Raw genomic sequence first — 72089 nt, forward strand, 5'->3', positions numbered from 1 at the left:
AAAGGTCACTGATCACAGTTCACCATAACAAATTTAATAATGATGAAAAAGTCTGAAATACTGTGAGGATTACCAAAATGTGACACAGAGACATGAAATGAGCAAATACTGTTGGATAAATGGTGCTGATAGCTTTGCTCAACACAGGATTACCAAAAACCTTTAATTTGTAAAAAACACAATTTATGTCTGAAGTGCAGTAAAGTGAGGCACAATAAAACAAGATGTGCCTGTAGTTGTGTTGAAACAAAATAATTTAGGAAAAATCAAGTAGATTGAATAAGTAGCTATTCCTAGTCAAGGTAACACTATAATTGGAGAATCAAATACAGGTGAAGATAATAAAATTTACAGACATCTGTATAGCGAGGGATCGTGTTTTATACTGTAGTCACTGGAATCCTTCTTTCCTCTGACTCACTCTCTATGGGTTCGTTGTACTGCTTGTATTTACGTTTTCATGTTGAGTAACTAGAAATATTTTTGGAAAATACAGCTCTAAGACTTATGTATATCCCCCTAATTAACTTTAATTATAAAGAAAGTGGCATTAGAAAATCTTATAAAGGAATGAAAACAGGGGCACCTGGGTGGCTCAGTGGTTAACTGTCTGACTCTTGGTTTTGGCTCGGGTCATGATCTCATAGTTTGTAGGATTGAGCCCTGCACTGGGCTCTCTGATGACAGTGTAGAGCCTGCTTGGGATTCTTTCTTTTCCTCTGTCTCTGCCCCTCCCTCGCTCAGGCTCTCTCTCTCTCTCTCTCTCTCAAAATAAATAAATATTTAAACCAAAATAAACAATAAAAACACCTTATGAATTACCAAAACACACAACAATCTTCCATCCTTGTCAACTTTGTTGATTAGTCTGGAACCCTGAATAAATAATATAAAATATGGACTAGAGATGCACCATTTGCCATTTGATTCGTTTTATCTTTCAATTCCTTTGTCCTCAAAGAAGCTCTGTGTCTTTCTTTAGTTATGGGAGCTTCTCTACTATCACTTATTCAGTTAGATCTCCTGTCTGTGCTTACTATTTTCATGCTCTGGCAGCTGAGCATAATGGTTAATAGCTGCTATCCGGAGCCTGGTTGCAAAGGTTCATTTCCCAGCTTCTCTGTTTATTAGCTATGTGACCTTAGGTGAGTCACTAACTTCTCTTCTTCAAAGGCCAGTTGTGAGGATTAAATACATTTGTATAATGTCAATTGCTTAGATCACTGCTTGGCATATTTTAAATAGTATGTAAGCACTTGCTTTTATTACAACTAAGATTACTTTTATAGAGATGTGCAAATGTTCCATCCATTCTCTATGTCTCTTTCATGCTTTCCATCTATGTAACCTCTGGTGTTACTTATAAACATTCCTGGGCTTGGTGCTTCAGGGCACTTAGGTATTTATCAGATGTGTCCATCTTCCTTTCTTGTCTCTATAGTCACAGTATTTTTTTTTGTTTGTTTGTTTGTTTTTGTTGTTTTTTGTACTTTTTTCTTAAATTAAAGCAACGTATTTTTTACATTTCAAAAATTTGTAATCATTTCTTACTTCACAATTACCTATTCTTGTTGTGGATGTGATATCTTCCCATATCTCTCTGTAGATATTAATAATAAATATATATTAAGTGTATTTTTAAAACTCTATTTTGATTGCTGTTGACTCTGGTCATATGTAAGCTTTCCATTGATTAGCTCATCTGTCTTTCTTTTAGGAGTCTATTCAATGTTTGTAGCTTATTTGTACACTTAACTTTGTAACTGAGATATCCTGTATGACTGTCTCCTCTTTGTTCAGAGAGATACATGCAAGCTAACCTCTGCCTGTCCTCTTTTTCTGTGACTCAGAGAGCAGTATCCCTTTGCAGTTAATTTTTTAAGTTGGGTACTCACAACCAAATATTAGTCATTCAGGAGACATGTGTGCTTCTCTTTTCCTAAAGTGTTTCACTTACCATTTCTGACAGGAGAACTTTCAATTGCTCTCACTAAACATGACCTACCTGGTGGCTCCTGCTCTGATATCATAACTAATAATACTGCGTGTCCTGGGGCACCCAGCTGGCTCAGTCTGTTGGGCTCAACAGACTCTCTGTCTCAGAAATAAACATTATGTCCCCCTCTCTCTCTGCCCTTCCAATTTTTATTTATTTTGAGAGAGGGAGAGAGGCAGAGCATGAGTGGGGGAGGGTCAGAGAGAGAGAGGGAGACACGGAGTCTGAAGCAGGCTCCAGGCTCTGAGCTGTCAGCACAGAGCCTGACGCGGGGCTGGAACTCAGACTGTGAGATCATGACCTGAGCCGAACTCGGACGCTTAACCGACTGAGCCACCCAGGCGCCCCTAAAAACTTTTTTTAAATAAAAGTAAAATAATATTGTGTGTCCCTCCTTGGTCCCCTCCTTTTCACAGACTCCATGCCTTCCCAGAATAGACCATGAGAAGGTTGCTTTTACATTTTGCCACTGTGGTTTGCTCTCTGGCTCTTTTTCTTCTTGCTTTTATTTTTTCAGGGATTTGCCAGGGTTTCCAGTTAATCCAGACTGACCCCTTTTTGTTTTTGAGTGAGATTATATATATATTTTTTATATATGATAAAATCATGTCTATGAGTTTGAAGCAGGAGAAAACTATAAAATGTATTCAAGTCTTCCTTCTTTTTTTCCTAATTTTTTGAATGTTTATTTATTTTTGAGAGAGGGAGAGAGACAGAGCGTGAGTGGGGGAGGATCAGAGAGAGAGAGGAAGACACAGAATCCAAAGCAGTCTCCAGGTTCTGAGCTGCGCACACAGAGCTCCACATGGGGCTCGAACTCATAAACCGTGAGATCATGACCTGAGCTGAAGTTGGACGATTAACCGACTGAGCCCCCCAGGCGCCCCTCAAGTCTTCCTTCTTATAACAGAACTCACTGGGTATTATAGTGGTTGAATTGGTGACCCCAAAAAGATACGTCCCCCCCCCCATACCTCCCTCTCCTGTGAATGAGACCTATTTAAAACAAACAAACAAAAAGTTCTGTGTGGCTGTTATAAAGTTAAGGATCTTGAGATCAGAGCATCCTAGATGATATAAAGGGGCCCTAAATCCAGTAAATGTCCTTATAAGAGGCTCTCAGGGAGACGGAAGAAAAGGCCATGGAAAGATAAAGATAAAGATTGAAATTCTGCAGCCACAGCCAAGGAACACCAGAGCTGGAAGAGGCAGGGAAGGAATCTTCCTAAACTGTTAGAAAGACAGCATCCCCTGCTTATACCTTTTAGCGAAAAAGGTCTCAGACTTCAGGCTACCAGACTGTAAGAGAATAAAATTCTGTTGTTTATAGGGACTAAGTGTGTGGTGCCTTGTTGTGGAAGCCCCAGAAAACTAATGCAGATCCCTCCTCCGTGAATACTCACAATATCAGTAGCAGCAGAAAACACTGCCTCCTACTTAACAGAGGAAATCAAGACTGGAACACACAAGCTTCTTCAATTTCATCACTTGTGAATGTATTTTTATCTATATCCATACCTACCTCCTTTGTCCCTCTTTTTAAAAAAAAATTTTTTTAATGTTTATTTATTTTTGAGAGAGACAGAGTGCGAGCAGGGGAGGAGCAGAGAGAGAGGGAGACACAGAATGCGAAGCAGGCTCTGGGCTCCAGGCTCCAGGCTCCAAGCTGTCAGCACAGACCCCGAGGTGAGGCTAGAACTCACAAACCGTGAGATAATGACCTGAGCTGAAGTCGGTTGCTCAACTGACTAAGCCACCCAGGCGCCCCTCTCCTTTGTCCCTCTTAATGTTGAAAGCTAGTTTTGTATAACCCTCTTTCACTTCCTCCTTTGTTTTACTAACTGACCCAACTTTATAATCTAGTAGAGATTTTCCTTTTGCATATAAACATTGCCAAGCCTCCTCCAAAATAATAATAATCTTAATAATAATAATCATAATGAAAAAAGAAAAACAAAACAAAATGAAACAACAACCAGAAAAACTTCCTTCAGGTTTGACACATCATCTTCCAACATCTGTCCTACATTCTGTTTCTCTTTCAGGACCAATTTTTGAGAGAGAGTAGCCTGCACTCACTGTCCTTTCTGTATCATATCTCAACCTAATGCAGTCTGTCTCTGGAGCCCAACGCACCTCTGAAAGCTAATGGTGCGAGTGCCCTTCACGTTCCCAAAGCCTAAATATGCTTTCACTTTTGATTCTTATTTCAATTGACCTGGCTTTAGACTCTGACCACTGCCCTTCAGTGTAGAAATTCAATCTCTACTCAGTCTCCCCTTGTGTTTCTGCTGTTGGCTAACTGTCCCCTCTTGAGCACATAGAAGTTTCTTTCCCCCAGATCCTCCTTAAATATCAGGAGTTTTATTTAAGGTTCCATCTTTCTTTCTCTTGTCTTCCCACATTACATGATCTCCGGGTGACCTCATCCATACCCATGATTTTTCTTAAGTTTTTACACGGGGGACTCTGAAATATGTCCTCTTAAGTTAGAATTTGTTTTGGAGCTTCAGTCCTGAACATCTAAGTGACCCCACATATCTAATTAGGGTGATCCAAGGACGTTCCAAGCTTTGACATTTATCTTTGATATCCACCTACCTGTACTCTAAACCTGTTAACTCTCTTACTTGTTTTAGTGAACACACTATTCAAACAATCAAAAAACAGAATATTGTCAGCATCAAGAGGCTCCTTGTGTGCCCTCCCATATCATATCTTTGTACCTAATTAAGCAGTTATTTTATTCTTGTGTGTGGGATATAAAATTGTATCTAGAATGATAAAATAGTTTTCATCTCAGTCACCATTTCCTAGTGATTTGTAGGCGCTGCCTAAAGAACAGGGTTGGGAAGCGTAGGGAGGTGACCTCCAGAGTCAGAAGAAAGACTGCTGTGATTGATGATGGACAAAATGGCAAGGCTGCGGAGAAGGGCATCTGTCCCTGAGTCTGTTTTCCAGGAGCATGGAATAAAAGTCAGAGGACAAAGTGTGTTTATATGTTTGTGATTTGGGATAAATTATTATAGTAAATAATAAATGAGCACAAAAAGGACGTTTTAGGCAATGGAAACAAAATCAGAAAGGAGTGTCGTGGAATTGAGGTGATAATAAGGAGAAACTCAAAGCTTAATGTGCATAGAGCTGAAGCTTATGTTCAAGTGCGGTTAATGGGAGAAACTTAGGTTGATCCCTAATTGGTGAAGGCTATACATGCCAACTTAAACAGTTTGTATTTAAACTAATACAAAAAGATCAAATCCTGTCTTTTCTTGTATTGCTGGAATTTATTTTTTATTCCATTTAAGTTTACCTAAAACAAAAACTCGTGTAATTATAAGAATAAAATGATACAATGTTAATAATGATTCTGCTAAGAAAACCAAAACATTGTGTGAAAATACAAATTATTTTTCCACTTTAATTAAGAAATAGGAACAACAGGAGTAATACATCTCTGTCTGCAGTGTCACCCACCATCTGCTTGGGCCTTGACCCCTGGCAGTAGTTGCCGGCAGAGATGGAAACCGGCCTTGCAGTGGGTGCAGCTACATTAATTTTCACTAGGGCCTCAGCGTAAGTTCCCGAACTGCAATCCTTTTAGGGAGAGACCTCTGGTCACTCCATTCTATCGCAGACATCTCGACTAATGGAAGAAGTGATGGTATTATGGATTCTCTACAGCCATGAGCACAAGTAATTGATGCAAGTATAATACCATTGTCTACGCTTAGATTTTTTTCCTCCCCCTATTTGTCAGAGGATTTGAGGTTTCCAAATAGATTCTTGAAGATGTCAGTCAGGGCTTTCACTGACCTCTGGAATAGGGCCACTTCTATTCCTCCGCTGAGCAACTTGCCTATTTGTCTTTAACAAGCCACCAGAATAGCTGTCCTAACACCCCTGTCACTGCCGTTTCTGATATTGCCAGTCTGGCCCCAAGGTTGACTTATTTTCTCTCTTTTCCCATCCTCACACAGCTCATGATAAAGGTTATATTTACATTTCAGAATTTTGACTCTCTGCCCTGCCAGATGTTAATGTGTATTATAAATAATATGAACTCCCAAATTTGTAAGTAGCATTGACTATAAGTAAATATCCCTCAGTAAGAACTATAGGAGGGCTATGTATCTATGATCCTTTACAGGGACAAAGATGCAGATATAACAATTATAATATGCTTTTCTTTAACATAGAGTTCTGCATATGAAACCAAAGTGGCAAGTATACTCCAAGTAACTCTGAAGATCCTCTTGTACGAGTCACTACCCCACAGATGTTATCTTAATATGGACCTGTTAGTTAACTTCAAGGTGAACTCTATTTTTACTTTGAGGAATTAGACTTTGTACTTCATTTGTCACTTTACCCATACATCCTTTCTCATTATGTTTATTTGGCCCCAAAATTATTGGTTTTTGGAAAAGCAGCATTTTCATCAGATGTATTATTTTAAAAAATATAGTGAAACCGGTGAGACATTAGCTCAAAAATTTGATAATACTGTGTGTGTGTGTGTGTGTGTGTGTGTGTGTGTGTGTAGTGGGAACAGTGAAAAGTATTTTACCAGACTAAAGCTGCATATACTAAGTTGCACTGATATCTTAAAAATCAATTGTGGGGGGCACCTACGTGGCTTAGTTGGTTGAGTCCGACTTCAGCTCAGGTCATGATCTCACAGCTCATGAGTTCAAGCCCTGAGTCGGGCTCTCTGCTGACAGCTCAGAACCTGGAGCCTGTTTTGAATTCTGTGTCTCCCTCTCTTTCTGCCCCTCCCCTGCTCACACTGTATGTGTGTGTGTCTCTCTCTCTCTCAAAAATAAATAAACATTTAAATAAATTAAAAATCAATTGGAATGGAAATATACTCCTAAATTTGGGGTGTTACTTATTTGAAAGAGAATTTTGAAAGGGTTTCAAGACTACTTCTTTCTTAGAGTTATCTCCTTCCTTAGTCTTTATAAATTATATCTATCCTGCATATCTTTGTAACTTGCACCTGTTTTTGAATTATTTTCCTTTGCTCTTCTGCTATCTCTTTATTAAATAAATGTTCTCTAGATTTCTATTATTTTAGCCCAATATGCAATTTTTGTGCTTGATTATTTTTTTTTTGTATATGTGAATATATCTAAATGACAATAAGAACAAATTCTGTATCTTTTGCTCAGAACAGCACCCTGAAGTACAAACCTGCATTTCCAAATACCTATCAGCAGGAACACATAAAAAAAAAAATTAGACTTTTTATAATTACTTTTAAATCTCTTCCTCTTCCCGTGTTTCTGTCTCATCCCGTGACTTTACCAAATTCTCAGAGCACCTACAAAGATCAGAGCCAGTTTGGTTTTTCTCTTTCTCATCTGCATGTGCAATGCTAGCAAACCCACCTCCGTCTTAGATGTCTCGAGATTCTTTTCCCTACATTCCATCGGCGTTGAAACAATTTTGTCATCACACTCCCTTAAAGTATGCCAGCAACCTCCTGATGTGTCCATACTCTCCTATCTCCCCCATTCCACACAGCAGGCATAATTCTACCTGATTTATTTTTCTACCAGACCAATCTTCTAGGAAAATGAAGATCCTTAAAAGCCTTTAATGTGTACCTTTTACTTATAGGATAAGGTTTAAATTCCTTAGTATTAAATTCTTCAATTAGCGGTCTTCTCTCATAGTATTTCTCCAGCTGCACATTCCATATTTCAGCCACCTTGAGGTATCTGCCATACTTCCAATATGTCTTGCTCCTTAGCATCTCCCTGCCTTTTCTCATATTGTTTCCTCTACCAGGAACATCCTTCCCCACTGAATTCCTACTCAGTCTTCTAGGTCATAAGACTTAGAAAGTACCTGGCACAGAGTATATGCATATATATGAATTAGTAATGTTTTTTAAAGTTTATGTATTTATTTTGGGGGGGGGGGAGGAGGGAGAGGGAGAGAGGTGGGGGGAGGGGCAGAGAGAGAGGAAGATAGAGAATCCCAATGCAGAACTTGACACAGAGCTTGAACCTGCGAACCGTGAGATCATGACGTGAGTCGGAGTCAAAAGTTGTCCACTTAACTGACCGAGCCACCCAGGTGCCCTGAGTAACTTCATATTCAATTCATTTTCATTCATTTTCAATTTCATGCGATTCAATTTCATATTTTCTAAAATGGGATAAGAACTTATGCCTTGAGTACCTCACAGGCAAAATGAAGAAGGTTGTTTTTGAAAATCAATTACAATTTATTGCCTAAAATGTACAGTAGTTCCCCCTTATTCATGGTTTTGCTTTCCATAGTTTTAGTCACCCATGGTCCACCTCAGTTTGGACACAGATGATCCTTCTCACATGTCATCAGTAGGTCAGTCGTAGCCCAACACTACATCATAATGCCTACATCATTCACTTCACTTCACCTCATTACCTCACCATTTTGTCATCTCAGATGATCATGAGATAAAGGGGGAAATATAGTACAACAAGATATTTTGAGAGAGAGAGAGACCACATTCACAAGTTTTTATTACAGTGTATTATTATTAATCACCTATTTAATTATTAGTTACTGTTGTCAATCTTTTCTATACCTAATTTATAAATTAAACTTTATCACAGGTATGTATGTGTAGGAAAAAAACATAGTATATATATAGGGGTCAGTACCATCCAGTTTTAGATGGATCCCCTGGGGTCTTGGAATGTATCCTCCGCGGATAAGGGGGGACTACTGTATGTCTTAACGATGAGGTAATGTGATACATAATGTAGTGAATCTGTACCATAAACACAAATAGAACAGGAGCCAAAAAAACAAATGTACATATTTATGGTTTAGTTATGGAGATGGTGTTTTTAGTAATTCTAAATAAAGGTAATTGAGGTTGAAGGCAGGCTTCAAAACAACAGATACCTTCTCAGTGTATGATTTTTAGCATAGTCCACCAAATAACTATTGAGTTTTGTGGCTCTGTATTACTCTATGTCCTGCTATGTTCCTGTCACTCTTAAAATGATCCTTTGAACTTTATTTGTAACACAGCAAGTCTTTGAGAGTTGTGGAAGGAAGAAATTCTTTCATCTTCATTTTTCTCCCTCTCTTAGATTTTAGGTGGAAGGTTTTTGTGGTTGTTTATTTCATTTTTTGTAAAGAAACAATATATATCCCCTCCACCATAGGATCAAGAAAACGAAGAAGCATTTAATTAACTATCTGAGAACATTGGAAAGGCCAACTCCAATTCCATTTATCCATTCTCCAATTTTGGGACAAATGTTGCACTTATGCTGCCTTCCTACTTCCTGACACTGTGAAGCAGAGAAAAACAAATACTGTTAAATTGATTTTCAAATGCTTGTGTCGCTTTAGGTTTAAAAAATAAAACAGTTCTTTCTTATGATTCTAAAAAATGTTTCAGCTGTTTAAAAGGCAGCTTCTCAGATGTAGATAATTATTTAAAAAGTAATTAATCAGTTTTTATAACAACCCTAAGCACTGTGTCCCCAAAGTAAGCAAACCTCTGCAAGCAATTTTGAGGATATTTTACTAAAACCAGAGTTTAAAAGAAAAATTCAACTTCAAAGGACAGACGAAAACAGTGACCTCATGCTACTAACTACAAAGAGGCAACATGAGACAATACAGCCATCAAAATGGAAATCATGCCAAGTCTAATGAAAGAAAGGCACTACATTTCTTTTCTTTCTTTCAAAGAATGCTTTCATCAGGATTTCTACTGACATCTCTTGGATTACAGATAAAAGGCAAGTGCAAAAGCCTAGGTGGGGTTATTGATTAAATAAATGCTTCATTTTATTACAATTAATTTCCAACTTGAAATTATTTAAAGTGGTCAGGTTTTAATTCAATATTAGAATTTTATCTACATTTAGCCAATTTATAAATATTTGCCGCCAGAAGCTCTCGATTTGCTCAGTTTGATACTTCTCATTTGCAAAGTATAACGTGATTAGGAAATTGACAACTGAAAAAGATAAATGGGACTTAATCTACTATTTCTGGAGTATTTTTCCTATTCACGAAGCTCCCTTTGCCGATCTCACATTGATACCTAGCACATAATAAAGGTTCAAATAGTTAATGTTTCATTGATTTGCAGTTGCATGATGGGTGTTTTGGCTGCTGGATTTACATTTTCCCCAGAGCTCCTATTTAATTCTCATTTCTTAGGTCATCAGTACTTCCAACAAATAAAACATGGAAAAAGAAACAAAACAAAATATTGGCATCTCTCTGAAAAACGGTAAAACGTCTTTACATATTTGAGGCAGTTCTTTTTTGTATCACTAAGGGTACATATTCATCTTGAGGAAAGATTTTTTTTTCTTCTTAAGTTCTTCACCACATTCTGCACCTCATATTCCAAATAGGGGTCTTCCAAATCTGTGCCTGGGTCAAAAAGAGCAGTCATACTAGAAGTCCATATTTTATGTGCTCTCCCACTCCGATAGATGACTATTCTACATCATGTCTCTGCTAAAACCTCCAGTGCTACCTCGCCAATCTTCATTCTCAACTGATGACATTTTTTCTATTTAAGAAAATAGGTGCACGTAGAGGAGAAATTCCCCCAACTCCTAACACCACACAACCCACCTGCCTGCTTCTGATCACCTCTTCAGCATTGACTCCAGTTATTATGAAAAAGTCTGTACATCCAAAAGTTTTCTGATAGCTCCTCTCTTTGCCTTTCTTTCCTACTCACCTACTTACTCAAACTTTCCATCCAGGACACTACTGTACCCTGATTTCTCTCCATGCTCACTGACAGCTTGTTTTCTTCTCACTTGAGGATTCTTGCTTATCTCTAAATGTTGGAATGTCCCAGGGCTCAAGCCACAAACTCTTCTCCCTCTTCTATCTTATGTAGTCCCTGGTGATTTTTCCTGGTCTTCTTGAGGTAGGGAATAGAAAATTTCCAAATTTATGGCTTCTCAATGAGCCACTTTCTTGATTCTAGACTGTTATGTTAATTAATAGACTAGTATGGGCATTTGGATTTCCAAAAGGCACCTCAAAATTAAAATGGCCTTAAAAGAGTTGAAAATCTTACTTTTGATCTTTATTCTCAGAAACCCACTTTTCCTTGAGTCATTCCCTTCTCAGAAAGTAAAGTCCCACTTCCAGCTTGCCGGGCCAAAAAATTTTGACTTCTCTCTTTCTCTCATTGGTCATGAAATCAGGAAAGTGTGTCCCTGTAAAACTATAGCAACTACTTACCACCTTGTTGGCTACCACCCTGGTCTTGTCTAAGTAACTGCAATAGCCCTATGACCAGTCTATCTACGTCTGTTCTTGCTTGCCCATCTTCCACTTAGTCTATTTTCAAAAGAATAATCAAATCATTCTTATTATTTGGATCACAACCCTCCAACTCCTTTGTGTCTGTCTTAAATTAGAAGCCAAGCTGACAAGGTTTCGCCCCCTCCTACTGGTTTCTTTTAACTCATTGCTCTCTTGACACATCCCTCCTAGCTACTCTGTCCTCAGGGCTCTTGCACTTGTAGTTCTCCCTGCCTGGAATGTTCTTGCCCTAATATCTAGGCAGCTGATTCCCCTATTTATTTCAGATCTTCAGTCAAATTCCATCTTTCTCAATAGGACCTTTCTTTTTCTTTTAATGTTTTTTTTTTTTTAATTTGTTTTTGAGAAAGTGCAAGAGGGGAGGAGCAGAGAGAGGGGGGCAGAGGATCTGAAACAGGCTCTAGGCTCTAGGCTGACAGCAGCAAGCCCACTGTAGGGCTCAGTCTCCTGAACTGTGAGACCATGACCTGAGATGAAGTTGGATGCTCAACAGGCTGAGCCACCGGGCAGCCCTCAATGGGACTTCTCTCGACTGCCTATTAAATTTGCAACTTATCCCTTTGTTATTTCATATCTCTTGTTTCCTACTTTATTGTTTTTTTATATAATTTTTATCATGTTATGCTATATGTTTTAATGATTTGTTTATTTATTTGTATCTTCTTCTCACAGAAAGTAACCTCCATGAGGATCGAGATTACTCTTTGTTCCTGTTACTAACACATCTCCACTATCTAAGAAAGCTTACCTGTACCTACTAGGCATTCTAAAAGTGATCTATTGACTTTGTGTAAATTACCCAAATGTGTCCTTATATACTAGCCTGTTTACATAAAAGACTTTGAATATCCTCACATCTAGTATATAGAAGTTGATGATTACATTGCCTTAGGACACAAATTCGCAGAAGGTCTATTGTATTTTTATGGGGGAGATTCACTAAAACATAAACACTAACTAATCTCAAACTTACCACAAAATATTTATTTTTGCAAGTACAATACAATTGAACACTCTGAGGTTAATTAAAGTTATATTATACAACCTATTTTATGTATGTTTCAAGAGAAAAAAAGTAAATATATTTTGACAGTCAAAATAAAATCCTAATAATTTAACCCAGTAGTTATAATAGAATTTGAGGCTCTTTGAAAAGACATTTGATTATAACATAGTACCCCTTTAATTGGACATTGGACCATATTTAAATTAATTTTGAAATTAACTGGTATTAAAATATTTGGAAACTTACCCTTTTTTAACTTTATTTATTTATTTTTGAGAGAGAGACAGAGAGAGTGAGCTGGGAGGGGCAGAGAGAGAGGGAGAGAGAATCCCAAGGAGGTTCTGCACTGTCAGCATGGAGCCTGATGTGGGGCTCAAACTCACAAACTGTGGGATCATGACCTGAGCTGAAACCAAGAGTCAGATGCCTAACTGACTGAGCCACCCAGGCGCCCCAAGAACTTATCATTTTGAAACTTTATTGTGTATTTGTACTTCGTATGGATCCACAGATGTTGCAACACCCCTCAGAGTCTTTTTATCGCTTCAATCTGTTAAACAGTATAGATAGAATTCTCTAAATCACAAAAACAGTGTTTATAAGTTGTTTTTTCATCCTCCTAAAAAATATTATATCTGTGTTTTAGTGTATATGTGTGTGTGTTTGGACTATATGTATCCTAAATTTACTTGCATAGGCACATAGAAATGTGTAGTCAAATAATGTAAGATAATTTTGATTGGTTGTCAAATTTAATTAACTTTTTTTGCTTAGTACTAATGTGTGCAAGTATGTGTGTATGTATGTGTGTATGTGTTATCAGTCATATGTGATGGTAAGATCCAACATCAGAAATGTATACAGGAGAATTTTTGCAAGATGCTTCTGTTTCAGTATCTGTGATATAGTATCTAATCGTTGTCCAACCATTAATGCCTTGTAGTAAACTTTAAAAATATCTTGACTCTCTGCATCTTCGACTTCATGACTGATGTTAAAAATTTAATGGCAGAATTGTGTCCTGTGTAAGCTAATCATATATCTTGGTGCTCATGGATTTGTATTGTAGAATATATTTCTTTAAGGGATACTTTGTTAAGGTCTGCATAGTATTATGATAGCTATAATTGATAGGTTGGCATGGTTATAAATTTCTTATCCAAGTTGAGTTTCAAATGTTAATTACTAATCTTTTATTTGGCTATTAGGGGAGAAAATATAATAGCTGTGTATTATTTTTTTTTAATGTAAGAATCTCAGAAACTTCTGGAGAACTGAATTTCACCAGTATTTTCTTAAATGATATGACAATGTTTTATTTTTCTAATTTAAAAAAAAATTAATGTTTATTTGTTTTTGCAGAGAGAGAGAGAGAGCATGAGTAGGGGAGAGGCAGAGAGAGACACACAAAGAACTTGAAGCAGGCTCCAGGCTCTGCACTGTCAGTACAGAGCCTGATGCGGGGCTCAAACTCATGAACTGTGAGATCATAACCTGAGCCAAAGTCGGCCGCTCAACTGACTGAGCCACCCAGGCACCCCAAACTCTGATAATGTTTTAAATGCACATAACTAATGCTAAGTTACAGTAGAACGCCTAAGGATATATATCTGACCTTCATGTGAATGTAAACCAGGATAATTTGTGAAAATTCATACTCATTTTTCCACAGTTTAATATAATTAAAGACCACAAGTCAATAAGATCAACTAGAATCCCTTGTATAGATGGCATAGTAGGTCTAGGTTATGACACAACACTCTGCTTCAAATATATGGCAATGCCAAGCACAGTGTGCACATAGACAACACCAATAACAAGTGATATAGCAAGGTTCTAAATGAAATTAATATCTCTGTAGACTAGAATTAGACCAGAAACACAAAGGTGACATAATCCTGCTAGGTCATGGGTGGTGCTAACGCAAGCAGAAATATTTCCACAATTGTAAAGAGTAATGCAATCCACTCAGATGGAGTCTGAAACTTCCTGCTTGAAATACAGCCCTGAGGTAGGCTTCCTCACGCAAGTAAAGTGTCAAAGGGATTGCAAAACTGTAACACAAACAGTGACAAAACACAAACTATGGCTATTGCTTTTAACAAGCTGTTAGCCAGGGGTGCTCCCAAACCAATCACTAGGAACGGTGCATGTCCATGTGCCTGTCACAATGCAAAGACCACAATGGAACAGAAAAGCCAGTCGCTACCTCAAGACCTGATTAGCCTGGAGAACCCAGGGACAGGTCACTTAAGAAATGAAGAAAAGAAAGAGTTGACAAAAACAAAGAAAACAACAACAAACACAAAGGCTTTTCTCTCCCAGCAAGCCTCAAAATAAAATGCCCAAAGCATCAAGAAATGAAATGATAAGTTTAGTAGACTGAATAGTTGTCCCCCAAAATATCAGGTGTTCATCCCTGCAACCAGTAATGGCAACCTTATTTGTATTAAAAAAATCTTTGCAGATATGATCAAGTAAGTATCTTGAAATGCATTATTGCTGACATTATCCTGCATTACCAGGATTGGCTTTCATGCAAGTATATGCATCCTTCTAAGGGAAGTCAGTGAGATGGGGTGACACAAGAAAAGAGCTTCCTTTCTTGTGTCATCAGAGAGCCAGAGATCGAAGTGATGTAGCCACAAGCCAAGGAAGGCTGGCAGGCCACCAAAAGCTAGAAGAGGCAAGGAGCATATTCTCCCCTAGACCCTCTGAGGTGATTTGGACCCTCTCAACACCTTGATTTCAGCTCCATGGAATTGATGGCCGACTTCCAGCTGTCAGAATTCTAAGAGAATATATTGCTGTTGTTTTAAGCCACCATGTTTGTAGTGGTTTTTAACAGTAGCCACAGGAAACTAATCCAATAAAGACACAGCTAAAAACATAAATCAGAACAGGAAATTAAAGGAAATTAATTTTACTGAGATTTTCTGGTCTTTTCTATTGTTGGTGGACACAATGACCTTGCCAAATTTCTTCTGCAAGGTTGTAACCTAAGCAGATGCCAGAAATCTATTCTAGATTTTAATTCAAAAAGTTTTTGGAAATAGTTGCATTTTGCCCTCACAAGTGAATGCTAATTTAACCAAGTATAAAATTTGAGTTTTAAAATCATCTTCCCTCAGACCATTTGAAATGCCGCTCCACTGTAGCCTAGAAACCGATTTTGATCATGAGAAATGTGTTTTCTCAGGTTCTTCTGTGTGAAGAGTTTCATGGTACTAATTTTCCCCAACTATTTGACTATTCTTGGCAGTATATAATTTTTGCATTTGAGAATTCCTGCTGACTGGTCTGTGGTTGGTAGTTCAATGTGTCTTAGTCCGCCTCTGGTAATTATGTAGATACAGTGTGTTATTATCTGAGGATTCTGATCATTCTTAGTTTGAAAGTGAGAGCTTCTTGCTTCTCCCGAGAGTCGGTAGCTCTCTGGGCTCATTTTTACACCTCTGCTGTCATTGGCTGCACCCTGTCCTTGATGTAGGAACACATATCACTTCCACCCACTGTTCAGTACAAGATGTTGGGCAACACAGTTGCTGAAAATGCAGTTTGGCAGTGACTCACTTTCAAAACTCTCTTGTTGACTCCGACTTTGCATATGACCTGCAGATTTTCTCACCTTGAAGGTTATTTTTTTTTTCTGCACGTGTTTTGTGCTCCTATTACCCACTGAATGATTTCTCTCCATTTCTCATCTTCCTGAAGTGGTCAAAATAGTCCCTTAATAGGGCTTTTTACTTGTTTATTTGGCTTCCACTCTTATCAATAATTTAGCATTTTATAAAATTACATTTCTTTCATTTCACTGGATTTGGGGCAGAATGAAAAACAGATTATGTTAACAGTATGCAAATTTGAATCAGTCTCAAGGTTTTTAAACCATATAATTTGTTTATAATAAATATTGGCTTTTTCAGAACACTAAGCTTTCTTGTTTATTAAATCAATTAATATTTTTAAATTGGACTATTCAGGATAAAACAAACAAGACTCTGGGCGTATTGATATCATCTCACTTTATCTAGATTTCCATTCGTTTTTCCCTGAACTTTTTCATCTAATTTTCAGTGTTAAAAGCTATATGCTTCGTAATAGTCAGGGGCTAAAAGCAAAATATATTTTAGGATATACTAACTGAGGGTATATCTCTAATTAGGGAATCTTTGGATGTCCAGAACTCTCTGTAACTTTTTTGAGCCACAGAATTTCTCCTCAATAAGCTGTTGGCCCAAGATTCCTGTCTCATACATTAAATGAGGAGAGCGTGGGTTTCTGTTTTAACTATTTTACTATTGATTTGTTCTGTACATACTTTGTTAAGAAATCGTTTAAGAGTCAAATATGACTAGTTGTAGCTTTTATTGCTTTGCATTAACTAACAGCTATGTGTGCAAACAATACACACTTAACATAGCTCTTAAGTTTTTCATATTTCCATATAATCTAAATCTTTTAATACCATTGTATTAGTACAGTAGCAGCCAGTTTCTTTGGCTGGCCAAGTTACAGTTTCAATTATATTATTCAATTAGTGTTATAAAAAATACTAGCACTATGTTTTAATTCCCCTTTTCTATAACTCATTTTGAATGGTCTTTTACTAAGTTCAACTAATTGGACACATGCTTTCCTGAAGTAATAAAATTAGACATACGTGCGTTTCTTTGTGTTGTGTTGTTGACGTGTTTTCTCTTTAGGAGCTACAAATTATTTCCAGAGGCAACTGGTCTTCATATTTAAGTGGTTAATGATCATTTACTATTAATTATACTGAGGTACAGTCATCAACCTTGAAATATATTCTCCCAAATTAATTGTTCACTTGAATCATACATTAGTTTGGGAAACCCAACTGTAAGATTAAGCACAGTCCTCAGAATATTGTCTGAGATTCTGCTATGTCTGTGATAAGTAAATTGTAAAATAGTTCCTAAAAGGGTTAGGCTCACATTAATTCTGCCATATTTTATATATGCTATAGAACTCTGAATTTCAATTGCATATTTATTATTTATTTTCTTGATGTGTGGGGTGATTTTGTTTTAACATAATTCAAATTTAGAAGAATAGCACAAAGACATCCCATAGGTCTCAGATTCACCATTTCTTTCTACTTTCTCTATAGTATTTATTAACTTTTTTTCTCCATAGAAATACAGATGTGGCTTTTTTAAAATTATTTTTTAATGTTTATTTATTTTTGAGAGGGGGGGAAGGGCAGAGAGAGAGGGAGACACAGCATCTGAAGCAGGCTCCAGACTCTAAGCTGTCAGCGCAGAGCCCTATGTGGAGCTCGAACCCATGAACCATGAGATCATGACCTGAGCTGAAGTCAGACACTCAACTGACTGAGCCACTCAGGTGCCCCAGATGTGATTTTTTAAATCATTTGAGAATAATTTGGAGATCCCATGCCCCTTTGACTCTAAATACTTCAGTGTGCATTTTCTAAGAGTAAAGATACTATCTCACATAAACATTGAAGAGTTACAAAGTCAGGAAATTTAAGACTGATATCAACGCTAATTTCCAATCCCCTATGTCTCTTTAGTCTCCTCTGATTTGAAATACTGCTAATCTGTGCCCTATTTGTTCAGTTATTTCTTAGGTAATATTTTCACATGCATATTTAATGAGTTTTACAAATGTCTGTGTCTCTGTAACCAGCACTATTATAAAGATCTAAAACATTTCCATCATCTCAGCTCTCTTTATAAGTGGAAACATATAGTATGTGTTGTTTTTTGTTTGGCTTCCTGAGCTCAGTGCAATGACTTTGTAATATATCTATGTTTTCTTAGGTACCAGTTGTTTATAATCTATATTACTGAAGAGTATTTCATTATATATATATATATATATATATATATATATATATATATGTATATATATATATATACACACACACACACACATATACACATATATGTATACGTGTGTGTATATATATATATATATATATATATATATATATATATATGAAATAGTCTTCAGTTATATGTACAATTTGTCCATTCTCCTGTTGAGTGCAATTTAAATTGGAAACCGTCTTCTCTCTACTTTGGACTTTTATGATACAGCTACCTTGAAATTTTTGGTACAAGTTTTATCATACTTTATATATATATGTATTTTTATTTCTTTTGAGTAAATATTTAAGAATGAAATTGCTGTATTGTATAGTAAATGTGTGCTTAATTTTACAAAAAAAAGGCAAAACTGTTTTCAAAGTGGTAGGTTCATTTTACATTCCTACCGGTTATGTATGAGAGTGGCCAGTTCTAGAACAGGTTAAAAACATAAATCTAAGAAGTGATTTGTTTTGGAATTGGGGTAATTCCAGAGCAACTACTTAAGAAAATAATGGATTAGACTTGGGCACCCTTCTGGCCCATTTTCACAGAAAATACTCCTATACCTTGATAAAAAGTACTAATCAGATTTCTCAAATTTCATAATAAATATTCAGCCCTTCTTTCCACCTCTCTGTTTTTCAAAGCTTATGAGCTACCAATTACATAAATTACTAGCACTGTACATTCTTGTCTAAGATCTTAAGAGTTAATTGTCTGGTTTCCAGTTTTTATGTCAAGCTTAAATGATGCAATTAATATTCAAGAAAGATGGTCTTTTGACCAACTATTCATATGTTACTCTGGGAGTTACCTGTTATCTCATATTATCGGGCTAGACAACCCCAACACCAGGTATCTGGAACATATTATTTTACCACCATAGAATTGATTTGGTTTTTCATTAACAATTTAAAATAAAGCCTTAATTTTTTTTTCTTGCTGTTTTGAGATTGAAACTTTGTTGCTTTTTTATTTTGCATTATTGAAAGATAACTGAAATATAGCACTGTATAAGTTCAAGGTGTACAATGTAAATCTGACACACACATATATATGGTTTAATGTTTACCCCAATAAGGTTAGTTAACAGTCTTCACATAATTACCGGTATGTTGTTGTTAAAGTGAGAGCATTAAGGCTGTACTTAATAGCAACTTTGAAGTATACAATATAGCATTATTAACTTTAATCATCATGCTGTACATTAGCTCTTCCAGAATATCTTACATCTGAAAGTTTGTACACTTTGAGTAATGCCACCGTAGTTTCTCCACCCCTCAGCCTCCAGAAACCACCACTGTATCATTTTTATGAGTTTAACAGTTTTTGATTCTGTATGTGGTAGGATCATACACTATTTGTCTTTCTCTGACTTATCTCACTTAGCATAATGCCCTCAAGGTGTATCCATGTTGTGACGAATGGCAGGGTTTCCTTTTGTAAGGGCTGAATAATCCATTTTAGATACACACAACATTTTCTTTGTCCATTCATCAGTCAGCAGACACTTAGGTTGGTTCCATGTCTTGGCTATTATGAATAATGCTGCCATGAACATGTGAGTATAGATATCTCTTCAAGATAATGATTTCTGTTCTTCAGATGTATACAAAGTAGTGATATTGCTGGATTATACGGAACTTTTATTTTTAAGTTTCTGAGGAATCTCCATACTCTTTTCCATAGCAGCTGCGCCAATTTACTTTCCCACTGATAGTGCACAAGGGCTCCCTTTTCTCCACGCCCTTGCCAAAACTTATTATTTCTTGTATTTTTGATAATAGCCATTCTAACAGGTGTGAAGTGTTATCTCATTGCAGTTTTGATAATTGTAATTAGTAATGGTGATACTTAGTATCTGATAATTAGTAATGGTGAACATCTTTTCACACTTGTTGGCCTTTTGAGTGTCTTTTTTGGTATAATATCTATTCAAATCCTTTGCCTATTATTTTTCATTCTTTTGCTATTGAGTTTTATATGTTCCTTATATATTTTGGATATTAATCCTTTATGAGATGAATGCTTTACAAGTATTTTCTGCCACTCCATAGATTGCCTTTTTGTTTCACTGATTGTGTCTTTGGGTACCTGGAAGCTTTTTAGTTTGATGTGGTCCCATTTCATTTTTCCTTGTGTTGGCTGTGCTTTGGTATTGTATTAAAAACATCATTGCCAAGACCAACGTTAAGGAGCTTCTCCCCCTGTTTTCTTCTAGGAGTTGTGATTTTAGGTCTTACCTTTAAGACCTCAATCAATTTCAAGGTAATTTTGGTGAATGGCATAAGACAGGAATCCAATTTTGTTATTTTGCATGTGAATATATGGTTTCCCCAAAACCATATATCAAAGACACTATTCTTTCCCCCATTGAGTATTCTTGGCTACTTTGTCAAATACTATTTTGACAAAATACTTTGTCAAATACCAAATACAGACATGGGTTTTTCTGGGTCCTGGATTCTGTTCCATCCATTTATGGAACTGTGTGCATTTAATTATCTTCCTCCTCATCACGTTTGAGTCTGTTTTTATGCCAGTAACATAATATTTTAATTGCTATAGTTTCATAATATAGTTTGAAATCAGGAAGTATGATGCCTCCAGCTTTGTTCATTCTCAAGAATGCTTTGGCTATGTGGGGTCTTTTTGTTGTTCCATATGAACTTTATGATGGTTTTTTCTATTTCTGTGAAACATGCCATTGGAATTTTGATAAGGATTGCATTGACTCTATAGATGGCTTTGGGTAGTATGGGCATTTTAATGATGTTAACTCTTCTGATCTGTGAACACAAAAGTTATTTGAGTGTTCTGCTTTCCTCATCATCTTATAGTTTTTGGCCTATAAATCTTTCATTTCGTGACTGCTATTGGTAACCCCTCTTTCTTCCCCCTTATTCCTAGATAGCTCTGTACATCTCAGCTATGCTGGGAAAGCTACCCACTCATGGTGCTCTCTATTTGGGAGGGACTCCTTCTAGCTAAGGTTTCCCTTCTTGGCACTGAGCAATGACAGCTTGGGGATAGGATGATGCAAGCAAAATGAAGCTATCTTCCTTCCCTTTTTACACAGTTATTCTCAAGTATTTTGTTCTACCATGTTACTGACGTTTCTTAGGTAGACTCTAGAACTCTCCCAGAGCCTTTTAAAAAATTTTTGTGTATTTTATTTATTTATTTATTTATTTATTTATTTGAAGAGAGAGAGAGAGAGAGAGATTGAGAGAATGTGAGTGGTGAAGGGTCAGAGAGAGAGAGAGAGAGAGAGAATGAGAATACCAAGCACGCTCCAAGCTATCAGCATGGAGCCCGAAGTGGAGCTTGATCTCATGAACTGTGAGATCATGATCTGAGCCAAAATCAAGAGTCGAACATTCAACCTACTGAGCCACCCAGGTTCCCCATCTACAGCTATTTTTGTTCTTGCATGGCTATCTAACTGTTGATCTTTGGAAGGGGGTTAGAGGCTGAGGTCTCCCATCTGGATGATGTCACTCCTGAAATCTGTATTGATCTTTACAGTGGAAATATTTGCTTCTTCCTCCTTTCTAGGATTCTAATTTCTGATTCTGCTTTAAGTTTTATTCACATATGACAAGTGAAAGCATTTTCAGAAGAAGTGAGATATATTTTTAAAACGTCAAAATCAAATGTGAAAAAAAAAACCTCTCCAATATAATAACAGTAACAACAAAACTCAGCTGCATAATTTAGAGTACCTTTCAGCAATTTGCTCATTTTGGGAGTATCTAGTTTTCATTTCGGATTACATACCTCTGACGCGACTCACTGCTCTCAAGTCCCCAGCACCTAAAATAATGTTTTAAGTTGAAAGTTAACTGCTTCCTCCCTTTCAGCTCTTAAAAATAAGTGTATCAATCTACTTACAACATCTCCTTCTCATTATGATAAGAATAGAGGCACTCATTTAATTAAACCATTAATGGCCTTAACCAAAAAACATAAACAGAATATCTCATTGAAATAAATAATTGGTTTTAGTAACAGTAGTGTCAAGAGTGCAATAGGTTTCTAGTTGGTGAATAATCTCCCAACACCTCATTCTGTGTGCAAAGTATTCCTCTCTGCTAGGCCCTCACCCCACAGCCACTTATTTTTATGTGAGGATACCATCATGTCCTGCTTGGTTAGTTCCCTTGTCTACAGTCTTCCCTACCCCTCTCCCCCTCTTATACACTAGTACCCTTCATGTTTCTAAAATGCAATCATGGTCACACTCCTCTGCTGAAAACATTTCATTACCTTTCTTCTCATAAACCACTGAACAGTTCAAAATAAAGCCTAACCTCATCATATTGGCTTTAAAAGCCCTGCATATCCCAATAACCACTCCTATCTTATCTCTTACCTTCCCCTACTTTTTGTCCTTACTCTACTTGAATCTATATTTTAGCCTTATAGGTCTTCTTCTCTTACGTATAGATCTTTGTGTATGTTCTTCCCTTGATCTGGAACACCATACAGCAGCTTTCACTCTTTATAGGTTAAAGAATGCTCTTCCTCTGTGATGTACTAAAACAGTTTGGAAGCTGTTTTAAATGATCTGTTAGGTTAAACCTCTCTGATAGCATAGTCCTAGATTCTAAAGATGAGAATGCATTGACCATCTAAGAAGAGTTGAGCATAGTGCAGCAAGGGCATGGTTCCTGAATTGAGAAAGATTATGGAGTATTTAAATAATAGAAAGAAGTCAGTATAGCTGAAGAGCAATAGGATGTGGGGACCATGACAGGGAGAATAACAGAGAATGAAGCTGGAAAAGTACAGACTGTCTAAATCACGTATAGTATTTGTTAGTGTTCTTAAACCTAGTTTCAATGTGGGTAGGGAGGGCTCCCCAATTTCCAACATTTCAACAAGCATTGCTTAATACACCTACAATTCAGCTCAATTCTGATACTCTCTATCCAGAGGTGGCATCAGCCTTCTCGAATTGAGGGTTCAGTTCTACAAGACTGTCCCCACATACTTCAGACAGGGTTGCATGAACCTAAGACTAGATTATTAGCTGTGTTTCTGACTGGCTATAGATTGGACATTCTCACGACCCCCTGACACTAATCACAGGTGCAGGTTGTTACCTGTTCTTCTGACCAGTTGGCTATAAATCAGAGGTTTCCGTAACCTCTCTGTTAGAGTAGCTCACAGAACCCAGAGAACAGTTTACTTACTAGAAACTGGTTTATTATAAAAGGATTTAACCTAGGAACAGCTAGATGGAGGAGATGCATAAGGCAATGTTTGAGGAAAGGTTGCAAAGCTCCCATGCCCTCTCTAGCTGTGCCATTTTCCTCAGCTCCATGTGTTCACCAACCCATAACCTCTTAGAACCCTTTCCTTTTAGGGTTTTATGGAAGTTTCATTGCATAGGCAATTAATTAAATTATTGATTAAATAATTGACCATTGGGGGACGCATGGGTGGCTCAGTTGGTTGAGTGGCCGACTTCAGCTCAGCCCATATCTCATGGTTTGTGGGTTTGAGCCCTGCATTGGGCTCTGTGCTGACAACTCAGAGCCTGGAGCCTGCTTCAGATTCTGTGTCTCCCTCTCTCTCTGCCTTTCCACCACTTGTGTTGTCTCTCTCTCTCTCTCTCTCTCTCTCAAAAATAAATAAACATTAAAAAATAAAAAAAATAATTGACCATTAGCACTTGATTCTATCTCTGTCCTTCTCTCCTCTCCAGAGGTCAGGTGGTGGTGGGGCGGGGGGGGGGGGTACTGAAAGTTCCAACCTCTGGATTCTGTGGTTAGTTCTCCTGGCAACCAGCTCCCATCCTTAGGTGAAGCCCAAAAGCAACTTCATGTATATAACAAAAGATAGCTTTGTCACTCTCAACACAAGAAACTCAAAGATTTGGGGAGCTGTGTGCCAGAAGCTGTGGATGAACACCAAATGCATATTTCTTATAAATAACAATGTCACAGTATGACAGACCTTTCTAATGATTTTGGATTTTAGTCTCAGATCACTTCAAAACCACTGATAACTTTTAATCAGGTAAGAGACTTAATCTGAAAGATTTTTTGAACTGGCTGCTCTGTTTGCTTTGTGAACCATGGATAGATGTAAGGGAGGGTGAAATTGGCAGTTTTGAGACTAGCTAGAAAGTTATTATGCTCTACAGGATATGATGATGACTGGGTTAAGGTGGAAGCATCAGAGACAAAAAACTAACTATTAATATAGACTATAATTTAGAGGTAGAGTCAAATAGGACTTGGTGATGCATAGGGAGTTGAGAAAAATTGCCTTGCATTTAGATAGAGAATTTCAGAGAATGGCATTTTTCTACATTTTTTTTTCTGAAATAAATGACAGAAAAGAAACAGTAATAGATATCCTAAGCTTCTACTCACTTACTTTGACAGCTTTTCACCTTATTAGTTTAGCTGATCTCTTGGCTACACAGTTCATTCATTCATGAGTGGCTGCAAGGTGCTTATTATTTACATCAACTAAATAAAGTGGACTGCAGTAGATGATCTTGACAGGACAGTGCAATAGTTTCATGAGATTTTTATGACTCAGTATTTTCTCCTCCAAACCCACCCTATTCACTACCATCATACTTTCCTCAAGAATTATTTCACTTAATTTTTCTCCTGCTTATCATGGTTTTCATGACCCACCATGCTCAGAACCAGATTGATCTTTTTGGTTTGGTCTCTTTCTTCTCCTTGTGCATCCCATGTTTCAGCTAAAAATAGCTCCTCTGTGTTCCTTGAGTACTCCAGAATGTTCCCATCCTCTTGTCTGCTCCTATAGTCTTCCAAGTGACATATTAGAATACCATCTCTCTAAAAACATTCTACGAGCATCAGGGCTTGGCATGACAGTAATGCATAGTGATTAGGAGAACTAGTTTAAGAAATATGGGTCAGAATCATGCCTCTGTTACTTAGACATGTGGTCTCCAGCAAGTCCTTATCGTCTCTAAGAGCCATTTACTCTTTCTTTAAGATGGGGAAAATAATGGAGTCTACTTATAGTGTTGCTCTAAAAATGAAATGATATAATGCATGAACACATTTCATAACAGTGTCAACATAAATTAGGCACTAAATTAATGATAGATATCAATATCTTTATTAATGCTCACTTCAAATGCTGTAACTCTATGTGAAAAACTCATGACATAATAGTTTGAGTTATTACCTTGAATATGATGTCACATGTTACAATTGTTTGTACATACATATGTGTATGTACATGAATACATATACATATAAATGACCAAAAATAAATAATGTTTTATATTTTCACTATCATAACAATAGGTCTACATCTCTTGAGTACTTAGCACATTCCACTATGCATTAAGAGTGTGTATGTACCAGGGTGCCTGAGTGGATCAGTTGGCTAAGCGTCCAGCTTCAACTCAGGTCATGATCTCATAGTTCATGAGTTCGAGCCCCACATCAGGCTCTGTGCTGACAGCTCAGAGCCTGGAGCCTCCTTCCGATTCTGTTTCCCTCTCTCTCTGCTCCTCTTCTGCTTGCACTCTGTCTCTCTCTCACTCAAAAATAAATAAACATTTAAAAAATAAAAATAAATAGATTGTGTATGTAACAAGCACACAATAATTTTCTGTGCTGAACTTTTTCTCCTCTGCCTTATATGCAATTTTTAGAGAACTTGCTTATGTCCTTTTCTCACATTGTTTATACCTGCAACTCTTGCTAAATGCAAGTTAAGCCACAGCTCTCACCCACTCTGTCCAAGGTAATTGGGATTTGGATAGACCTATGGCCTTAGTTTTTTCAGGTACATTCTTTCCTTCTATGACTTAGAAATCAGAGTCAGAGGATCTGTTGGGTCATGGTACAGCTAGTTTAGACTGGCCATACTAGGTCTAATATATTCCAAAATAGAGACAGGCATGCTGGACAGAGACAGAATAATGCCATTTGTGTGCCCACAGAAGGGATGCAATCTTCTATTGACAGATAAAATCATCTCAGTTCATAGCTTTTTTGTTCCTGTTATTCCATTGTTCAGTCTACCTACACTTTCCAGGTCTTGGAGTAAGATACTTTGTACCCTTCCAAGAAATCATCCCTAGTTTTAGTATTTTCTGTTGCTAATAAGTAAACCATTCTTGTTGGAGACCATGTGCATATCTCCTTTCTCTTTGCATGCTCTTTGCTGTGTGTCATATTTTCATCTCTCATTCACAACACCTCGCCAATTGCCTCACACAGAATAGCACTAACAGTCAAGACATGCTCAGTTATTTTTACCACTTCTTGAGAATCTTGAATTTAACACCATATTGCTAACAGTACTGGATTAGGCTTATTTAAAAGTGAATTCAAACTAAATTCCTTTGAGAAATTCAGTAGCATTGAGATTTTCTCTTAAGACCTACTGGATTATGGTAAACCTGAGTTGGGAATTATTAAATTGGACTGAAGTATAGTAAAGAAAATAACTGGCTTTACTTATGGTAAGTTGCATGCATTTGGAAAAAAAACACAAAGATACTTCCTGGATCGTAATTGTACCCTGGTAAATAATAATTTTTCTGAAGCTGATTTGCATTGTAGAGGTTTTGTTTGTTAACCAAGGAAAAAGCAGATGTTTCTATGTTGCTGGCACGAAACATTCTAAATTTCAGATGCTAAATCCCAAATGAACATTTCAAAGCTTTCATGGGTGTATGTTTTATAAAATACAGTTTATGTAGAGTAGAAAATATGACTTTCAAAATATAGTTGAAAAGTCCTGGTGATGACAATGTCATGATTCTAAGGGAGGGTTAATGAAAAGCTGCAAAGTACATAAAGATTCTGTCAGAGAAAATAGTGTATAGGTGTTCCCAGCTAGGGCTTGAGAGGGAGGCAGCTATATTCTATAAAGTCTATAATACTAAATAAATTTTATAAAACTGACCGTTAGTTATATAATTCTCAGCAACTTACTCAGCATCTCTTAGACTCAATTTTCTCATGTAAAAAAGTGGGGTATGGGTACAAATTGTACTTAAAATCTTTTGGGGAAACTAAATCAGATTGTTGAAGTAAAGGGCTTACCAGAATGCCTGACATATAAAAATCTTGTAATTCATGGGGCTTCTTGTTGTTTTGTTGTAGTTATTATAGACAGATTTTCATCTGATTTCACTTGTTCCATGGCTCTGATAAGAATTGGGTGGAAAAGAGTATAAAATTGCATGTAGGACAAATTTATATTTATAAATAAGTGATGCATAATCACTGAAAGGGCAAACACCAAAATGTTGATAGATATCTTTGTTAATAAGTAAAGGTAATGCATATTTTTAATTCTTTCTACATGCATTTTCCAAACTTGCCATTGACCAAGATGGCCTTAACGTTCCCCTAAGCTTGATTAAACTTTAGACAGGTTTCCTTCTGACTTTAGGCCCCTGAATGCCATTTTCTTAGAGCACTAACTTTAGAAAACTTGCAGTTGTAAATTCTTTCTGTCACTTAGAGATGTAAATCTTCCACAATCCAGAATGCCTCCCTCAGGCCATGGGAGTTGTGCCTTTGAAATGTATTTATTGAACTCCTATCTCTCAGTCTCTGTGGGTACATAGGAAACTAACTTCAAGAAGGGACAATTAGCAAACATAGAAGGCCTAATCACATTGATAGAGCTCCCCAAAATGTCCTCCAGTATTTCTCCATTATCTTACCCCAGCCATTGAAAATCCTTCCTTTTGTTCCAGCGAAGCTGTGTTCATTTTCTCTCCTCTATTGCAATAGTCTTGAATAAAGTGTTCCTTCTTGTTTAGCTTGTGCAGTGCATTTTTTTCCTTTAATACTACAAACATTGTATTTATGGTAAAAATGAAAATACAGGGGATGTTTTTGAGCATGTATCAAACATGTTTTGAGACATGTATCTATGTATGTGTACATGTCTATGTATGTGTATATAAAAGAATGTTAGCTAAAAATATTTGTTAGCTAAAAATTCTGAAGAGGAACTGAAGGTCAGTCTCTCTTAAAGTCATCACCCTCAAACTTGTTTCTGATTAGATTATAATGATTTTATTTCAGCAAAAGCTGCCAACATCAAAAACTCAGTTGTCGGGGTCAGTTGAAGTATCAGCCACAGAAACTTGACAGCTGCTAGATTTCTAAAGCATAGACCTCCAGTCTATGTCCAAGTCCCTATTGACTATTGCCTAACAGAGTGGCATAGAGCAAAAGACGTGGTCTTCATCCTACCTGGATCTCATTTTCCTCTATCAAAAGAGAAAGGGAAAAATGTTCTGAAAAACAGTACAGAGTTAAAAATTCAAAAGAGCACAAAATATTTTCACCTAGAAAGAATTTCTCTCCATTGCTTTTGAGATAGATTTGCATTAGAGGGGCATATTTTGGCTATTAGAGCCACACTCTAAACTGGCCTGACTCTGCCTCTAGCCATCTTCAATTCATCTGTAGAATGGAATGACAGTAATAACATCTATGTCATAGATTTGCTGTGAAGATTAAGGGAATTAATATACATAAAGCATTTGCACTTTTTTTAAAGCACTTATACTTTTAACTGGGTCTTGTGCATACTACTTTGTTGCCATCCTGTCCTGATTAATGTTTATTAAATATTTTAAAACATTTCAGGGAGGAACATAGTGGTCACTTGGCAATTTGATTTGAGCATGGGAACTGAGTCTGTTACGATTCTCTTATGGCCAAATTGTAGGACTTTATTTATGACCATGGCGATATCAGCGTCACATGTACATCTGAGGTCAAGAAATTGCCACATAATACCTAAAAAAAACAAAAAAAAAATGGAGGGGACACCTGGGGTGGCTCAGTCCATTGAGCATATGACTTCAGCTCAGATCATGATCTTGCGCTCGTGGGTCCATGCCCCTCATCCGGCTCTGTGCTGACAGTTCAGAGCCTGGAACCTGCTTTGGATTCTGTGTCTCCCTCTCTCTCTGCTCTTCCCCTGCTTGTGCTCTGTCTCTCAAAAACTAAAATAAAACCCTAAAAAAAATGTGTTAGCAGGGAGGAAGAGGAGCATGGTGTTATGGTGGGGTGTTTGTTTGTTTGTTTGTTTGTTTGTTTTTGAGAGAGAGAGAGAGAGTGCATAGGGAAGAGGGGCAAAGGGAGAAAGAATCCCAAGCAAGCTCCACACTCAAAGTGGAGCCTGATGCAGGGCTCCATCTGATGACTGTGAGATCATGATCTCAGCCAAAATCAAGAGTTCGTTGCTCAACTGACTGAGCCACCTTGGTGCTGCAACAGGGTGTAATTTTTGAATAACATTGTATCTGTTACAATGTACATTTCCAAGGTTATTAAGTTTTTTTCCCTCAGCATAGATTTTTTTTGGTGGCAAGTGTTTTATGAAATGTTTGTATCATGACTTGTTTAACCGATTTCTATACTTGTACTTCTGGCTTGTTTTCAATTTTCCACCATGATAATAAATATGATAAACATAAATGTTACATAAACTCGAAGGAAATAAAGGCTTTGCTGATATGTCTTCAGCGGAATATTTTGTATATTTACATTTTTTTCTTATTTCAGGTATTAATTTTTGAAGGGAGATATTTTTTGACCCATTTGTATTTATTTGAAGTTTCCTATGAAACTTATTCACTCATTGTTTCGTATCTATTTATTTATACTGAATAACAATGTGTGCTTTTTAATGATCTCTATGTTTATTCTAACACTTTGTAAAACAACTAATGGTTAGATGGCTTGATTTAGGAAAATTGAAATGTGTGGCCTTCTGAAGTTACTGCTACTCATAAATTTAATAATTTATTGTCCAAATTTTGAATTACCATGGTTAATAAGATTTATGGAATTCAATTAAAACTAGGCTAAATGAAATAAGGGGTAAATAAACAGCATCATTAAATAGCTGTTGATAACTGAGTTATCCAAATAGATTTCATCTCCAGGCATAATTTGTCCCCAATCAACCACTAATTGAAATGTCAAAGTGGAAGGATTTTACTTGAATCACAGATTTCAGTTAATTGCATAATCGCATTAAATTTTCCATTAAAATTGTGTCTTTGTGATATTTTTTAGAGATTTGAATGTAATGGCTGGTTGAACACTTCAAAGGAAGGAAATAGAAAGAACCCCCTGATATTTTCACCAATGCCAAGAATCCTATCCTGGATGTTGCCCATTTCTCAACTTGCTCTTACTCTGCCTGACTCCTGCAACTCTTATTTCCGCTTTACTTTGACTCACTGTCATAAATCTTAATTTTCAATTCCTTAAAACATCCTCATCTCAATTGATGCACTGTTTTATTTTCTAGAAAAGTTAAAAGCTTCTAGAACACAAAAGCTCTGACATTATTTGACTCTGGCCTTTAGAAAGTAAATTCTGAGGCCACTGATTCTTTAGACCCTGAGTTTGATAATTTCTTTTCTATACTCAAATATTTCTTAAAACAAAAAAAAGTAATATGGTAGACTTTTCTCTGTTTTCTAATTAGAAATAGAATAGAATTCTAATTTCTAAATAGAAATTTAAAAATTTCTAATTTTTAAATTTTTATTTGACTAATTTCACGACCAAGTATAAGGAAGAGACTTAGATAAAAAGGAATAGGGGCGCCTGGGTGGCTCAGTCGGTTAAGCGGCCGACTTCGGCTCAGGTCATGATCTCGCGGTCCGTGAGTTCGAGCCCCGCGTCGGGCTCTGTGCTGACAGCTCAGAGCCTGGAGCCTATTTCAGATTCTGTGTCTCCCTCTCTCTCTGACCCTCCCCTGTTCATGCTCTCTCTCTGTCTCAAAAATAAATAAATGTTAAAAAAAGTTAAAAAAAAAAAGGAATAGAAAGCAACACAGCTTACAAATATGGTTATAACTGTGTGTCATTCCCAGAAAGAAGCTATCACAGGCAATTTGAGTAGTGGTTAAGAATAAGGACTCCGGAATTAAACAGCCTTTTTTTTTTTTTCTTCCCCTGAGCTTAGTTCCATAAATATTACAAGGAATAGACTTTGTTCAGACGTGTAATTCTATCTGAGAGGTGCATTTCTAGAAGTAGCACTGCTGAGTCAGGAGGATGGTACATATAGAAATGGAATTGCTATTGCCAAATTACCCTCTGAAGGGATTGCATCAGTTTGCACTCACACCAAGAGTGAATGGATGTGCCTGTTTTCTCATAAACTCAACACTACTGGGTATTGTAAAACATAATGACTTCGTTAGTTTGATCATTGAAAAACTGGGGTCTCTTTGACAGTTACAGTATATTTCTTTACGAATGAAATTATTTTATTTTTAAAAGTTAAGGTAAATCTTAGCAGCCTTTCTTGGTGCCCCTGCATTCAACCTAAAAAAATGTAATAAATATGTTTGAAGATATAAAATACACAATGAATAATGCATACAGTGTGAGAAAAAGCATAAACACAACTAAAAGTATTCTTTGTTGTAATAATTTTGAAATAGTGAATACATTCATCAATTTTTTAAGTCTATTAAACACTGGCCAAATTTTAAATAACTATTGTAAATTTTCAGAAGTGCACACTTATGTTTATGTTCTGCTTAAATATTATAATTTACTGAAGTATCTGAGAGTGGGCAATTTGTAAACAAGACAATTCTTTCAGTGTTTGGGAAGTTTAAGATTTATGAAGTATATTGTCACTTTAAATTAAAGTATAAATGTAATCTTAGTGGAAATACATTCATTTGGATTACTTTTCCAAGAAGTTTTGCAATCACTATAAGAAAGAACATATGAAATGCTATTTTGGAGTAATAGTAACTATAGATATGGATGAAATTTTGGTCAAATAATTCCAGTTTTAAAAATAATACTTTTTTCAATCAAATTATTTCCTTGTCAGAGAAGCATTAATTATTGAGAAAATAATTAAAGTGGGCTTTTAGAAACATTTGTTTTTATAGTCTAGGAAATGTAAGCTTTGAAAATAAATTTTGCCCTAAATATTAAAAAAATCAAGTCTAATTTACTTAAGAAGGTAAAGAAATCAAGGGTCAAATTAAAGGAGTTGCTTTCACAATCTTGCCTAAAATCTTTTTTTTTTTTTTTTTTTCTCAAGTGTATGCTCAGGTAAAACCTTGGTTTCCCTAGGCTCCTGCATTTAGCAAGGGGGCATTTATCAGAAGTTTCCCACAATGCACTTAGTAAATGGAGTTATACTTTTGAAAAACAAGAACAGAATAAAAGTATTTGAAGACTACTTATCAGTTTTACTTGCAAAACTCTCCTACCCCAGAACCAGTGAGTCTCTTTAGTGTTATTCAAATATGATGCTTCTTATTCTAGGAACATTAGGACACTCTTGACTGAACGATCTATATTTTCCTTATTTCTTTCCTCACCAGTACCTCCATGCAAAGATAGGAAAAGTATAGAAAAAAGCCATGAATCTCATATCTGCCTAATGTTTTCTGTGAGTATTATCAGTGAAACACTTGAAATAAGAAACGATACAATCTGTTGAGTTCAGAAAATTAGCTGTGCATTTAATAGCTCTGCGAGATCCTATTTCAGTGAGAATATTCAGGGCTTGATTTGTTAAGAAAGTCAGGCTTGATTCAGTGAGACTTCCCATAGGAAACTGGGAATGTTAAAGCTAAATCAACATCTTAATAGGAAGACTAGAAGTTATTCTGTGAGCGCTGGTAGTTTTGCATTCACAGTTACAGATTTATTATTGTCCATTAATTAAAACTGGTATTTTCCTCCAAATACCATTATGTCTTTCTCCTGCTACTATCTGCTTTACTGTTTTTCCTGGATCTCATTATTTCTCTCTATGAGAATATCCCATGTGGTGTATAAATATGGAATTAACTACCTCCCTCATTTTGAACAGAAACAGGATTGTTTCTCTTGCTGGGGTTGGCAAACTTTCTGGGTCAGATAGTTAATATATTTGACTTTCCAAGTCCTATGGTCTCTGTTGCATAAGCTTCACTCTGCCATTTTAGCTTGGAATTAGCCAGAGATGAGATGTCAACAAAGAGGCATGGCTGTATTTCATTATCATTTTATTTCTAGAAATAGGCGTAGAGCCAGGTTTGACCCATGGGCCTTAGTTTGCTGACCTCTATCTACTTCTAACCCAATGTACTAAAGAGGTAAATCAATCTCAAATCTTATAAGAGAATTAGTAACTTTAAATTTAGGCTTTTATGAAGATGTAGAGTACAATACCTTGAAACTTCTCCATATCCTGTTTTGCAGCCCAGTGGCTTAGAGCTTGTAGAGAGGAATTTTCTGTCTGAAAGAAGCAGTGCACTTGAATGAACACTAACTGCAACCATCCCTTTGGTCAACATTTAGCAAATTTAGTAGAAGGGACGCTGTGTTTACCTATTCAATGTCCATTCCACCCTCTCTCCTTACTAACAAAACTTGGATTTATTTGAGGGGTGGCCTTATGCCTAGCTAAAATCCTGGATTCACCATACTCCTTATTTAAATGCTAATGGCATGTGACATTCTTCTAGCAAGTGATATGCAACTAAAATCTACTTGGTGCAGCTTCCAAAAAGCTGTTGTTTATAGGACTAAAAAAAAAAAAAGTACAGAATTAGCTTTTGCCCTTAGCTCTCCTTTCTTCCTACCTGGAATGCAGTTTTGATGCCTGATATTTCTCCATTATACTGCAGCCAGGATGAGAAAGTCATGTGTTTAAGTTGGAGGAAACTAAAAGCTTAAAGGAGATTGGATTCTGGCCTTTCTAGAGAAGGTTTTAAGTACTGTGGTGTATACTTGAGTATAGATTCTTGGATCAGGATAAAATTAACCTTATTAGACTAAGTCATTGCAGTCAGGTGTCTAACACACCACCCAAGTGAATGCTCTATCTTTAGCTTTAAAATATCATCTCTATTTATTGTGTAAGTGTAACATGATCCAAAATTCAATTTTACACCAGAGTCTAATTTCATTAATGTCTCATTTCTGTTTCTGTCTCTATTTTAATAGCTTCTTCTCAAAGACAGTTCTATTTCCAAATAGCATTTGGTTAGGAAATTGAAGAAATCTCAAAAACACTTTCCCTGTGCTAAGACAGTATTCATTTGCAGGTATGTTCAGATTAAATAATTCTGCCTGCAATGTTCTCAGCGGTGTCACTGACCCACAACTAGGGTATGAAAGAGTGGGAGGATGAAGTAGAAATTGAAAGAGCTTTTAAAAATCAATATAATGTTAGGTTGTACAAGATTCTGAAATAGAAGGAATTGCTCTTAAAGAAGCAGTGGGGTAGCTGGGTCAGAGTGCATCAGGTCATGGTTTCCTTAGGTACTGCTAAACAAAGATGGGATCATGACAACAACCACACGGTCTTCTGGGAGGGCAGATGTTTGCCATGGGATTCTTGTAAGATCTCCTTTTTAGACGTTTTGGGCTTAGTGCACATCATTTATTTCCTAAAACTTTCCCACAAAGAATGTGATTAATTCTCATGATCTTTAAAAATAAACAAATAAAATATTCCTTTAAGGACTTGTTCTAGTCCACACATGACTAGGAATGCCAGATAGAAATGAACCTCACACAGCAAAATATTCTAAACACATTTGATACTTTAACTCATTAACCCTTTGATACCCATTCTAACTTTACATTTTGACACTTGGAAGTGTTTCTAAAAGAGAGATTTGTAAAATTTACTTGAACATTTTGGGGCATGAATAACATTTTTTAAAGATAAACTATAAGTAATTTACATACTAGACTATAAAAAATTGTATGGAACATTTTGACACTCTCTACTTTTTCTCTAGGGAAATAGTTGCAGTTTTGAAACCCTGTTGCATGGGGAAAGGTGTCTGGATTTTCTTGGTCTACATTCTTGTGTTTCTTATATTGAATTTATTTACCATGGTGTGTACTGTGATGGGATGCACAATTATTTTTCTGAGGTCTTATTAACTAAGTATTAGTCTAATCAAATGTTTACGCAAGTCATAACTTTAATTAATGAATTTCTATTTGTTCATTCCCGAAATGCTGGATTTCTCCAAACTTGGACATACTTTCTGCAGACACTTAATGTGTGCAGACACATATTAGAATTAATGCTATTCTAATATGGTGTATGGGTTCTTATCATGCTGTGAACATGGAGAAGGGTGGAGTTTAAAAGCTCCTTGATTTTGCTACTAAACCAGTCTGAAAAGCAACTTCCATTTACTTGTCACCAAAGCACTTCCTTTGTAATACTGCTCATCATTTCACAACAGTTACTAGAGATAAGGATGTCGTCATCTTATTGGCTATATTCTTGCCTGATACAGTACGGCTTACAAAGTACTAAAAACTTTATGCCATGGTACAGAAGGTAAATAAACCTTACAATTAAAAACTCAGTAAAAGGTTCGTGTCTGGTATCATAGCTGACTTGGATCCTGACCACAATAGCTAGAAGGTGGAAGGAACTGCTCAGAAGAAATGGAAATACTACAGCTGTCTGTTTTGCTGTTTGAGGACTTCTCAGGGGATCCTGGGCCTTGGAAGGGGGTGGCATGGTGGCTTGCCATGGGCACATACCTTACACACCTGAGTATATCCCCCTCCTTTAGCAACAGAGGTATCTCAAGCTATTTGGGGTTATGAAGAAACCTCTTTTATGTTAACCACATTTTCAGATAATTTTAGAATCTAGAAACATCCCCAAACTCATGCTTAAACAGTGGTGTCTTCATACCTGTGTCTCTCCTGAACATTGGGCTTACCCAGTTGAAGAGTCCAAAAATGAGCCTAACAAGGAATCTCTAGGTCCTGATCGTCAAAGTACAGTGGGCTGGCCATCAGCAGTTAATTTGAGAGTCCGGCAACTCCCATTTCAGCAGGGATATGAAGGATCCTCCAGATGCTGCTGTAAGCACTTGTGAAGAAATGGGTGGAGGCAGAGTCGTGGCTCCAGGTTCATTTCGTCTCACCTGTTTTTGGCTTGCTCGTGGCTCTGTTGGTCCTTGGAGGAGTAAATGCTATCAGAGGGAATATGTGCAGATGCATTCATTCCGGAAGATAGCAGGGAACTCACCTTGATGAGTGGCCCAAACTGTATCTTCTAAGGTGGGAGACCTTAAAATATTTAAGTTTGTTTCACTCCCTGTGTTTGTATGACTACCAGATCACATAAAAAATGATGTGCAAAAAAGCAGAAAATAAGGCAAGTCCCATTTCAGCATGTAGAATTCTTCTGAAAAATAATAAAGACTTTTTATGGAATTTAATTCTTATGTCTTGATCATATTGTTCACATTATGCCCTCTCCCATTTAAGATTATTGTTAATTATCTATAAATGTCTCCCAAATCATTGTGGCAAAAACATTTCTGAACAATGAACAATATCTCAGAACTGGATAGACTTTTAATTTCACAAAATGAAACTATTATAAATATCTTGAGTTTTTCATAAATTCTTGTGACTTTTCCTGACTTTTATGAAGATGAGACATTCTGTTTTCAAGTCGCAGTTCTTTTCTTGGTGTCTGCTTTGGTGTGGATCGTGCCATTTAACCTCCTCTGTTTGTTGCTTTGCCTCTAAAAGGAAGTTAATAATTTTGACCTTTTGCATTGGGGTTTTGTTCCTCTGTGAAGAAAAACATTAACGCCAGTAAATTACCCTGGGATCTATGGATGTCAGTGCAGGAATGAAAGGAATTATCCTATTTAAGACACGGAGAAAGTAGATACTTGAGTAAATGTGTTTCACATGTGCTGTTCTGCTCCAGTGAAGATGAACGGAGAGTGGTTACCCCAGTGGACAGGTGCTGACATGCATATTCTGACTGGTATGCAATAATAGTGGGGATTTTACCATTCCGAGCACATAGAGACTCACTGACCTGATCAATTTGCCTCTTCATTTATTTATTCACAGCTGAACTCCACTTGCAATGTGTGTGCCAAGCATTCATGTTGGCAGGTAGGGAAATAAAGATTGCTTAGTTTGTGCTTTTAAAATGAAGCTAAGAAGAAAATTAAATTCCAAATATTTCATAAATGTGCTTTAGCAAATACATCTCCATAAGCCTTATGGTACTTTTGGTTGAGAGCGAATGAAACACCTTGTGAAACTGGAGAAGATATGTGAGGGCTGCTTTATTTCCTTTGACTTGACCCCTGCATCTGTCCTTTATTAAATTGCTTTTGATCTGGGCAAGGACCATGGCAGGTAGCCTCTCTTCAGAACCAGGAAGACCATCTGCTCTGCAATCTCTCCTTTAAATTCCTTTGCAAAATAACAAGGACATGAACTAGATGTCCCCATTTCCCTCTAGGAAATACTTTTACCCTCTTTCTTGCTTGAGATCCATTTTGGATAATGCAAGTACCCAAGAGCAAACTTTAAATAAGATTTATCAAAAAAGAGTCTGACAACAAATCGTATTTTAATCCAAAATTTATAATTTTCTTTGGGAGTGACATATGATCTTGGACTTACAGAAAATACATGTTTCAACTAAAGAGTATAAATTGTTCAAGACAAGGAAGAGGGACATACCCAGCCTCCTTCCTTTTTCCGTAGTCTCCTTTAGAAAAGACTACACCTACCCGTTTCGTAAAATCCAGATGAAAACTACTTAAACACTCGGTTTTCAGTAAGAATACCAATCAAGTGTTTTTAATGGCTCCCCACTGTCAGGTAAATCGAGGGCTCTTTATTGACGCTGCTTCCCACAGTTCCATAAAATCTGACCATTCCTTACCTCTAATAGTGATAATAGTTCAGACTCATTGATCATTTGCAATGTATGTATCAGGCGCTGTGCTCAGTGTTTTACTTTTCTCAACTCAAATATTAATTCCAAGAACTCTACATGGTAAATAGTGATAGTCTTCCAGGTTACAAATGTGTAAACTGAAGTTTGGGAAGATTGAGTAACCTTAGAGACTCAAAGCTAGTAAGTGACAGAAGACAGTATACAAACTCAGGTCTAACTGATTTCAGAATCCTTCTCTTAAGCCCTATACTGTGTTGTCTACCATCCAACACCTCTGGAAAGCAGACACTTCATTTAATTCCCCCTATTGTTAGGTGCTACTTTCTGTCTTCCTTACTCCCCCAGGGAGATTCAACCTCACCTGCTCTGATCTGTTCATCCCAAGTCATTAACCATCACTGAGCTTTCTACAGATCTTTGTAAATGTGTAAGTAATTTTTTTTTTCCTGAAATACGTTTGTCTTGTGTTGTTCTCAGTAAGGACTGATCTACTATATACTCTCAAAGAACTTTTATTATTTTCCAATTGGTTTGTCTTCTATTTAAACTAAGTAAGATTACTGACAGTTTAGCACATGCCATTGTTTAAGTAGACACGAGAAGAAAAGTAGAAACTTGGGAAAACTCAAGCTAAAATACGGAGTTGGCAAAATTTGACCCATATGTTTTTGGAAAGGTTTCCTTATCTGCCCAGTTCTCTTTTCATTAGATAAATCAATTGTTGGAAGGGTCTTTTTTTAAGAGCTTTGGTCACCTCGGTGTAACCTTTTCCAGAAATATATATCTGCGATTAGCATTCTGTTTGGTGGAAGGCCATTAAAAACTCCTATTATAATTGTGGATTTAACTTTTTCTCCTTGCAGTTTTATCTTTTGCTTTGTGTATTTTGAAGCTTTGTTATTAGACGTAGAAACATCTAGGCTTATCTTGTCATTCTGATTTATTTACTCCATATCATTATGAAATAGCCCTTTTTTTATTCCTAATAGTATATCTGCTCTAGAATCTTCTTTGCTTTATAGTGATAGAGTCCTGCCAGCTTTATTTCACTGGTGTTGACATGGTAAATCTTTTTATATTTTTTTAACCCATTGTAGCTGTATTTTAAAGTTTGTTTTTATAATCAACATATAATTGGAGCTCACTTTTTAATCCAAACTGATACTCTCTAACTTTCAATTCCAATGTTTTGTTTAACCATTTATATTTAATTTGATTAATGATGTATTTAGATTTTAGTTGTTATCTTGTTGTTTGTTTTGTAATTGTCCCATCTATTTTACCTTCCTGTTTTACTTTTTTCTACCTTCTTTTGGATTGAGTAGATGTAATGATTTCCTTTTACCCTCTTTGTTATCCTATTAGCTAAACCATTTTGTTTTATTAGACTAATGGTTGCCATATTGTCCACTTCTTATCACAATCCGCCTTCAATTGTTATTCTACCAGTTCAGTATTGAATAAGACCTTTCAACATATTTCTCCTTCTTGGATTTTTTGCTATTGATGACAAACATTTTATGTATAATTTGTTATAAATTGCCCCAAACATAGCTACTTGTTTTGCTTAAATGGTTTAAGTACATTTAAACACTAAGAAATATGTCTTATTTATCCTATAGTTATTATTTTTGGTGTTTGCTCTTTTGTGTAATCACACATTTCTATCTGGTATTATTTTCCTTTTGCCCAGGGATATTCTTTAACATTTCTTATCCTGGGGGTGCGCTGAGGAATTCTTTCAGTGTTTCATGTCTTAAAATATCTTTATTTCACCTCATTTGAAAAGATATTTTCACAAAGTATAAAATTTTATTCCGAGAAGTTTTTAATTTTCTTCCATGAATTTAAATGTGCTGCTCCCCTGTATTCTCACTTGTATTGTTTCCAAGAAGAATTCTTTTGCCATCCTACTCTTTGTTCTGTGCAGGAATGTGTCATTTCCCTTGAGGTGCTTTTAAAAATTCCACTTTTTTGACTGATTTTTTAAAATTTGATAATAACAAGCATTGGGATAGTTTTCTTTATGTTACTTGCACTTGAGATGTTGGGAGATCTGTGGGTTTTCAGGAAATTTGGAAATTTCCACCCATTATATTTTCAAATATTCCCTCCTCCTTCTTCAGAGACTCTAACTGCATAATTGTCCAGTTGACAATCATCTCTTATCTACTTTACGAGCACAGAAGATACAGTTATAACTGTCTTAATGTACTTTTCTGCCAACTCTAGCCTCTGTATTGGTTCTGTATTGGTCTTGATTATTTCCTCATTTTAGTTCGTGCTTTCTTGATAATCTTTGATCTTAATCTTTGATTGCATGTCAGATGTTATTAATTTTTTCCTTGTTGTTGCTGAATATTTTTGTATTTCTATAAATTTCTTTAAATTTGGTTCTGAAATGAAGTTAAGTTGCTTATGGTCAGATTTATGTTTGTAGCTCTTGCTTTTATGATTCGTTAGGCAAATCCAAAGTAATGCTCAATCCACAGCAAATTATTCTCTACTGCGGCAAGATTTCCATGAATTCTATACTCAGTGTCCTGTGGGTTTGTTCCATTTTGTTGGTGAGAACACTCTTCCTGACCCTATATGCATGCCAGGCGCTGATGCCATTAATTCTTTCAGGTGGCCCTTTTCTTGGCTTGGAGTAGTTTTTTCATATACATGTGCTGCAATTCAGTATGCTGAAAATTTGACGGGATCTCTCTGTAGCTCTCTGTTTTGTTTTTTTTCCCCTCTGTGCAGCCTTGTGCACTCAGCATTTGCTAAGCCAAATCTATGGCTAGATGTCATTAAACAAAATCTCCTCTAGTTTTCTGTGTTCCTTAGACACATGTTAACTTGGCTGACTTCCTTAACACAACAAATCTGTACCCACCCCCTTCTATCTTAACTTTTCCTATATGCTTCTAACACATCTTGTGTCCACCCCTATTGAGAAACAAAACTATCTTGTGAAAATACCTCTTCCCTTGTCTGTATCTCCTGAAGGGAAAATTACTGATTTGACAACTTTATATCCTTGTTATATAGTAGTAGTTGACAATATTTGTTGTTGGGTGAGTAAGACAGAATTTTCACTCATTTCTATAACTCAGAGTTAAAGGTGCAGCCCTGGAAACTAGGGGACTAAAGAAAGAGAGTTATACCTGGAAGTTTCAAACAAAATTCCAATAATGAGAGTAAAGTGTCAGATGTGAGTAAATGAACAAATTTCCTCTCCTAGGCTATTCAGGTTTTACATACAAGTCATATAAAATATTAAATATAATATAGAGTATTTTAGGGCACCTGAGTGGCTCAGTCGGTTAAGCATCCGACTTCGGCTCAGGTCATGATCTCACGGTCTGTGGGTTCAAGCCCCTCATTGGGCTCTGTGCTGACAGCTCAGGTCCTGGAGCCTGCTTCGGGGTCTGTGTCTCCCTCTCTCTCTGCCCCTCCCCAACTCATGCTCTGTCTTTCTCTCTCTCAAGAAATGAATAAACATTTAAAAAAAATTAAATATATATATATATATATATATATATATATATATACATATAATAGAGTATTTTATGTTCTGTAGTAACAGAGTAAAGAAAAAAAACAATCTCTCTGCTCTTTACTTATGTAGCCATATTCTCTCTTTGACACAGTTGAACTTCATTTTATGTGGGCCCTTAAATTGTGTAGAACAATTTCCAAAAGGTCTTTGCTCTCAAGGCAAGCTTTCACTGGAAGACTAGATTATTATGTATATGGGGGCTGAGGAAGTGTGAGTAGGAGGAAAAGTAGTAACGGAGATTTTAAAACCCTCTCTCTGTCTTCTGACCATGCCTATCCCTTAAGGTTTAGACACTCTGCTATTTATCGACTCCAGAGAACTGTTGATCCTTTTTTGTTTAAAACACATGGGCCACAATTTTAATTCTTGAAATTTTCTGTTTTTTTTTTTTTAAGCCTGTGAGGCATTTGGCAAAAATTGAATTCAGATTGGCTCCACTATTGCCCCTGTGGCTGCTTTTAGTTCTGTGAAACTCTTGTTCATTGGGCTTAGAATATTATCTCTTTGAAAGGTTGGTCTTGCCTCCTTCTTCAGATACTTAGCCCAGGTGTGGTTATCTGGCCACCATCTCACAGAAGTATGTTCCCTTTCAGGAACAACATTAATGACCATTAAAGGTTGTACCCTCACTTCATGGGTGGGCAGTATTCTAGTACAGCATTATAACCTCACTTGATAGCTATGTGGTTTTTGCCATTCCTGGGAAATATCTTCTAGACTTGATTTGGAAAATGAAAACAAATTGAATGGGTATAGATTTCAGACAGTTTAAAATAATTTAGTTAAGAGAGACTAATCTTCAAATATATTCTCAATTCAGGATTAAATGCCAAACTTTAAGATGCTCATTTGATTGTGGCTATTTCTCAATTTGTTCAATATCAATGGGTGTGCTTAATGGCAAATTCTGAAGTAGAAATCCCAACAGGTAATGAGTAACATCCAATTTGCATGTAAGTCAATTGTTTTAGAGAAAAGATTAATTAAAAGAAGTGGTAGGTTAATTTAAATCAAGCAAAGCCAAGCAACCATCTTCCCTGAGTTTAAATCCTGACCTATCTTTATCCTCCTGGATACAATATAGAAATCTGCATTGGATAAATACCTCCACCAGGAAAAAAAAAAAAAAAAAAAAAAGAGTTAAGAATCACTCATTAAAGCTTTGAACTGAATCTTTCCCAATAATAGATGTTCTTAAATCAAACAAGCTCATTTCACCCAGTATATTTAATAGTATTAATTTGCATGAATACGACTAAGCATGTTTCACAAGTGAGAGGACTGTGGGCAGTAGGGAGAGGAAAGTGCACCCCATAACCTCTTCTCCCTTCACCCTCATTCATATATCACACGTTCTGCCATTTATGTTTTCACAGACACATAAATGATTGCAGTTATGTAGCCACAGTGGTCCCAAAAAACACTGGGCAGGACATTTCTGTAGTGATTGTGACAAGCTTTGATAAATAAGCCAGTTGACAACTAACTTTATCTTGGAGAAGAGAAGAACACCCATGGAAATAGTGCTTTACCCTCTCTATCCAGAAAGTCACCTGTGCACCCAAGACAAAGTTTAATAAGGAGACTTACAGGTAGAAAAGATATTACTTATTTATAGTACCCTTTCTGTTTTTCTTCTTTGTCCATAGAGACTGAAAGAATTAAAGCAACGGGAGTTTGCTCGAAATGTAGCTTCCAAGTCATGGAAAGATGAGAAGAAACAAGAAAAAGCACTTAAACGGCTTCACCAGCTGGCTGAGTTAAGGCAACAGTCTGAATGGTAAGAATTAGAGGTATCTCAGATGGTTCAAAACTCTCTTCCAAAAAAAGGTCTATTCAATCATTGGGGAAATGTCAAGATAAATTTACTTGATTTACGGTCACACGGAAGCAAATTATAATTAATCAAAAGACATGCTTGAGGACAAATGTTTTAATAGTTAAAGGCTAATAAATTAGTTACTTTGGTATCTGACTTTTTTCCTTCCCAATGTTGTTAATTTTATGTGCTATTTCATGAAATGATCTAAGAATGATTCTCATGTACTGGCACTTATTCTATCCAGCTGATTTAAATGGGCCCATAGAGCTTTTTAGTAATTATTTTAAGTTTTGTAATAATGTTTATTTTGTTTATTTTTTTGTAATAATAATTTTAAAAACCTTAAGTAACAGTGCATCTATCTGGGGAGGAAATAAATCTTCTCTGCATTTCCCTGTACATACCTGAACCTAGAATAAATGACACTTATCATTGTCTGGATGACAAAAAAAAAAAAAAAAAATGATGTAGTGAATGCAGTTAAATTTACCACACCCTGCTATTTAAATTGATAATTATAACATGCATTATACTAATACATTCTTGTAGCTGAAAAATAGCTGTTTTTCATGAGCTTGGAACTGCTGAATGTTTCCAAGTGAGGAGATTGTTACCTGGAACTCAATTAAGTTTGCACATTGTGATTTGTGTTCATATGAATCATAATGTAAAACACCTAACGTAGCTAATTAATGCAGTTGGCAGCAACCTAGTGAATTGTGAAATTTATAGCTCTGTGCCACAATTTAAACCCCTGTTGTTGAAATGAAAAACAAAATGCAATAAATTTGAGAATGAATGACTCAAATAATTGAGTACCATAATATATTAGACCTCAAATTTGATTCTAGGAAAACATTTGTTTTAAGGATCAATTTATGAGTAAAAACATAGTGTTTACCTTACACATATTTAGGTATTTGTACCACTATCTTAGAATAATTTAATTAACTCAAGAAAATACATAGGAGATAATCCTATTAAAAATAAGTGAGAAATTTGGTATAAGGAAACAATGAAGTTTGGAAAAAACATGTATCCAGAGGTGAGGTTAATATAAAAATGTATGCCCTGAGCTCCTACACAGTCATAGAAATGGGACCCACATCTGGTACTGAGCTTTCCACTGGCCAATACAATGAGGATCTTATGCTATTCGAACACAGTGTCAATAAGATATCAAACTGTCCTTGTCAAAATAGGACTGAGAAGGAAATGTCTAATGATAATTATGGTAGCATGTAGGGAAAAAAATGTGGGGAATATGTTAATTCTTGAGTGATTTATTATGAGATTATTATGAGAATATAAAAGAGGGGGCAAATCTTACTGTAGAGAGACAACCTTTAGATAGGTCCTTTCAGTCCATGCAACAAAAAATCTTAGTAGCCTTAATAAACATATATCCTTTTTTATTATTGGAAAGTTGTCATGCTTCTACATTTCTTTATTTTCCTGTGGGAGGTATAGTGATAGTGATGATGATGATGATGCTTCTGTTTAAAAATTCTGAGTTTGCCATGCTACCCATTAAGTGTTTTCCAAATTAAAACAAATGAAAAATTCTACTCGATTAAAGTTGAGCTGAAAATCGTATTAACTAAACAAACACAAACTCAAGCCCATTCCTTATAGGATAGACAGACTTTCTAGGTTCTGTTTGTTTGTTTGTTTGTTTTTCCCTCATATTGTTAGGGAAATGATAGGTGTTAAGCTTTCCACATGCAAAACATGGAACTAGGAAAATTATTACATTTTTTGCTGCTACCTGTCCTCTGCGCTCCAGATAATTGTTCTTTTTGCTTAAGCAGCCTCATGGCCTAAGGGAAGTCACTTAATAGAATTATTTAATATTTTCATTTTGGCAGCTTACTTGAAAAATGAAAGTAAGAAATAAAATGAAAAAGAAAAAAAATTATCTGTATTCCTCTCCTAAACAACCTTTCTCTGTCCATGATTCTCATAACAAGGTTTTCTCAGTAGGATGGTGCACATAACAAGAAAATTCTCCTATGATTTCTATGGAGAAGAGAGGAGAATTTACTAGTGGTAAGAATATTGCAGTTGGACTGATGAAAAAAAAAAATGATGGCAGAAAACTATTGATGAATCTTATAAAGGACAATCAACTTTGGCCATTTCTTGGGAAATTCAGCCCAACCTGTTTCCTTAGCAAGCCCAGTTACTGCATGGGGGTGAAGAGTCATTCGGTTTGTAAACTTCTACATGTATAAATCTAAGTATAGTGCATATTGATATGGACATTTTTTCCAAATTAAAAAAAATTATAAGATCACTGATTCTGAGAATATAAGAGATGGATCATGTTATATCATTTAAAGAAAATATGCATCAAACATATTTGATATGTTTTGTTGCCTGGCTGGAAAGTATTCTTTTACAAGAAGATAATTAAATAGTGCATGTTTTTATTTGTCAAGAATTAGAATTTGGGGAGACCTATTAGAATGGACAATCTATTAATAAGTATGAAGGGGCTAACTTTATAGTCACTTTTTTATTATAAATAAAAAATAATTAGGTAGACAATATAGAAATAAATTAAAGAAAGTTCTAGAGAAAACAGTGAAATTGTAAGTAAGGACATAACTATAAAAATTAAACTTTAATTATGTTAAAAGGCATAAAGTAGTATTAAAATAATAGAATTGAAAACCACAAAGATATAAAATTGGGATTTTCCAAAATACAAAAATTAACTAGATTTATGATAAGGGAACTTAAAGTTTAGAAAGCAATGAGATAAACAGTTTAAAGCATAAACCCTAGAGGTAGAAAAGATTAATAATGAGGATAAAATGCTACAACTTGTGAAAAAATATAATCATAAATGTAGATTGGATTATACAGTAAGAACAAAAATTAAGGACAAGAAGAGCAAAATATAAAAACAATGAGTAAAGATGATTAAAAATATTGAAAAGGATATAAAAGGTAGAAGCTTGCACATTAGAGAGATAAATTGTCACATAAAACCATACAGAAAAGAACATTTAGACTAACATAAATCAAAGCAAGAAAATACACAAAACAGTGCCAGGATAATAAGAAAAAAAAATATTATTGAGGAAAAAATATAGGTAGATAATATAAAAATGGTAACATATCTGTGTCATAATGGAATCATAGAAGCAGAATGCTAATATCCAAACACCAGGCTTTTGAAATAATTTCTAAGTGCAGATAATATCAGATTAATTGCCATTCCTAGAGAAGGTAACTTAACAGAAGTATAGCTCCTACTTAATCAAAAGTGTGGCTACTAAATATGGAAAAGAAACTCTTTAACACTGAGGCAAAATTCTGAGCTGCAGATCTTTCTGCTCCCTTACCCTTCTATCCCCAGACTGCAGGCATTTTAAAAGACCAGTAACTACAGTTAACCTCTCTGCTTTCTATTTTCCTTTCTGTTTGAAAGAAATACTGAATAAGCCATACACTATCTTAGTGTGTTCCTTTCCATTCCTCATATCAAAATGCCTCAACAACCTCTCTAAAGAACATAAAAAAATGATTCACAAAAAGAAGATTAATGTAATGAGTAAGAAGAAAGTTTTCATCATGGAACAGTTACTGAAAATTTTCTGAATTTATTTTCCACAAGATTCAAGGGACCAGTATAATTCTAAATTTGTTTATGAAGAAGGAACAATCTGAAATTGTTAAAAAGTGAATGGTGGCTGAAACTATGATAAATTAAAATCCATATGAGCATAGTAAATGAAATATTGGATATTGTAAAAAATTGAAAGAGTAAAACAGAAATTAAAAACAAGAAATTCCTTCTGAACTAGAGAAACAGACTAAAGACACTAAAGTATTGAGATAAATAATAAGACCTAAAAGATATATTCATGAACGCCAACATATTTAACATATAGATTCCAGCATAAAAAGCTAAGACAGAGAAGAAGCAATAATCAGAGAAATCAGAGAAGAAAATACAACTGAGCTAAAGAAATTGAATTGAAAGTGCCCAACAGTACTAGTGAAAATTAACCCAAGAAATCAATCTGTAACTCTGGTCTGGTAAAAATGTTATATATATATATGTCATCTAATATATGAATATATATATATACATATATACATATATATATGTATATATATATATATATATAATCTAAAATAACAATATATTGTGGATAGTACTTACAATAAAAATGTAAGTTGTAAATATTATAAATATATATAAATGAAAAAGAAAATTACAAATCACACAAGTGCACAACAGATTCCTTTCAAAAATGAATAAAAGGAGGATTAGTAAGTATTTTTCTGTGATATTAAACATGTAAAGACAATGAAGCAAAGTACCATAAAACCTTGGATTGCAAGCAGCTTGTTCTACAAGTATTCCGCAAGACAAGCAAACATTTCTAATGAGTTTTGACTTGATAAACAAGCAGTGTCTTTCAATAGGAGTAGTACCTGATGCCAACTGTCACATGATAACAACTGAGCCAATGGTTCTTAAAATTTGCTTTGATATACAATTGCTTTGGATTACAAGCATGTTTTCGGAATGAATTATTATTGCAAACCAAGGTTTTATATATATGAGATTTGGTGGACAAGAGGAATGGGATTCCAGAGTTCTGTGCTGATTGGCCAAATCAGTCATAGGTGAAGGCAACAAGAAAGAACTTCTCAGAAAAGGGCTCAGAAAACATACCTCTCCATTAGAAGTTAAGCTATGTATGGAAAAGATACCAGTTTATTAGTATTCTTTACTCAAGTAACAAATGAATGAATACAATAAAATAAAAATCTAAACTAGAAAGAAGCAAACAGACACATATCCAAGCATGTGGATAAAGAAAAGGAGAAGGAAAAGAAAGCCATCTCAAAGCAAAAGATCAGATAAATGATGTGTTTTCTGTTGCCTTCCACCACCCCACCTCCGCCCAAACCTTGTTTTGTAGTAGAGGTTTTAAGGTAAACATAGACGAGACAATTTTAATCTAAAGAGTTTCATCTCTTCGGTGTATTGCTATTTCTAGTTCTCAGATTGAATCACAAATTAAGCTCAGCAGAATGAATAGTCTTTACAAAAGCTGTTAAAAGATAAAACAAATGTATGCAGGAAAGGTAGAAAGAAAGTATTTGGGTGAGGAAGATGCAAAAGAAAAGATTTCAAATAATTGAGATACTGAGATGGCTTGTAAATGTGTGTTACTTTTTTATGCATTTGTTATAATTGGTCAAAATGGTGATAAGTCATGGAGAAAGAAATAGTCACACTTTTCCAAAGTAAGCAAACATGAAGAAATTTTAAAACCGAGGCAACAAAAATTATGAAATGGTAGTACTTATACAAAAAATGACATTAAAAATATATTTTTACATTTTGGAAGTGACTTTTAATTCCATTTTATTTCTTATTTAATGGGAGGTCACTGATTGAAAAACTCCTTGTGAAAGAATGTTAAATCTATATTTCCAAAAAAACTGATAGGTTCTGCAGGACATATATTGGGATGTAAATGCAGTACTTTATTTTCTTTTGCAGCACTAGCATAGATATCCACCTATTATTGCTTCTTGCTAATTTCAAAAGAGCGCATTTAAGTGATGCATTTTAGAAATGGCCTCTATGAAACATAGATATACCGAGTTATATAAACACAGTGAAATGGTGATATTCCAATAGACATAGTTTGTAGACAGCATAACTCATCATAGAAACACTAAGAAATGTTCACGTATACATGAGTTTTCAAATCTAATGTCTTAATCATTTAAATATTTATTGTGTCTACAGTGTTTCTGGAAATGGACCAGCATACAAAGCTCCCAGGGTAGCCATAGAAAAGCAACTCCAGCAAGGAATTTTCCCAGTTAAGAATGGCAGAAAGGTATCGTGCATGAAGAGCACTCTTCTCCTTAAAGGAAAGAATCTCCCCAGAAGCATTTCTGATAAACAGCGGCCCACCATGCAAAATCGACACCAGTTACCAATGGACAGACGTTATTTATTCGGAAACCGGGTACCACAGACATCTTCAGACCTCAGCAATGCAAATCACAGGACAGGAGTATCATTTTCTTTTTCCAGAAAAGTACATCTAAAATTAGAGTCTTCAGCATCAGTTTTTAGTGAGAACACAGAAGAAACACACGATTGTAACAAGTCCCCCAGCTATAAAGCAAAAGAAACTGCAGAGAAATGTAAGTGCCGCAGGTTTGCAAGTGAGGACGTACCTCTTACTAAGGAAAAAGATATAAACATCACACCAAGCCATCTGGAACATGTTTTACACAATACCTTTTCCATCAGCTCTCAAATCGTGCAAGACAAAAATGACTCTATTGATGAAACACTGGAAGATTCGATTGGCATTCATGCTTCATTCTCTAAATCTAATATTCATCTTTCAGATGTGGCTTTTACTCCTTGCAGCAGAGAAAAAGAAATTCGAGGTACACCGAAGAACACTTCAGAAAACAGCATTAATCACTCATGCCAAGCAAATGCTTCCTCCAGCTCACCAAACATTTACATGCACAGTGATGCCAGGATATTTGAATGTCTGGATGAGTTTCCATCACTGGAGCCAAGTAAACAAAACAGTACAGTGCATCTGAATCCCAACTCCAGAATGGAGAAGAGAGAAAAATCTTTAGATGAAACAGAAAGAGTTGGCAAAAATGCAACAAGGCTTGTAAGAGAAGCATGTCCACATGACGTGAAGTCTAAACCATTGCCTTTTCTCCATGTACAAAGTAAGGATGGCCACACCACTCTCCAGTGGCCCACGGAACTTCTGCTCTTTACAAAAACGGAGCCCTGTATCTCTTACGGATGCAACCCATTATATTTTGATTTTAAGCTTTCTCGGAACACAAAGAGTGACCGTGATTCAGAGGACTTAAAAAGAGAATTGATTAAGGAGCCCTCAGAAATGAAGACTACAATAGAGAGCCAAGTCTCAGGTTTAATCAAAGACCAACAGAAATTGATCCAAGAAAATGATCAATCTCTGAAACCAAAGATGATGATAGCTAATCCAGATTGGGAAAGTTTCCGGAGAAAATGTAATTCGGGCTACAGTGATTCTGAGCCAAATATGAGTAAAGATAATTTTAGTGCAAGTGATTTGGAAATGAAAAATCCTGAAGTGCCTGCTTTCCTTGATATCTCTCTAAAGAAATGTGTAGAAAACAATGATAATAGTGATAATGGACTTAAGGAACCTTCAAGGACCCATTGGCAAAGCTGCCAAAGGGTAGTTCTAAATGATGTAAATGAGGGCCTATCTTTTTCTCCTTACATCTCTAGGACTAAAGAACCAAAACTGATCCCTTGCGATCCTCATTCAGATTTTGAAGATGCAAATCAATTTACCTGGAATTCTAGTCCTTACCCAGTGAGGGGTCATAGTGATCATGGGAAGGACTTTAGTGTAATTGTGAATAGAAACCACATCAGCATGACCAGCAGGGTTTCTAGATGTAGAAACCAAACTTATAAGAGAAACTCTCCAAAGTTGTCTCCGAATCGAACTTCTAGCCCTTCAGACACATACCCTGGCAGCACAGCCAGCTTGAGAGCTACTTGTTCAGTTCGTAAGTCCAGCGACAAGGGCAGAGGCAATTTGCTGTACTTTTGTAAAAGAGAACACAACCCAGTTGAAAGGCACAAAGGGAGACACCAAAACCCGAACTGCCTCTGCGTGTCTGAGGAGTTAGCAAAGAGCACCTGCCTGCCGTCTGAAATACAGAGAGACCGCAACTACAGATTGTGGGAATCATTTAAGAATGAAAAATTCTCAAAACATAGATACAGTCGGTGCAGAGAAAGATATAAACTGGGCAAAAATCAACAGCAGTTTTCAGGGCCCAAATCCAGGAGAATCGTCCATTGTGATCCTAGCTCACAGGTTTCCTGTTCTGGAAATAGTGAAGAAGCACCAAACTGCCAGGGACCTCAGCACAGCAGATTGGGCTCTTACTCAAGAGAGAGAATTTATTGCTTAAGTAAAAATGAGAGAAGTCAAGAGTCGTTGGACAGCCCTCGTATTTGTGACCTAGGAAAAGTAAAATCCCTGCAGTATAACTCTGGGAATATCAGCTGCCTTCTAAGAAATTGTTCTACCAGCCCTTTAGAAAGCACAGAGTTGGCCATTACAGAAGGAGAGAGGACACCCCTGACAGCCAAAAGCCTTTTAGAAAGAGTGCAAGCCAAGAGGTGTCAGGAACAATCAACTAATTTTGAGGTCTCTTCAAAGAATTGTGAAAATGAATCAGAGGCTCATTCACAAATTCAATGCACAATTCAATTCACGCCACTGGGCTGTAACAGACCCGCACTGCCTTTGTCTGAAAAAACACAGAACACAAGTAAACAGAGAATTGATAAAGGCACTACAATTCAAAGAACTATTGAGAAAGACAAAGTCAAAAGTTCACAGACAAACAATGTTCATGTTTTAGTAGATCCTGATTGTGATAACCACCTTTCTAAAGGTATAATTCATGTAGTAGCAGATTCACAGTCACCAAACATGAAAAAGAACCCAACAACAAAAGAACCAGTAAAACCTTTAATTAGCGAAGTCCAACATTTTATTCAAAGCCGTGACCCACTACCAAATGATTTCCCTGGTGCTTTTCCATCTAATAGATATACTGGTGTTACTGATTCCACAGAGACCAAAGAGGACCAAATAAATCCTGACTTACAGGATGTAAGCATGCATATGAATCACATAGAGGGGAATATAAACTCTTACTCCGACAGAACTTTGCAGAAGCATGACAAAATAGAAGATGAATTAGAAGTGTGCCATAAATCTAGCTCTCCCCCCTTAATTCAGCAGCCAATAACATTTTCTCCTGATGAAATAGATAAATATAAGATCTTACAGCTACAAGCCCAGCAGCACGTGCAGAAACAGCTCCTCTCAAAGCATCTTCGAGTTGTGCCTGCCTCGGGGCCCACTGCCTTCTCTCCGGCCTCGGCGGTCCAGACGGTACCAGTTCACCAGCGCACCTCCATCACCACCATCCACCACACCTTCCTGCAGCATTTTGCTGTTTCTGCCTCCATAAATTCCCATGGTGGTCCCCTCCCTATAGCTCACCTACATCCTCTTTCCCAGCCACATTTTACGCCGTTCACGTTGTCACCTCTGACTCCGACCATCATCCCCGCACACCCCACTTTCTTAGCGGGTCACCCGCTGCATTTGGTCACTGCTGCCCCCTTCCACCCACCGCACATCGCGCTGCAGCCCCTGCCCTCGGCCGCATTGATCCCCGCATTGTTTGGCCCTCACTTAAACCCAGCCACGGCTTCTATCATCCACTTGAATCCTTTAATCCAACCAGTGTTTCAAGGTCAAGATCTTTGCCACCATTCTTGCTCCAGTCAGATGCAGCAGTTAAACGGAGTGAAAGAGGCCTTAAATGTACCAACGCACTTGAACCGATAGGTGTCGAAGCCCCTCTTGTGGCTAAATAAAACAAATTGTCACTACCTACGAAATGATATATTTAAAGTGGTATGACTATTGTAAGATTTAAAATATTGGTGCCACTCAAAATGTGACTAGTATATACATGTAAGAACTGAATTGCCAATACTAAAATAGGAGCATTTTAAGAATATCTTTTAACTTGCATAAATAACAGAGCAAATTGAAAATAACTTGCTGGACGGTAGAGGGAAAAGCATTAAGGGTCTGTTTGGAGGAGTTCTCATATAATGTTATAAAATGATAACAGAAAACATTCAGGCAAATCATTGATATTACAAAACAATCAAATGGAACGTAATATTGTATGTTCTAGGGGGTGTTGAGCAAGTGAGTGAATTGCACATTTGGTTTGTATGCATCAGACAATACTAAGAGATCAGAGAAATAATTCCTATGGTTAACTGTTGTCTAGGCTTTCAATCAATATAATCTGTTTCAATCAAAATGATTTATATTTTCATAGGAAATGATTGATTCAAGTTGGAAGCTACTCTTCAATGAAAAACAATCTTCACACACATTGTATTCTGGAGTTTCTGGAGAAACTGGGTTATTTTCATTTCATACACATCTGTGTTAAGAAAATTTTGTAACTGTAAGAGTCACCAATATCTAAAATTAAGAATGTTTAATAATTTTGTATAAGAAAACATATATAAGCTAGCATTAATATTTGATAATGCAAAATAAAAAATAAAACATACTCAAGATTTTAAATATATTGGTTAATATTTCAAATACTACAGGGACTAAAATATTAAGTTTTCTTTATTCTTCTACTCAGAAATCTTACTGGGTTCAGCCAATAGTATGTGTAAGTAGAGAGGTAAAAGTTTGGAAATGTCAGAATTTTTACATCATAGTCATTGAGAAAATCTTATAAATAATTTTGTGCATTTTACTCAATTGTAGTAGATATATCAGTAAAATACATTGAATGGTGATAAATAAAATCACCATTAATGTAATTTGGCATATGATCTTAAATATTTTTAACTTATTCAGAATGTTTTCTTGGTCCACAGAATCTGCATTTCTTGCATCACTATTCTAAATGGCCCCCCAGTTAAATTTATTATTTTATATTCTTAAAATGAAAGACAAACTCATGTGACTGCACGTTTCGCATAAACATGGGTTTCAGAGAAAATCAACTAAGCAGAAATGGAGTGATCAGCCATCTACTGTGTGTATGATGACGTCAGCTCTTCTGTTACATGAGATGGGCAATGGGCATCTTCTTCAGCCTGGGCTTCCCAGGAAAGAGAGCTATCCTCATTGAAGGCATATTGTGTGTCTATTATGTAGAGTCAGGCTAAGCACCTGGTCTACATTATTCCATTTAATCTTCACAAAGGTATTTTGAGACTAACATTATCATTCCTCCCTACAGAGGAGGAAAATGAAGTTGAGAGGATAAATTCTTAATACTTGGTAAATAGTAGGAAAGGATATCTTTGATACTGGTAATAGAGAGAGACAGACAGACAGAGACAGAGAAAGGAGATAATGTCATTTTTAAATTGTAACATAAAGAAAATATATGGTTCCTAGGTATCACCAGAAACTTGCAAGATGGGGATTTTGACTGAGATATGGCAGAGAGAATGTCTAACTTATCTAAAAAGAATAGAAAATGGAAGAAAGGCATCAAATAGCAAAAACACAAAAACAAAAACTCCTCTGTATACTTGCAGGGAACTTCATAAAAATCATTATAAAAGAACATTAATAAACATTAGGTGAATCCAGTAAAATGAAATAAATAGAATATTTATTATAAAAATAAATGACAAATGGCCTGGCCGATTAAAAAATATATATTAATGTGGATGACTATTTCCTAAAACAGATTACAAATTTCACATAGAGCCAAGCCAGAGTAATTATGGGAGTACACTAAAAGTCCTATTATGAGAAAGAAAGTACCTGATTAATTTTTGTAATTGTCTTTGCAACAATTTAATCTCAGATCAGAGAACCTCTATTGGGCACTTCATTTTGACTAATAAGGATAGATTGATATGAGTTGATGGCATGGAAATAACTTTTGTCTTGTATCATCAGTGATGAAAATGTTCACTGGATATACTATCTTGAACTATGGTAAAGCAGTCTTCACCATTTAAAGAGAAAATAACTTGTACCCCAGAGTGAGAAATTGTAAAAGTTGTGGCATCACATGAGGAAAGCTACAATTATAAATATTGAATAAGCAGGAAAAAAAATTAGTCCTTTAAACAATCCAATCTGAACTGAATGGGGAAAGCATTCAGAGTAATTGTTAAACTGCCATAAATCCGTGGATCAAAATGAACAGAGATTAGGTTAATGTCTTTTTAATATATAACTTATTGGAAATATCAAAAGAGGTTAATACTTTTGCTTCTCCTTAGTGCTTACTGGTAGGGGCAGATGATCTCATGAAACTAACAAAGCAAAATGGCAGTGTAACCTAAATCTAATTTCATTACACTTTCTCTGTTAAGCGGGAAGTTTTTCAAAGTATTACAGGACAAATATGGATGAGGAATTTGGAACATATCAAGAAAATAATTTCCCGGCCAATACAAATGATTTTGAATCTTCATGTTTGAAAGAATTTCAGCATAGAGTACTAGAATTGCTTAAAGAGGCCCTCATGATATCAATTGTCCTTGAGAAAAGATGCAGAATAGAAGAGAAGCTTTAATATCTTTGGAGTATCTTTACTTTTATAATGGGAGGAATGTTGAATATAGATATTACTGATTTAAAAGTGGGCGTATTTATGAATAAAATGTGAAACATAATGTTTTATGAAAAGGAACTATATGGTAACTATAACTGGTACATTAAGAACAAAGAGTACAAATACAAAAGCATTTTATTTCTCATTTGTCCACTTTATTTTCATTCTTATTCAACAAATACGTACCTAGGGCCATATCCTAGACAGTAATCTAACTGCTGGGGATATAGTAATGATCCAAACTAATGAACATAATGTCATATAGTTTAATTCTAGTTGAGTCATGCCAACAAAAACCAGAATGGACAAGTGAAATATATATTATGAAAGATGATGATAAATGCTACTGAGGAAAATAAATTGGAAAGGCAGATAAAGTGACTTGGGGGGGGGGGGTAGTAGGTAAAGCACTATTTTAAATAGAGTAGTCCAGGGAAGCTTCACTGAGAAAGTGTTATTTCAGCAAAGACCTGAAGGATGTGAGAGAGTGAGCATTCTAGACTAAGACAAGACCAGGTTTCAATAAGCTGCTGGGTGTGCTTACCATGCTCAAGAAATAACAGGAAAACACTGGCTGGGAAAGGTTTCATGGGAGAGAATTATAGGAGATAAGGTCATAGAAATAATTGTGGAACAAAATCTTGTAAGATCTTGTCCACCATTTTAATGACTAGCTTTTATTGTGAGGTGAGAAGCTACTGGGGATTTTGGCATAGGAGAAACGTGATTCATCTTAGATTTTACTAGGGTCACTCAGCTATTGCATTGTGACTAATCTCCAGGGGAGTAAAGTTTGGGGTAGGGAAGCCAATTAGTAGATGGAGTGCAGACAAGAGAGGCAAGGACTCGCTCAGCAGTAGTCTGGAGGAAATGTTGAGAAGTACAAGACTCTAGATTTATTTTGAAAGCAGGGCTAAGAAAATGTGCTTCATATTGAGTGTAAGGTGTAAGGGAAAGAGACAAATTAGAAATGCTGTAATAGTTTTTGCACATGGGTGGATTTACAGTGAACTGAAATGGGAACACTGGGAGGAGCAGAGCAAGAGAGGATCAGCTTAAATACTCTGTGTGAAGTGTCTAGTCATTATAGAAGTGGAGATATTGAGTTGGCAGTTGGAAATATGGATCTGAAGTTTGAGTAGAGGTGTGAAAAGGACATACACTTTTGTGAATCATCAATGCATAGTAAGTATATAAAAGCCATTAGCTTTAATACTATTATTAGGGGTAGGTAGGGTGGAAAAAAGTTTCAAAGACTGAGCCCCAGGTCACTCTAAGGGTGTATGTAACAGTTCAAGGAACTAAGAAATGAGATCATGATGGAATTCCAAGTTACATAGGAAAAAATCAGAACTATATAAGGCAAGTAATGAAAGTGATTCAAATAAGTGAGGATGATCAATTTTGTCACATGTTGCTGAGTCAAGAAGAAGATGGAAACTTGAGTATTTCTTCAGTCATGTAGTGCTCACCTGTTGCCTTACTAGAGACATTGTGGTTGGGGCAAAAAATAGTAAAATACATGGGGAATTTTACAGAGAGACATTGTACGAGTCTTATAAATATCCTTATGGATAATAGCACTGTGCGATAAATGTTTTATAGCCAAACAACCATACCTAGGGGGTAGTAAAGCCTGCATTAATTCCAAACTGGAGAGAGGGTTGTAGAGATTGGTTATGAGGCTTTGTATTGCACTCAGTCATAAAAACCTCCATAAAACATAGACAAAATCATGGAACAATTGTACCAAAGAGGAGAAAAACACAAACCCAAGAGGAATAGCAAATATAGTGAATGGCAAAATACAACATGAAAAAATTTTAAAAGCATAAAATAGGGCAAAATTTGAAAGGTTAAATTGAGTGTGAACAGATGTCAGATCCTACATTTTTTAATTAAAAAATCTTATACACATACAGCCTAACTTCATCAATAAGATGAAGGGCTTAGTAGATTATCAACTCCATATAACCTAATGATGTGAAAAGGCTGGTGAAAAAATTTTGACCTATTAGGTTGTACTGAAGGAATCATACAGAATTGGAAGACGGATTTCTTCTAGAACTTGGAAAACACACAGCACTTGTGAAAAACCAAGTGTTGTTCTGGGACACAATTTAAGAGAACTATTGGCAAACTGAAGTGTGTCCACAAATGGCAGATTTGACTAATTAAGACCAGGTCAATCTTATGTTTTCACACTCATGAATAACATGAATTTGGTGAATTAACAAAAATTAACTGAAAAAAATCCATTTCATATACTTCAGGAGAATGTTGAGTTACATGGTTATTTAATTACTTCAACATATCTCAGACCAGTTGACAAGCGATATTTTACCAGACATTTCCACGACAGGGGGCAGACTAGATTGAATTCCCAAAGATAATAATGTCAGAAATATGTTTTCTTCCTGTAGACCATCCCATAGAACTAATATGCTAAGGAACCGAATCTGGTAGATACCATGTGAAAAATAAAGACTATGTGTATTCCAAAGAAAAGAACACTTGCCGAGGAAAGAAGATGAGAATTAACCTTCTAACTTTACATGTCTGGTTGGTAGCATGGAAGTGTGTTTGTGGAAGATAGTCTCTATTCTTTTTAGAGCATAGAGAGTAGATACTACAAATAAGTAGGTTTTGACTCGACATGAAGAAAACCTTAATAAACTGAGTTGTTTGTATAAAGTTGTAAAATCTCCATCACTGAAATATCCAAGTACGTTTGTACATTTGGTTGAGTAAAATGTGTAAGGATTTTCAAAAGAGTTTTACTAGAATTTTGCTTGTGATCAATGATCTACTCAATTATCCTCTAGGATAATTTCCAAATTTCAGGTTGCGGATTTATAGTGCTTAGTTTGGGATTAATTTTTCCTTCTGATAATACTCAAAATGCCTTTCTTGCTATGGAGAATATGCTGAGCCATCCTCTTTCTCAAAATTAGTGAGTGTGGGCCTGAACATTTTTTACTTAAGTGAAATACACTCTGGAAGAAAATGAAATAGAATTCTAAATATATATTTAATTCTAAAATGGATCCTTTAAAAAATGTCACTGTGATGAATTATATTTTCAGTACTGTTTCCTTCCATTCACATAAGTATTTGATAGTTGATTTTTAGCATTAAATGTCTGTTATACTCATTGTCTAATATTTATGGAGTAATTCTTTTCATGGGATTATTCTTTCACATTTCTGGCTCATTGAAGTATTTTTTGTAACTGTCTTAAATTATAAATGCTTAATTAAAAGCTGAAAATGTTTTAAGAAAGTCTGTGTAATCTTTACACACACACACACACACACACACACACACATGTACAAACACACATGCACATCCACACTATATATTTTTCTTAGACACTAAGAACCAGTCCACCAATAGATAGCCTTCCTGGACTCAGGGTATGGTTAAACAAAATAATTCTTTGTATGAAGAACTGGAAACTTGGGGAAGTTTATCTTTTTAATTCCCTGCCAACTCAGCATGAAAAAATACAGTGGGATTCAAAAACTGTATTTCAATATTCTCTATGAGTTCACCTTTATATATGTTATAAAACATAAGAGATGATTAGAAAATAGGAAGTAATTTGGAAAGCTCCGACTTCCCAGCGTCTTTTCTTAGGCAGATATTTCACAGAGCTATCCCCTAAAAAGTTTTGATTTCATTTATAGAACCTGGATTTGATGGTGACTTTTTTTTTTCTCAGTTTCTGCCAGGATTTAACAGAATCTCCCTAGTATCTTTGAATTGAAATATATTCAAAGAAATTAATCCTATAAAGCTTTCCAATTGAATGGAATATTTAATCAGTAAAAGTACTCAGGTTCATATTGCTGGATTGGGCTATTTCCTTCATGCATGAAGTTGTTGTTTACTCGCACAGTTCCCAATGATGGCAGTCACACAGCTTCTAAACTTGACCATGATACTTGTAAACGATTAAATGCCATCATGCTTTCCAAGCATTTGGAACAGTAATTGGAGATACGGAGATGCTCTAGCCTTTAGGGTACCACGTGTTATCTGAATGTTTTAGATATATATGAAGGAAACATCCAGATGTCCTCCCCAGGCTGCGTAGCGAGTTCACTGTCTCATTATTAGTGAAATAACATTGCTGGTCATCTCAAACAGGTAGTACATTTTTCAATTTTCCAGGAAAATTGCCCCAGTTTTCAGAGAGATGGTTAAACATTCTGAAGAGAAATTTGTAGATGTCAAATCCAATTTTCTAAAAGCACAATAGAAAGAACCCAAATCTCACACATCAGTGTACGTAGCTAATGTACTTAGGGGCAAAATTGGCCTAGTGCTTATCTCTGGCTTAGCAGGACTCATGAAGAGATTTAATTTTGAATCTTTAAATGAGTGAACTCCGGAAGAGAACTGTGCTCTTGTTGGGAAATGGAAAAATTATGAAAAAGCAAGAGGGTGACCACTTCCATATAGTAGTCAAGAGTTTACTTCTCTTTGAGTCTGACTGAAACTACTTCAAAAAGATAGGAGTTTCCTACTAAAATATGAGTTCTCCAGCCAATAAACCTGGGTCTAGAGGATTTTCAAAGGTTATCATTTCATTCCAGCAAAAATATTATCCACTGCTTCTATTAGGTAGACATTTGAAGGTGATTGTTGTATTGCGTTGGATTAAGCTATATTAAAATGGAAGCAGTGGCTGAATCGGTAGGGTTTAGAATAAGCCAATATTAGAGATAAGCCAAAGGGGCTGTTTTTTTTTTTTTTCATTTTATGCAGCTTTGTATCAGAGGGCAACCTCTCAATCCACTTTCTTAATTCCCTTCCCAAAGTCACTGCCTCCCTTTGCACCTCACTGCCTTTTTGAAATAGCAAGATCATCTTGGCAGAAACATAAATCAGACAAATTGGAAATGTACAAAATATGTATGTGTGTACATGTGACTATGTATGCCAGTGTGCGTTCTTAATGAATATATTCCAGTCTTTTGTCGTAGACCTTTCTCTTTGTTGAAAAGAGAAATATTAGTTCAAAATAGTGTTTTCCAAAACACATTCACTCATTGAAACAATCAACTTTAAGAAAGATTTCCTTTCCACCATGCTAAAAACTCTCAGTTCCTTCCACTTGTAAGAGATTATAAAATAGTTGATAATGTAAATTGATTATGTAGCTGTTTAAAACCAATTCCTACCTTACTCAGTCCTATTTAAAGTATTTACTTTGTAATTAAACTGGATGATAGTCTGGCAATATTATATATAATCCAATAATTTTATTTTGTATTCTCTGTACAAAATGCTTTTTTTATTATAGTGTGGTTAAGTAAATTGCACTATTGTACATGCAAAGCAGCTTTTTTTTAGGTTATTTAATAAATTACTTGGACTGTAGTTCAATGCAATAATATTTTTTTCAATAAAAAGCTTAATGGTATAAAAGTATTAGTCATGCATTTCTAACAAAATCATACCAAAATATAAATACAAAATCAAAATGATATGGAAATATTCTGTATTTTACACTGCTGAATTTAAAATGCATTTAACATTTTATTTATTATTGTATATATTTATATTATATATTTAAAGGCTGGGATTTCTTAGACTATTTCTTAAAACTTTAGTGTTATAAAATAAAGCTGTTTCCTTGAACTAAAAATAAATATGATTTTAAAAGTTCTATAGATGCATTCTTTGTTGACACCTATTATATAAATACTATGTGAAGTCTTTCTGTTTCCATTTGTTTGTTTCAAAAACTAACAATACTTAGTAATGCTCTAACAGACTGCTATAAATAGTTTCTGGAATGCATTCTCTAACTGATAATATGGACATGATGGTATTCTGCACATTTATAATAATATTAATGTAAACTCTGAAAATAATAACCCCAATAAGCTCTTATTCTCAGAAGAACTCAACTTACTAGGGAATTGCTTTAATCAAGCATGACCAGTAGTGTGGGAATATGATTTAAATGTTACTCCTTAAATAATCTCTGCCCTCATTTGCTGGATCTTAGTATGGTATCATGGATTTTTTTCATCCATTATCAAGACATTCTCATACACACTTGTCCTTTATCACTAATTACTTATAGTTTGTGAGCAAATTGATTTCTCCCATATTTCCAAGACCTAAAGAGAATAAAGAAAATTTATTGTAGAAATAGATCATTAGGAAATACCTGGAGCATGATTTTTCCCCCTTTAAATTAGTCATTCCCTAAGCAGTTAGGAGGATTGTTCAGCAGTGACCAAAACAAAGGCAAAATCAAATGATGGGTGGAAATGGTGATGGGGCTAACAATTTTGCATGATTTTTTCATCAGAACATTTACCTTTATTGTATCTTTATCTCATGTAGTAATATTTACTACCAAACTGTCAGTTTTGGACAATGACATTTGGACAAATTTGACATTATCCAGTCAAAGCTCAAAGTTCCTTTAACTTGACTTAATGTAATGTTAATATAAGTATACAAATAAATTGTTGGATTGTACAAATTCCATAAAGCCTATTAACTTCCATTATTCCAATCCGAAGCCAATATTGTTGACAGAATTGAAGCCTCAGTGTGCTCAATAGCTGAAGTAAAGTAATATTAGAAATTTCGGCATAAACAAATGTCAAGAAATTCATGAGGACATAAGATCATAAGGACATGAGATGAACACATTTATCATAATCCAACCTACCAGGACATTCCTGAGAAAGGTCCCTTTCAAACTCCATAATAGTCAATCTATTCTCAACACCATTTATTACTCTTCCTATTTGAAATAATTTTCTTCGACTCTAGGATACTATGCACTTTGATTTTCCTTAAGTCTGTTTTTTTTCTTTTCTTTTTCTCTTTTGCAACCTTCCTTCCCCCACCTTCACTACCAGAGCTTCCTTAGGCTCCCAACCTTTAAATGTTGGAATAACTAAAGGGCTTAGTTCTTAAACATTGTCTAACCTCCATTATACACACTATGTGATCTGATTCAGTATCAGGCATTTAAGAACCTTTTATACGCTAGTGGCTCTCAACTTTATATCTTCAGGTATGACCTTCCCTTCATTTCTACTTTTACTTATTTGATGACTCACTCAAAACTTCCATTGAATGTTTACTAGTCATCAGGAACTCGGTGTCCAAAAAGCAGCTCTTGGTTTGCTTCCATAAATCCTTTCCTTCCCCAGTGCTACACAGCTCTGTAAAGAGCTCTGTCTCCCAATAGCTCATGCTTTTTTAATTAATTAATTAATCAATTAATTAAAAAATTAGTTAGAGAGAGGGCATGCATGAATGGGAAGAAGGGCAGAGGAAGAGAGAGAGAAAGAAAGAGAGAGAATCTTAAGCAGGTTTCAAGCTCACCACGGAGCCCGACATGGGGCTCAATGCCTCAACCCTGGGATCATGACCTGAGCTGAAATCAAGAATCAGATGCTCAATTGACTGAGCCACCCAGTTGACCCACCAATAGCTCATGTTAAACTCTTGAGCATCCTCTTGGATGTCTCTCACTCACATCTCACATCCTTATCACCAGCTTGTCAGCATGTCTGCCAGTTTTACCTACACAGTATACCCCAAAACTGACTTCTTATCATGTCCATTGCTACCTTCTCAGTATATTCCATCTTCTTTCACCTGTCATATAGCGATAGCCTCCTACCTGTTCTCCCTGGATCTCCCGTTTCTACAGCCAGAACCACAGAGGGGAGATACAGTGCTATCCTAAAGATAAAAATCTCTTAAATAGTTTCACAATTTTTTTTAGAGTAAAATCCAATGGTCTTACAACAGCCTTTAAAATCCAATTTCGTCTGACCTGACAATCTCTACAACTTCCTCCTTTTCTGTTGTCTCTGTCTCTGATCTTGCAGTTCCTCAAGCCAAGCATTTCCCACACAGAGCTTTGCATTTGCTCTTTTCTCTGACTGGAACGTTCTTTCCTCAGGTTCTCTTACAAATCCTTCCCTTTTTTCATTCAGGTGTTTTAAAAAATAACTCCTCATCAGAGAAGACTTTCTTATCCACCCAATATAAAAAGAGTATCTACTTTACTATTCATACTATTCACTTTGAATTGTTTCTTACAATAATAAATACCCTACTATTCTATTTAAATTTACTTTTATATTTTTGGTTATATGTGTTTAAATTCATATTCATAGAAATAAATTTTTAAAAGAAATCTTATGGGAGCATGATTTCTTCCTCTTTTGTTCAACACTTTTTTTTTATTTCTTAGACTCATACAGGAACATAGTAGGCATTCAATAAATAGTTCTTGAGTAATATGATTGCAAAACTTGAAGAAGACTCTCAGCTTTCTGATTGATTTTAGGCAATGTTGTTTTACTGAGGGCCAGTGTGCAAAGTTTGATGGAATTTATTAAATAGATTATAATTTGTAAATTAAAGTATATATTTTCAAATAAAGGGTAAAAGTGAAAAAAAAAACCTTCGTGATTAATTGATCAAATATTTGTCGAACTTGAAAGGCTGTTTAAATGGTATTTTAATTTTTTAAAGTTTATTTATTTATTTTGAGATAGAGAGAGAGAAAAAGTGTGAGTGGGGGAGGGGCAGAGAGAGACAGAGACAGAGAAAATCCCAAGCAGGCTCCACACGGTCAGCTTAAAGCCATGGGGCTCGAGCCCATGGACTGCAAGATCATGACCTAAGTGGTAGTCGGATACTTAACTGAGTGAGCCACCCAGGTATCCCTAGATGTTATTTTAATTTTTAAATTAGCCATGGGTTGTGATAGATTTCCTTAAAGTTGTAAAATGTACAGACATGCATAAAGTGTTAAAACATACTTTAAATTTTACATTGATTTGTAAAAGTATTTATCACATAACCTCTATAAATTCAGGGATTTTGTTTGATCCTGTCAGAGGCAGTATTACTAACATCATTTGGGGGCATATTTCTACTTCCCCATACATAGTGTCCCTACTGCTCTGTACATGTGGTGGGACAAGCTGGAAATTCTCTGGAGAGTGATTTCCTCACTCATTTTACTAATATGCATGAAGTAGCTACTATATGCAAGAGACAGAGCAGTGCATGAACAGTCAAAACACTCTGCTCTTCTGGAGCTTACATTTTAGTGGAGGAAAAAGAAAACAAAATAAAAAAAAGCAAACTGTGTGTTAGGATAAATAACATCCAGTGCTACAGAAGTTAACAGCACTTGGTACATAATGAAAGAGCCTGTATTTGTACCTAGGTACCTATTTTGTTCCCAAAACCACATTTGGTCTATTTCATGAAATGGCGTAAAATAAAAATTACTGTCTGGTTAATTAATGATAATTGTTTGGTTAGTTCCTTCAAAGAAAGATGAATTGAGAAAAAAACATCTTTTCTCAATGGGCTGCTCCTTTTAAATTTTATTCAGTGTCACTCCTGTTAAACATATCTTGACTGAGATACAAGTCTTGAGACTGGAGTCTTGTGACTACACTAGTGCAAGATCTGTTGCTATTGAATGATTCAAAATGTGCTGCATATGCATAGGAGATGTAATAGTAATATATGGCCTGATGATATATTTACATAGATACTAATGTGTTTGAGTTTGAGTTGAGCAGTAGGCTGCTGTTGTCGGCAATTAATGCATGTCCAGGTGGAGAAATGTGATTTCAAAGAAAGGTGAAGATTTTGGAGATCGCCGGTTTAGAAAAGCAGTCTGTATGAAGCCAACTTCTAGATTTTGGCAAACTCTCCAGACAAATTTTGTTTCATTAAGAGGATAGGCACTCTAGGTCGCCATTCAATTGACCTAGTGGCTGTTATTTATTAAGACATGACTGTTAGATATGTCTTTGACATGCAGTCATTCTCTTACATATCTGATAGCCAGTAGCCCTTTCATAAGCTTTTTTATTGTCTGTTATCCCAATTGTTTTATTTTTCTCACCAGCTTGAGTAGTAGCCAAACGTCCTTTTTATCCTAAGTCTAGGAGTAGAATGAAAGTCATAAAAAAAAAAAAAAAAAACACCTATGTGAAAGCGTGAGCTTACTGGGAAAGGTCTCTTCCTGATTTGTGATTGATTGTCATTGCCGGTGATAAAGGAATTTGTTATCAATAAAGTCTGACTGATAAAGGAGATTTTCTGGCTTCCTTGTTACATAGGCAAAGGTGTCTTTTGGGTCCATATCCATATGTTTCTCCTTGGAAGGTCGTGCTTTGAATTGCAGCACCAGCCTTGGTTCCTTTGTTTCAAATTAAGCTGTTGCACCTTGATGGCAGCATGGGGTGTGTTCTGTCACCACTGACAGAGATGTTTCAGTGCTTCAGGCTGAGTTCTGGCATGTCCTTGAAGCATTACACTGGCCATCCTGGGTATGCCTCTTCTCTTTCTGTTTCTGCCCTCATCAATTTTCCTCATATGCCAATCCTGTCAGAGCTGAGTTTTCACAATCATTGTGTCAAATTTGAAGAAGCAAATGTATCCTGAACCCTACCAGTGGAGAATTAATCTGCTTGCTGAAGTTGTGTAGGTGGTATTTGCATTAGAATTCGGTAACCTACTGTGACACTGAGAAAAATTCTCAAAGAATGAGTGGGATCACACATTACTTTGTCTACTTTGTATCTTGAAGTGGGATCATGTGCCAGGGACTGTGCTCATTAAGAGGCAATGAGCTCAGGTGCCAGTTTGAGGGACCCGTCATTAATGAAGATTCTAGAGAGTGGGGCATTTAAATATTTTGGTAGAGTTAGCTAATCCAAAAGTTGCCAGTGTTATTCACATTTCCTCAATCGAGATGTGCAGACAGATTCCAGGAAAGAGCATAGCAACCATGGTTGACCAGCAGGTTAAAAGACAATTGCTCCAACCTATTAGTCCCATCTCTAAACCCACAAGAATGATGAAAACATTGTGACAAGGTCAAGATTGTCAAGCTCTAGAGTAATGGTATACCTTGTGATTTTTGTACCCTACTTTGTTTGACCATTATAACTCTTTCATGCCACATTGTTTCTTAATCAGCATGTTAAATTACACAGAAAACTGCATGGAGTGATTATACCATAACTTATACAACCATGCCCTATTTTACTGTTATTTAGACTCTTCTCTAGCTTTTTGTTAATATAAAAGATCCTTCAATGAACATTTTCATAGATGTAGTTTTTTTCTTATCGTTACCTATCTAAGTTCAAATCTTGGAAATGGGGATTAAAGCACACATAAATTAGGTTTTTTAAAAATATACTACCTAATTCAATTCCAATGAGTTTTATCAAGGCCTGAAATACATTAAAATTTTTGACAGTAGTGTACTATAATTTATTCAACTCTTCCTCCTTCTGCCAGTGATTATTATTAATACTGCTATTAATATTCCATCTATATTATTATTATGCCATAATGATATGGTAACTTAAGATAAAAGATGTTGGTGCATTCCTTTTGTTTTTACAAATTCTTATTTGTTTGTTTGTTTGTTTAACTTATTTTAAGTAGGTTTCATGCCCAGCGTTGATCCCAACGCAAGGCTTGAACTCAAGCCTGAGATCCAGACCTGAGCTGAGATCAAGAGTCAGACACCACTGAGCCACTCAAGCTCTCCATAAATTTTTATTTTTATTTTTATTTAATAATTTTTTTCCAGTTTTATTGAGATATGATTGACTTACATATCATATAAATTTAAGGTGTCAGCATAATGATTTAAGTTACATTTCTTGTGAAATGATTACCACAGTAAGTTTAGTCAATGTTCATCATTTCATACAGATATAATATAAAGAAGAAGAAATGTTTTTTTCTTTGTGATGAGAACTCTTAGGATTTACTCTCTTAATTTTCATGTATATCATATAACAGTGGTAACTATAGTCATCCTGCTATACATTATATCCCTAGTACTTGTTTATCTTATAACTGAAAGCTAGTACTTTTTTTCCATCTTCATCTGATTTCCCTCCTCCCATCCCTGACATCTGGTAACCACAAGTCTGATTTCCTTTTCTATGAGTTCCTTTTTTTTTCTTTTTTCTTTTTTTAGTATTCCACATATTAGTGAGATCATATGGCAGTTGTCTTTCTCTGTCTAAATTATTACACTTAGCATAATACCTTCAAGGTCCATTCATACTGTCATAAATGACAAGATTTCCCTTTTTCATGACTGAATGATATCTATCTATCTATTATCTATCTATCTATCTATCATCTATCATCTCTCTATATCACATTTTCTTCATCCATTCATCCACCAATGAGCACTTAGTTTGTTTCCACTTTTTGGCTACTGTAAATAATGCTTCAATAAACATGGTGGTGTGGATAATTCTTTGACATAGTATTTTCATTTCCTTCAGATATATTCCCAGAATTGGAAATGCTAGATCATATGGTAGTTCTATTTTTATTTTTTTGAGGAATCTCCATACTGTTTTCCATAGTGGCTCTATCAATTTGCAATCCAACAGGGTGCAAGAGTTCCCTTTTTTCTACATCCACACCAGCATTTCTTTTCTGTTGCCTTTTTGATGATGTCTATTCTACCATGTATTAGGTGGTATCTCATTGTAGTTTTGATTTGCATTTCCCTAGTGGTTGGTGATGTTGAACACCTTTTCTTGCACTGTAAGCCATTCATATATCTTCCGTGGAACAATGTCTAATGAGTTCCTTTGCATATTTTTAGTTGGATTAATTTGTTTTTTGCTATTGAGTTGTATGAGTTCTTATTCATATTTTGGATATTAACCCCTTATCAGATACATGGCTTGCAAATATTTTTTCCCCATTCTGTAGATTGTGTTTTTATTTTATTGATGGTTTCGTTTGCTGTGCAGAAGCTTTTTAGTGTAATTTAGTCCCACTTCTTTACGTGTTGTTGTTTGTTTTTAATTTTTTTAATCGTTATTTATTCTTGAGAGAGAGAGACAAGTGCAAGTGGGAGACGGGGGGCAGGCAGAGAGAGAGGAAGACACAGAATCTGAAACAGGCTCCAGGCTCTGAGCTATCAGCATAGAACCTGATGTGGGACTAGAACCCACCAACTGTGAGATCATGACCTGAGCTGATGTTGGATGCTTAACCGATGGAGTCACCCAGGTGCCCCCATTTGTTTACATTATATGTTGTTGCTTGTGGCTTAGAAATCACATCCAAAAATTCATTGCAAAAATTCAGGTCAGAGAACTTTTTTCCTGTGTTTCCTTTTAAGACTTTTATAGTTTCTGGTGTTATATTGAAGTTTTTAATCTATTTTGAGTTAATTTTTTTTGTGAATGATTTAATATAGAGGAATAGTTTCCATCTTTTACATGTGAATATCCAATTTTTCCAGCACCATTTATTGAAGAGACATCTTTTCTCCATTGAATATTCTTGACTTCCTGACCAAATATTACCTGACCATACATGAATGGTTTAAGTTCTGAACTTTTGGCTCTGTGCCATTGGCCTGTGTCTGTTATGCCATTACCATACTGTTTTGACTACTATAGTTGTATATAATAGCTTGAAAGCAGTAAGTGTGATGTCTCCTGATTTGTTCTTGTTTCTCAGGCTTGCTTTAGCTATTTAGGGTCTTTTATGGATCCATATAAATTTTAGGGTTTTTTTATACCTCTGTAAAAAATTAGAATCTTGATAAGACTGAATTGAATCTATAGAAGGCTTGTGTAGTATGGTCATTTTAATAATATTAATTCTTCCATTCCATGAGCACCTTTCCATTTATTTGTTTTCTTCAATTTTTTTCATCCATGTCTTTTAGTTTTCTGTAGAGAGATCTTTTACCTCCCTGGTTAAATTTATTCCAAGTATTTTTTTTTATTCTATTTAATTTTAAACACTTTATTGTTTTTTTATGCTACCACAAGTGACATAATTTTCTTTATTTCTTTTTCGGATAATTCATTGTTGTTGGATAGAAACACAGCTGATTTTTGTATGTTAATTTTGTATTTTGCAACTTTACTGATTTGTTGATTAGAACTGACAGCTTTTTGATGGGGTTGGGACCTAAAGGCCAGCTCTAAGCTGCCTCCCAGCTGTTTCCAATAAGACTTCCTTTTTTTTTTTTTTTTGAGAGAGAGAGCGTGGGAGAGGGGCAGAGAGAGAGCAAGAGAGAAAATCCCAAGAAGGCTCCCCACTGTCAGTGCAGAGCTTGAGGTGGGTCTTGATCTTAAGAACCTTGAGATCATGACCTGGGCTGAAACCAAGAGTCAGACACTTAATCTACTGAGCCACCCAGGTGCCCCTCCAATCAGGCTTTCTGGTTAGGAGGGGCTGGGAACTACTCAGCTGCAGGCCAGGCTATGATTTCACTCCCCAGCCAAGTTGAGGCAAGGGAACTTTCCAAGCCCAGCAAGGTTTTTTGATTGTGGTTTTGACTGAAACTGACCCAACCTCCACATTCCCTGGCCAAATGGTGCCACTGAATTCGTTCTGTGAACAGCTCTGCTTGCTACACCCTCTGCTCAAGCACTGTTGGGCTATGCAGCTTCCAGTATTCCCCATCAGGCTTTCTGGTCAGGAGAGGCCGGAAGCTATACTTAATGGTGGGCCCAACTATGACTCAGCAAACTTGCCTGGGTAGGGGGATGGCTGACGAGCCTCCAGGGCTGGCAGAGGTCTTTGCAGAAAAACCCAAATCAGGCAAGCCTGCACCCCGCCAAGTTTTCTGGTCAGATTGCATCCTTTTGGCTCTGGTGATGAGAAGCTGCTTGTTGAGAGTACTACTTGGGCACCGCAGGTAAGAACTCAGTCTGCCAAAATTTTAGTGCTGGTTATTGCAAGTCCCTTCCCTATTCTCTATCTCGAATTCCCTATGGTTAAGTCCTATGGATTTTCCTGTAATCCCAATGGGGTGAGGTCAGAGCAACAGCTTCTGAGAAGCAACCCACAATGTAGGGGGGAGCTGAATGTCTACCCGATGCTCTCTTCCTCCACTTGAGGAACCATAGGCTCAGGGAAGACCTCTGCATAGTGCTCTTCTTGTCTGGGGGAGACACAGTCGAATCAGCACGTAGCTCCTCTTCTTACATTTCCAGTGCTGTTTGTCTTGGTCTCAATGATGCAGGGGGTGCTTCAGCCTCACCTCTGTATTCTAGTGTTCCCTCAGTGATCTCTTTTCCAGGAATAGTTCTGAGGGGGAGCAAAGTTGCCATTTGGTCCTATCACTCCCCTTCTTATAATTTTTTAAAAATTATCCTAACTATAGTTCCTACTTTTTAAAATGTAACTATATAGTTATACATCTGGAAATTTACATGAAATGAGAATGTTTCTGAGAGCTTGCAGTTCTTGTTGTGTAATAGGCTTAATAACATCATGCTGTAATCATCATGCTTCATGTTTTTATTCGTTGACTCACATGACTATACTTTATACCCCATCCAAAGGTCTAACTGATGGACTAGGAATCAAATATCTTCTAGGATCTTGTCTCTTGCTAATGTATCCCTCATATTCTAGCACATTATTGAACTTTAGAGGTAGTAGGAATCTTCAAATTTGTATCGGTCAGAAGTGAGAGTGGCCTGGGGCCCCGGACCTTGCAGCTGGTGTGTGAACAACAAAACAGTGTTGTGGAGGACTGTGTGCTTAATCTGTGATGTCTATCACAATTGTGGGTGGTTGGTGTCAAAAGTCATTGCAGTGTCTCATAGTTATGAGAATTAAACGGTTCAGTATATGTAAAAATGCTTAGAATAGTAACTGGTATGCAATAAATGTTCTGCAAGTGTTAGCTATTGTAATTATTAAATGGTCACTTTCTTCATGACTGATGAATATAATATCAAGAATAATAACTACTGGTTTTTATTTATATAGTATGTTTTATTTAACCCATAGCCTATTCTGTAAGATGTTTTCTTTTTTTTTTTTTTTTTAAATTTTTTTTTTTTTAACGTTTATTTATTTTTTGAGATAGAGAGAGACAGAGCATGAATGGGGGAGGGGCAGAGAGAGAGGGAGACACAGAATCGGAAGCAGGGTCCAGGCTCTGAGCCATCAGCCCAGAGCCCGACGCGGGGCTCGAACTCACGGACCGCGAGATCGTGACCTGAGCTGAAGTCGGACGCTCAACCGACTGCGCCACCCAGGCGCCCCTGTAAGATGTTTTCTTAATGTTCGTTTATTTACATTTTGAGAGAGAGATAGAGAGAGAGAGAGAGAGATCTCATGAACCACGAGATCATGACCTGAAATGAAATCAAGAGTCAGACAGACCTCCAACCAACTGAGCCACCCAGGCTCCTTTATAAGACTTTAAAAAAAAAATTTTTTTTTTTAAATGTCTATTTATTTTTGAGAGAGAGAAAGAGAGAACATGAGAGGGGGAGGGGCAGAGAAAGAGGGAGATACAGAATCTGAAGCAGGCTCCAGGCTCTGAGATGTCAGCACAGAGCCCAGTGAGGGACTCGAACCCAAGAACAGTGAGATCATGACCTGAGCCGAAGTCGGACACTTAACCGACTGAGCCACCCAAGTGCCCCCCTATAAGATGTTTTTTTAAAAATTATTTTCTCAAGTTGTTTAAAGGAATATAGTAAGTGGTAAAATAGACACACTCACAAATGTCAATGGTTCTTACTATAA

At 36.0% G+C, this 72089-nt stretch overlaps 1 protein-coding gene across 1 annotated transcript; it reads left to right on the forward strand.

Annotated features, from left to right (window-relative positions):
• Nucleotides 1–23978: 23978 nt before the first annotated feature.
• On the forward strand, nt 23979–52788 carry ZNF804B (zinc finger protein 804B). Its single transcript, XM_042965880.1, has 3 exons — nt 23979–24208; nt 43102–43232; nt 49060–52788. The coding sequence occupies exon 3, from the start codon at nt 49163–49165 to the stop codon at nt 52730–52732; it is 3570 nt and encodes a 1189-aa protein (XP_042821814.1). The 5' UTR covers nt 23979–24208; nt 43102–43232; nt 49060–49162; the 3' UTR covers nt 52733–52788.
• The last annotated feature ends 19301 nt before the right edge of the window (nt 52789–72089 follow it).

This window comes from Panthera tigris, chromosome A2 (genome assembly GCF_018350195.1).
Source record: "Panthera tigris isolate Pti1 chromosome A2, P.tigris_Pti1_mat1.1, whole genome shotgun sequence".
NCBI classification, from domain to species: domain Eukaryota; kingdom Metazoa; phylum Chordata; class Mammalia; order Carnivora; family Felidae; genus Panthera; species Panthera tigris.

What these genes read in the sequence shown, in the direction of transcription:
- ZNF804B (XM_042965880.1), top strand. Translation starts at nt 49,163, where the DNA reads ATGAAGAGCACTCTTCTCCTTAAAGGAAAGAATCTCCCCAGAAGCATT.